The 61,084-nt window shown below is 33.2% G+C and overlaps 4 protein-coding genes and 1 non-coding gene across 6 annotated transcripts; 2 read left to right on the forward strand and 3 right to left on the reverse strand.

Annotated features, from left to right (window-relative positions):
• Positions 1 to 19,112: 19,112 nt before the first annotated feature.
• LOC107866884 (cytokinin riboside 5'-monophosphate phosphoribohydrolase LOG1) lies at positions 19,113 to 24,260 on the forward strand. Its single transcript, XM_047411360.1, has 7 exons — positions 19,113 to 19,808; positions 20,703 to 20,800; positions 20,899 to 20,929; positions 21,625 to 21,724; positions 22,206 to 22,276; positions 22,934 to 23,077; positions 23,760 to 24,260. The coding sequence occupies exons 1-7, from the start codon at positions 19,671 to 19,673 to the stop codon at positions 23,856 to 23,858; spliced, it is 681 nt and encodes a 226-aa protein (XP_047267316.1). The 5' UTR covers positions 19,113 to 19,670; the 3' UTR covers positions 23,859 to 24,260.
• Positions 24,261 to 28,938: 4,678 nt separating this feature from the next.
• LOC107866885 (endoglucanase 10) lies at positions 28,939 to 34,945 on the reverse strand. 2 transcript variants are annotated; one of them, XM_016712897.2, is made up of 7 exons: positions 34,653 to 34,945; positions 33,694 to 33,925; positions 31,473 to 31,756; positions 30,824 to 31,258; positions 30,399 to 30,534; positions 29,885 to 30,051; positions 28,939 to 29,575 (listed from the first exon to the last, which is right to left on the reverse strand). In XM_016712897.2, exons 2-7 carry the CDS (start codon positions 33,905 to 33,907, stop codon positions 29,237 to 29,239), a joined length of 1,575 nt encoding a protein of 524 aa, XP_016568383.1. In that variant the 5' UTR covers positions 33,908 to 33,925; positions 34,653 to 34,945; the 3' UTR covers positions 28,939 to 29,236. The 2 variants fall into 2 exon arrangements, with proteins under 2 accessions (XP_016568383.1, XP_047267317.1); XM_047411361.1 differs by having other exon boundaries at positions 34,529 to 34,658.
• Positions 34,946 to 46,239: 11,294 nt separating this feature from the next.
• On the reverse strand, positions 46,240 to 56,025 carry LOC107866886 (probable diphthine methyl ester synthase). Its single transcript, XM_016712898.2, has 6 exons — positions 55,699 to 56,025; positions 55,484 to 55,608; positions 48,315 to 48,544; positions 47,624 to 47,663; positions 47,455 to 47,546; positions 46,240 to 46,653 (listed from the first exon to the last, which is right to left on the reverse strand). Exons 1-6 carry the CDS (start codon positions 55,846 to 55,848, stop codon positions 46,472 to 46,474), a joined length of 819 nt encoding a protein of 272 aa, XP_016568384.1. The 5' UTR covers positions 55,849 to 56,025; the 3' UTR covers positions 46,240 to 46,471.
• On the forward strand, positions 56,025 to 56,106 carry TRNAS-UGA. Its single transcript has one exon. It is a non-coding gene; the product is annotated as a tRNA-Ser (tRNA).
• Positions 56,107 to 56,858: 752 nt separating this feature from the next.
• Positions 56,859 to 60,035, reverse strand: LOC107866888 (protein SPA, chloroplastic). The gene is made up of 5 exons (XM_016712899.2): positions 59,723 to 60,035; positions 59,542 to 59,625; positions 59,122 to 59,173; positions 57,421 to 57,577; positions 56,859 to 57,117 (listed from the first exon to the last, which is right to left on the reverse strand). The coding sequence occupies exons 1-5, from the start codon at positions 59,867 to 59,869 to the stop codon at positions 57,096 to 57,098; spliced, it is 462 nt and encodes a 153-aa protein (XP_016568385.1). The 5' UTR covers positions 59,870 to 60,035; the 3' UTR covers positions 56,859 to 57,095.
• Positions 60,036 to 61,084: the final 1,049 nt, after the last annotated feature.

Below are 61,084 nucleotides of genomic sequence, written 5' to 3' on the forward strand. Positions count from 1 at the left end.
ATGACAAACAGCGCGAGTCTGAATTAATCGGGTCACTAGGATTTAGATATCGAATGGTTAATTAGATGAAAAAAAAAAAAAGAAGAAGAAGAAGATGTCTGCTACGTATGATTTTGATCAAACTATATGTATAGTTATGATTCAAATTGTAACTCTTGGCAGCAATAGCACCACTTTGATCTAACTTGTATTTCAATTCGTTCAGTGCCAAAATTTTGGTTAAATCCCTCTATAATCTTCAAAAATCTATTTAATTTGTTTTTCATTTAAGAAAAATAGAAATGCCCATAATACTTCTAACATCCAAACATTGTTTTAAAGACCTTCATTGACAAACTTTTCTAGCTAGACAAGTACAACCTTATCCCATTTCTATTGGTCATCAAAGTTTGGAGATGAAAGCAAAGAGAGTAGTAAACAAACAAGAAGAAAAAGCCAACAAAGGATGATAGTCATGTGAAAGAGGCCTAGGTTCATTAAATAATTAAGGATAGTCAAAGGATATAGAAATAATGTACTATTTTTGAATATGTGTATGTATGTGTTTTATATACAATGTAGTATTATTGTTTGTTCGGAAGTGTTAGTGGACCAATGTACCCACGCGTGTGCATTGTAATCACAGCTTATATTGGTCGGATGGTTGGGATATTTGGAGGGTCCCCTTACTCTTTTATCCATTTATTATTTATAGAGTTTAAGTTTTGTGCACCGTTAATGCATAAAAAATTCTACACTATCAGCTAACTTGATCCGTTATTGCAGATTACCCAATTAGTTATATAAAAAATTAAAAAGAAAAAATTAAATAACTTGTAATAACAAATCAAATTCACCTGATAGTATAGAATATTTTCTACACTAACGATACACAAAACTTAAATTCTTATTTATAATCATTCATCCTTCAAGGCTTCAACAAACTTAACGTGTTGTAGGCCTAACTAGCTTTATGAGCTTTGAAGTTCAAACTTCAAACACAACAATTTGACTTATTTTTATTTAATTTCTCACAATATGGTATATTGTTGGGCTCAAAATAAGAAGGTGTCGTACGAAAGCTAATAAAGCACTTTAGACGCTACATATGAAGATATGCGAGAAATACATCAAAGGAGACATAATAATTTAACGTGGTTCGATCAATCGACCTACATCCACATAAGGAGTGAGCAATTTTCTATATAAAACAGAGTACAAAATATAGAGAGAGACAACCTCACACAATTCACTCGTAATAAAAAACGGTCTACATAACTGACACTCCCAACACTTGTATCTCACAAATTCTCCTCCCGAACAATACTCTCAAAGCCCTTATGACTAACTACATTATGGATTCTACCAAACTAGAAAAAAGAAGTCTCTGTTTATGGAATCTATAATTTTTTTTTTACAAGAACAAAGATTAGTCAAATACGAAGAATTCATTTTCCTTTTCCTAAGGAAAAATCGAATTATAGTAAGAAAGTCGGAACAAACACTTAATATATGTACTAGTACATAGTTTTTGCTTAAAAAAGAAGAGATATTTTTATTTCTTTGACTTATTGTTTTCCGTTTTTACGTCAGAATAAGAGAGCTGAATCATTAAAATTTCAATGTATAGTATGATCAATCATTAATATAAAACATATAGGATTATGTTCATGTTAAGATAATAAAGCTCAATTCATTATGTTTAAATTCGAAATCAGTTTCCAAAAACATGACACTCAACTTCAAAAATGGACTAATGTAGTTAATCATTTGTTTCGAGCTGTATTTCATTTCCCCCCTCATCTCTCATGATCATCAATTATACTATATTCCATATTTTTTTGGGAGAACGTAGTTAATAATTTACAAGTGCACTTAAATCATAATAGTTGTTGGCTCGGATTCTATGTATACTAAAACCCATAAAAAAGTAAGTAATAGATTTCAACAGCAACATACCCAGTATATTTTCAGCAAGTATGATTTGGAGAGGGTAAGTCTACGCAGTCCATATCACTACCTTAAATGTGAGATAGACAGGTTGTTTCCGGTAGACCCTCGGCTCAAAATAAAATAATTTAGATAAGGAATAGTAAAAGGACAAGATACGATAGAAATCAACACATCCAATAATACCATATACAAGATGCACCAAGTAATACAACAAATGATACAACATCCTAAAATCATACTAACATTCTATCCTAATCTGTCTCCTCCACAACTTTCTATCTAGGATCATGTCCTCGATAAGTTGAAGTTGCTTCATGTCATGTCTAATTACCTCCCTTCAATATTTTTTTGGTCTACCTTTACCTCGCTAGAAATCATTCCTAACCAACCTCCCGCACTTCCGCACTGAGACATTCATCCCCCTCTTTATCACATGACCGGAGCATCTCACTTCTTCTTGACTTTTACGAACCTATTAATTAATTTCTTCTTTAAAAATGGTTGAATTGGTTTCGAAATGTTGGTCTTTAATTTATTTGTCATAAATTATAATAAGTCATTTGGTCGAATGTCTACATTCCCACAGCTGTGGAGACACACACTTTTTGATTTGCAATTTCCTCACTTCCACTTTCTCATGGATGCTTAATATTCCTCCTGTTCTTAATACTATACTTTATGCAATAATAAAAAAAAAATAATATGCAGTACGTAGTACGTACTAGATTATTAAAAAGGGTTTTCAAGATCATATCCATCTCTCACATGAACCTTTTATTATCTAATAAAGATACAATCCATATACATATGGGTTAAAAAAGCACCATGGAAATAATAAACAAGATTTAGTATTCAGGCAAAATCTTAAAGTTTTGAACGTCAATATGTATGTATTCGAACCTCCTTGAGACATCCACGTTTCCTAAATTTTGAGTCCATAGTGAAACTAGTCATCTTGTAGTTAATATAAACCCTCTAATCTAGATTAAGTCAATTTTTGATGATGATATAACTTCCACAAACTATTCGCCTAAATTGCAATTCAAATTGTGATATATAGATCTATCATTGTAGTTAGCAAAATTCAATAGCTTCTGTTCATACTCTATTTTGTACTAAAAATTATTATAAATAATTTATCCAAAATCTAGTAAAAAAAATTGTATTCCAAAACTATAAGCAGAAATTCAAGTCCTGATTATGCCTATGCCCCTCTGTGTCCAAATTACACCAATTGTTTGCGAGTTTTTTTTTTTTTTTTGAAAAATTTATTGTATAAATAACATAAATAGCAACCCTTTTGGAAGTAATTATAGTCTCTCCCACTTTTTTAATTACTTTACTCTCTCTCCCTATTAATATACATAACATAGCCGGCATACACAACATTCTGTGTATATGTTGGGATTTTTGTAATATGTTTACGGAGTTGAGATCTTTTGTAATATTGGAAATATAAGTTATGTATTTGTATAATTTTTAGAAATTTTTTATCAACATAGACTATCATATATAGTACTCTCTAATATAATTAATCCTATCTGATTGTCGGCATAATAATTAAAAATTAATGAACATTAGTCAAAAGTCAGTTTAAAGGGAAGCACGACAGGCAAGGTTTCTAGATGTCACCCAGCATCAGGCAAATCATTAATTAATTAATTACTTTACTTAGAGATAAAAATGTAGTAGAACGTAGTATTTAAATACAATCTTCATTTTAAGTATATAATAATAATTTATTAATGAAACACTTTTATATACTATTCTATATATCCACCATGCAGTCATTGGTGACGCATTAGCAACTTTGACATTTTATACTAAGCAACAATTTTAATCTATTACGAATGAGGTTTTTTTTTTTTTTTTTGTGGTATTTTAAATAATATAACACAAACAGATTGTACATTGTCTTTCACACTAATCCTAATGTCGTGTTATTATTGGTAGATGCATTTTATTTTTGATAAAAGAAATATAGTTTCTAATAAAGAGTGAACCTCCATGTGGATCTTGGTTTACTAGTCATAAAATTCGGCCATCTTTGTATTTTATAATTTTGTTGTATACTTTGTCTATTTCCAATTGTTCTTTAATAAATGGCTAGGTCTGAATCTGACCAATTAAAATTAAATAATAGCAACTTATGTCATGCATCACCAGATTCGGACTCCATAAAACATCCATAAAAATTATTATAATATCTCAAATGGAGTTTGAAAAGAATATTTTGTATGTGGCATTACTTTTATACACTTTTATAATGGAATAGAGAAGTTATTTTTTACTTGACTCGAAGGAAGTGAAATTAAAATAGGATTGCAATTAGGAAAATAACAATAACAAAATAACAAGATGAACATAAATAAACGCAATAGCATATAATAGTAAAAGTCAAAAGAATCAGATACTAAGTGAATACTAACCAGAGGCCAAGCCAGCCTTTGGAATGAGGGTTCATCGAACATCCTTTGATGGAAAATTATTCTAGCTACTTATATATCATTAACATTATATTTTATGTATAATATACATCGAATCCTCTTCAATTAGTTTTTCTTCAAATTTTAAATCCCTTTATGAAAATGTTCACTCTACCTCTGATACTTACTAATACTTCTAAACACGAAGAGGACTCCGGAAGAAGGAAGAAAGAAAAAAATAGCCAACAAAATTCCAAAATGCCTAATTGTTGATCAATTATAGATATTTAATAAATCCAAATGTATGCTTCTCCATTTGTGGTTAGGTTCTTCCTTTTTCTACCTTCCAATCCATTAAAAGCTTCTTTTTTTAAAAAAAAAAAAAAAAAAAGAACTAATTCCACTTTTGTGTTTAAAGGGATGTGTAATGTGTTCTATTGCTAACCACATCATCAACATATAATAAAAGTAGTATTAATTAGTCAAATAACTTGAAGCAGAAGGGGGTGATATTTGATAAAAATATAAAACACGACATTAATAAAGAATGAAAAAAGAATCAATCATCAACCAGCTTTTAATTTCAGTCATATTGTTGGTCATTCGAAATATTGATTGATTGGTATATTTGTAAAAACTAATTAAATTCATCGTCCGTTTCGACAAACAAATCTCATAGATTTATTTCTTGAGCTACACTATTATCGAGCATGAATTCATTTTTCATTTCGCCAAACAAATCTCGTAGATTCATTCCTTGAGCTATGCTATTATTGAGCATAAATTCATTGTCCGTTTCGACACACAGATCCCATAAATTCATTTCTTGAGCTACACTATTATCGAGCATAATAGTGTGTGTACTTTATAAAGATATACTCTGCTTAATATCACATTTACGTCCACGTGTAACATATACTTTATTTCAAAAGTTTGACATCCTAAGAACTTGTCAGTCTAACGTTGATCCACCCTCCATCATGGGCGTCACAATGTTAATTAATTAAACTATACAAATATAAATTAGTAGAATAAAGTTACTGGATAAGATTATAACATTGCTGCGTGCCTCTTTCTTTCAACCAACAATCGTCATTCTTATGTATTATCAAACAACTTAGAGGACCATGAGAAGGTGAATTATTTATACTTATTATACTAATAATATAGGTTGAATTAATTAATTATTTTGCTGATTGATTGATTGATTGATTGTGTATTAATTAATTACTTTTGTGTTTTAGTGATGATGAATAATTTATGACAATATCTGTTTTATTTTTATAGGGAGGCAGCAATAATACAAATTGAATCTAAGTAAGAAATATTATACAACAAATATTCAAAGCATGCATATCGATAGAATCTCCCCCTAGAATATTTTACTTCACTATCAAATACAATATAGTACAGTAAATATTTTTAGATTGTTTAAATGAAGTTGAGGAAATGCTTAGACGGTTACATTTAATTATTTAAATTAACGACACGTATTGTTTATTTTGATCGCTACGCCATCATTAAGCCAAAAAACATGCATAACATGTGAATAGTGTTGTGTCTTACAAAGTTCTTCACTTTCCTCTAATATTTCGATGTATGATTCATCCAAAGTACCATATTGATCCCGTAATTTATTCAGAAGCTTACCAACTAGAAGCATGTCAATCCTTCTTCATGGTCCTTCACCCTCGTCGATCTGCCTTCTGTCAAGAGCATCATTTCAATGTATTAATTGAGATGCTTTTACTCGCTAAAAGAATCTCCTCACAAAATTTTAAGAGTTAATTAGTTTCAAGATTAGATATACGTTAGTGCAACTTTTCTCTTAATTGATGCATATTATGTTTTTGAGCTCGACTAATCTGAATTCGTATAAAAAATAAAATATATTGGGGAATAAAATTAACGCTCCTAGTCACCTACTAAATTTAACAACCTTTCTCTTCTCAGATGCATATTATATTACAATAAATTTAGTTTTTTCTTAATTATTAGTATGTTTTTGGTTCTCTCTTGAGTTCATTTATTCTGAATTCACTTTTTTTTTTTTAAAAGGTCCAATTTAAGAGATAAAACGCTTCTAACAAAGAGAATTAAAGAAAGTAAACTACACCAACATGGGTTGTGGTGCAGTGGATGAGACTATTTCACCCTTAATCAAAGGTTCAGGGTTTGACCCTGGGTATGGAGAAAACTCTGTTGGGAGCGCCGTCACTTTAATGAGCCCTGCAACGCGCGATCTGAATTAGTCGGGGCTTCAATAGTGACACCGAACACCGGACACCGGATGGAAAATTAAAAAAAAAAAATAAAGAAAGTAAACTACAATAATTTGAAGAGAGGAGCAAAAAGTAAAGAGTCATAATGAATGATGATTTTCAAAATGAATAATTGGTTGAAACATCACTATGGAGAAGGGGAAAAGGTACAAAGAGCAAAGAAGAAGCAAGCTAAGTGATTTGATTTAAGACAAAGATTGATCCACGTGCAACCCAAGTTCAACTCTACCCCACTTCTACTCCAATCATTCCCAATTTCATCACCCCACTTATCTTCTTTCTCATTACTCTATTTTGTCTACAAATTATATATTAATGTAGCTCAAATATGAAGGGTATTGGATTCGAAATAATCAGGTGTTATGTAGAAGTTAGCAAAGTAAATTTCAGAAGATGCCAGTAAAAAGACATGTGGGAAATATATCGAAAGAGACAGAATAATTTAATGTGATTCAATCAGTTGACTTACATACACAAAAGGAGATGAGTAATTCACTATATAAAAGAGAGTACAAAATGTCAATAGAGATAACCTCACGTAAAATCATTCAGAATAAAAAAAAGGTTCATACAAGTGATACCGCAACACTTGTGTCTCACAAATTCTCCACCCAAATGAAACTCTCAAACTCCAGAACGTCTCTATTTATAGAGTTTATAACATTTTCCTACAAGAAAAAAGATTAGTCAAATATGAAGAATACATTTTTTTTTTCCTAAAGGAAAATTCAATTATGGTATCTAAAAAGAAATTCAATTATAGTAAAAATGTCACGACAAACACCATTAAAAGCTACTCCCTCCGTCTCAAATTATGTGTCATCATTTTCTTTTTAGTCCGTCCCAAAATAAGTGTCGTCTTTCCTTATTAGGCAATTTTGTAAAGACACAATTACCCTTTTATCCTTATTGGTCCCACTTAATTAAAAAAAATATTGACACATTTTTTTATAAAGGATAATTTGGTAAACTTTACCAAGTCTTCCCTTTTTTCTTAAACTCCATATTCGGTCAAATGGGGACACATAAAATGAGACGGAGGGAGTATTATTCTTTATTTTCTCACATAAAAGTTAACAAAAACATTACCAATCCATGTTAAAGTCACTCCCATCAATAGAGAAACTTAGGTAAACGTTGTTTGCAAGAAAAGGCTTATCAAAATAATCCAAGATTAATGACTGTATGAAACCGTGAAATTCTCTTTGTCCTAATTATGCAATATACTTTTTTGAAAATATATGTCGATAATGACAGTGATAAGATGTCATTTGTCTTGGAAATTGATGTACAATTATAAAGCTTAATTGACTACTACTGGTAAACAAGAGTATCTTTCTTTTGCTTTCTAATTAAGTATTCAAATTATTATGATTACTTATTACATATTTTTGACGGACGTGTCGAAATTCAATGTTTCATACGACTTTAAAGTTTTGAAACTGTTATTTTTCCTTGAACGATAGAATGAGATTATGAAAATTAATAAACGAAGGACAGAGACACAAGAATGAATGAACAATATTGACCATAATTTAGATGAAAGAGACTTCAAGTGGCCCAGCAAATGAAACTTTTGACATTGGAAATTTCTGAGAAAAGAGGCAATTTTATGCAAGAAATTAATCTTAACTCATTTTCTATGACTTGATATTTTGATCTTTTATAGAGTAATGTAAAAATTGGAAAAATATTGATTGTATTGAATGAATTTCTATGTAATACAAGGACGTATATATACAAAAATTTCTAACCGACTGAATATATACCTACCATATTTACCCTATTGAAAAATATACACTTAATATATACCTACTATATTTATCCTATTCTTAATAATAAGTATGGAGAGAAATAAACTTGCTGACTTGTATACAAAGTAGGAGAATAAAATCGTAGCTTTCATAAATTACCCATGTAAGGATTTATTCTTCACTTCATTGCTTTTGTCGATAAAACACTTGGTCCAACCATCCCCCCCTCAAGTTGGAGGGGAGGAAGACACACCCAACTTGCCTAAAATACGATGGGGTTGTGGACCAGAGAGAGACTTAGTAAATATGTCCACAATTTGGCAAGTCGATGAAACAAATGAGAGAGAAATAAGACCGGCAAGGAATTATTGTCAGACGAAGTGACAATCCAAATCAACGTGTTTCGTCCGTTCATGAAAGACCGAATTTTTAGCTATGTGAATTGCAGCTTTGCTATCAGAATGAAGAGAAATGGGAAGAAAAGGGTTGACAGATAAATCAAAAAGAAGACGAACGAGCCAGGTAAGTTCTGCAACTACTCATCTCATTGATCTGTATTCAGCTTCGGCAGAAGAAAGGGAAATCGATGGCTGCTTTTTGGACTTCCAAGAGATGGGAGATCCCTCAAGGCTAATGTAAAAACCACTCACTGATCTGCGTGAATCGGGCATGCTCCCCAATCAGAGTCACAAAAAGCAAGCAATTGAAAGGAAGAATCTGAGGACATGAAAATTCCAAGCCCGGGGGTCGAAAGAAGATAGTTTAAACAATGTAAAACAACATCAAAATGGGGACAGCGGGGCTATAAAATAAATTGGCTTAGATATTGCACAACGAATGACAAATCAAGTCGGGTATGGGTCAAGTAATTAAGTTTGCCAACGAGTCTCCGATAAATGGTAGGGTCTGAAAGAAGATCACCTAAATCTGCACGAAGCTTGCAAATGGGATCCAACGGAGAGTTAACAGGTTGGAGATCAGCACAACTAAACTCAGAAATCAATTCTAATGTGAATTTTTGTTGACTCAGAATAAACCATGTTGTTCCCGAATGATTTTCATGCCAAGTAAATAACTTGCCAAGCCAAGATCTTTGATTTGAAATTCTGAATCAAGAAATGCTTTCAGACTTTGAATTTCAGCAGGGTCGTTGCCAGTGACCAAAATATCGCCAACATAAATAGCTAATATAGTGATCCCAGAGTCAGATTTCTTATAAAATAGGGAGTATTCATTTAAAGAGTGAGAATATCCTTTGAAATTAAGGTTGCAATGAGTCGAGCATTCCATTGCCGAGAAGCTTGCTTCAGCCCATACAAAGATTTACGCAACCTGCACACATGATTAGGACTAAGAGCACATAATCCTGGAGGAAACTTCATATAGACCTCTTCTTGTAGGTCTCCATGAAGAAATTCATTGTTCACGTCTAATTGATTCAAATCCCATCCCTTTTTAACAACAATAGCCAAAAGACATCGAACAATAGTCATCTTATTTACGAGGGAGAAAGTCTCGGTGAAATCTATGCCTTCTTGTTGAGTATCTCCCCTAACCACCAGTCGTGCTTTATATCTTTCAACATTTCCATTAGAGCGATATTTAACCTTATAAACCCACTTACAAGGTAATTTTTTGCGCCCTTTAGATAATTTAACAACATCCCATGTTCTATTAGATTCCAAAGCCTGAAACTCTCTAGCCATTGCTTCCTGCCAACATGGGTGTAAAACATCCTGGGAAAAATGATTAGGTTCAACAATGCTTGAAAGGGAATGAATGGGGGACTGATTAGAGGAGGTTAGAGTAGAAACAGGCAAAACCGAGGGGTTAAGGAAACCGTCAAAACAAGAAGATGTGAGATTAGTTAAGTATACATGATTGCACACATAATCCTCCAAATAAGAAGGTTTAGTGTGCGATCTGGTGGATTTCCTTGAAGTTGGTTGTGTAGAAGGCATAATAGGAGCAGTACTTGGTATAGAATTTATAGGAACTTGTTCAATCGGATTAACAGGAACATAAATAACTGGATTAATAGGAACGGGAGATGAAATAGAAGATTGTTCCCTGATATGAGTAGACTGGATAGTGTGCTCAGGAAATAAAAAATTACTAGGAGGTTCGATGAATGGAGTGGTAGAGTAGTTAGGGAAAATTGGAGTGGAAATAGACTGATCTTAAAAGGGAAAAATTGTTTCATAAAATATTACATCCTTAGAAATAATAATTTTCCTAGTAGTTAAATATAAAAGCTTATATCCTTTCTTCCCAAATGAATAGCCAAGAGATCACATTTCGTGGATCTAGGATCAAACTTTGACCTATACGGAAATGAAGTAAATGCATAACAAAGACAGTCAAAAGGCTTGAGTAGAGCATAAGAAGGTGGTTTCCCAAAAAGTATTTCATAGGGAGATTTAAGATTTAAAACCTTGGAAGAAAATCTGTTTATTAAGAAAGTTGCGGTTAATATACAGTCTCCCCAATATGCAATAGGAAGCTTGGATTGGAAAAGTAAAGCTCTAGATGTCTCAAGAAGGTGTTTGTGCTTTCTTTCCACAATACTATTTTGTTGTGGAGTGTGGACGCAAGTAGTTTGGTGTAGGATCCCCATAGAAGAAAGATATGCTGACGTAAGTGAACTTGTACCCAATTCTAGAGCATTATCAGATCTAATGATTTTAACTTTAGTTTGAAATTGTGTTTGTACCATGGCCAAGAAAGATTTTAAAATAGAGAAAGCAGTGCTCTTGATTTTAAGTACATAAGTCCAAGTAGCTCTACTAAATTCATCTACTATAGTGTGGAAGTATCTAAAACCGTCGTAAGTAGTAGATTTATAAGGCCCCCATGTGTCAATGTGAATGAGTTCAAAAATAGAAGTAGTAGAAAGATGACTTGATTGAAAAGGTAATTTGCATTGTCTAGCTTTAAAACAAATATCACAAGGAGTAGAAGAATTAGATGGAGACAAAAACTGCAAACTTAAAATATTCTTCATATTTGAGAGGAGCATATGCCCTAATCTCATGTGCCAAAGGCTTACATCTGAACTTAACTTAGAAACTGAATGAAAAGCTTGAGTATCACTTTGACTAATGCAACTAGAAGAAAGCTGAGAAACTTGCTGAATAATTGGCTTAGAAACTGGATGTTGCTTGATCGGGAATGACTTGAGCAAAGATAAACCATCTTGCACTCTACCAAGTGCAATGGGCCTCTTCATTGAAGGGGTCTGAAAGAGTGCAGTAAAAAAACAAAAGAGTAAGTGACAATCAAGAGTTTTGGTTAGCCGATAAACAGATAAAAGATTGAATCTAAAATCTGAAACAAACAAGATATTTGTTAGTGTTAAATTTGAAAGAATTCTGACCGTTCCTATTTGATTTACTCTGACTTTTTGAGAATTTGGCAAATTAACAAAGACAGGTTTAAGTAAAGGTCTAATATCAAAGAGAATAGAATTGACGTATGTCATATGTTTTGTAGATCCTGAATCCAGGATCCAGGAACTAGAATCAATACGTGAAAAGCATGAAAGAGGATTAAAGTGAGGCTGGATTATACCAGCACAATTGGCAGTAGTGTTAGCATCAGAGATATATTCTCCCTATTGACCAGACTTCACCTGTTGAAGCAGTTAAAAAAGTTGAGAAAACTGCTCTTGTGTGATATTTTTCCCTGAAGAATTTGTGTCATACATTTGTTCTTTTCTTGTTTCCTCTGAAGCCATTTCTTGGTTACTGGACGGCCCTCCTTGAAACCTCCTAGGCTTAGTGAACTTGAAATTAGGAGGGAATTCTTTTAACCTGTAGCAATGGTTGATTGTGTGACCAAGTTTCTTGCTGTAGTTGCAAAACATGTTGTTCTTCTTTTCCTCAGAATATCTTTTAAACTTGTTGTCTGGCCTATTATTTTTCTGATTTCCTCCTTGTTGATTTGTTGCCAAGAAAGCTGATTCAATGGGATATTTACTCACATATATCTCACATTATTTTTCATCTTGGATGAGAAGTGAGTAAGCCTGATTAACGCTAGAAAGTGGCAAGATCATTAGAATATTGCTTCGAACAGAGGAATAAATGTCATTGAGCCCCATCAAGAACTGGATTAAACGACCATCCAGAAGTGATTTAAGGATTTTGGATTTCCCCCCACAGGTGCAATCACAACTGCAGTGCACACAAGTATTGAGAGCATCAAGCTCATCCCAGATCTTTTTTACTTTAGTGTAGTATCCGGGAATGTCAGAATTTTCTTAAATCAGCCCGCTCAACTCCTTTTAAAGTTGATAGAGTTGAGAACCGTTTGATTGTCCAAATATGTCTTCTAACTCGTTTCAAATTTTATGTGTTGTTTTTGGAGTACAATACACTCTCTGCGATATCTTTTGACAAAGAGTTTGAGATCCACGAGACTACCATGTCGTTACAGCGGCTCCATGGTTGAAAAGAGGAGAAGAGGACTCTGGTTGAGCAAAACTCCCATCAATGAACCCTAGCTTATTTTAGCAGACAGTGCGATGCGTATAGCTCTTCGCCATCCTCCGTAACCCTTTTTATCAAAAACTGCATTCACCAGTATCATTCTCGGGGAGTCAGAAGGGTGAAGGTAGTACGAGTGGGTGGAATCAGTCAAAGTAGAGTTGGTTGCAGCCTTGGTGCTACCAGTAGCTACTGATGTTGTTTCATGGGCTGTTGGATTCACCATTGTCAAAAAGATGGGAGAAAAAGGGAGAAAAAAAATAACACGAATTGAAAACGATATGAAAGGAATAATCAACCCTAAGGCTTTGATACCATGTAAAAATTGAAAAAATATTGATTGTATCGAATGAATTTTTCTGTAATACAAGGACGTATATATAGAAAAACTTCTAACCGACTGAATATATACCTACTATATTTACCCTATAGAAAAATATACACTTAATATATACCTGCCATATTTATCCTATTCTTAATAATAAGTATGGAAAGAAATAAACTTGTTGACTTGTATACAAATTAGGAGAATAAAATTGTAGCTTCCATAAATTACCCATGTAAAAATTTATTCTTCACTTCATTGCTTTTATCGATAAAACTCTTGATTCCAACAAGTAAAACGCTCCCTATGAAATCAGAGTATCATATTATACTTTTTGATCTCGAACCTGACAATTCAATTATGAATTTGGAAAAAACTGATGGATATACATGTATCTCAAGAAAAACGTCCCTTATTGATAGAAACAACTTATTTTTCGACTCTACGAAGAACTGTCCTTATAAATTGACTAGTAAAGAGCCAGAAAAGGTATTAACTTCGATATATAAAGTGTGGCCTAATTCAAATCACTTTTTTGAAAATATTCAACTTTCAGTTTTTTCACAATAATACTTGAAGTTTGACCGGATTACCAGTTGAACATACTGAACTTTGCAGGGGTCCTATTACCCCCAGACCTTTTTTTTCGTATTTTAATGGCATATATCTGCCACTTGGCACACTGCGTGTGAGTCACGCGCAGTGCTAAAAACGTTTTAAACTTTTTTTTGCCAAACAACCCCTTAATTTTATAATTATTTAAAATTTTATAATTTTTATTTATTTAAAGTTTTTCATTCTTCTTTCTTTCTTTTTTTCAACAATGGTTGCTCCATTGTTAATTGAAATTGGTTTCTTGAAGATTCCATTTCAGTTTCCATTCTTGAAGATTACTGTAAAATTACATTCAATTGAAATTTGGGATAATTGAAACTTGGAACTTGAAATTGAAATTGAAATTGAAATTTCATTCCATTGAGTTGGCGGAATTGAAACTTGAAATTTGAAATTCAAGTATGAAGAAACTTTCTTCATAATTGAATTTGAAAACTTTTGGAATTTAAAATTGACTCAATGAAATTATTTGAAATTTGATTTGTAGGATGAATTTGAGTTGTGGAATCTTTAATATAATTGTAATGGTGAAAAAATGTTGAAAAATGATAGAATGGAGAAGACAAAGTGCATGTACCACACTTCCCACCAAAAAACTGGGTATACGTTTTTGGGGGAATTAATTCCACTTTAAAAAAGTCCAGGGAAAATTAATTCCGATTAAAAAAATATAGAGGGTAATAGAACTTTCGCAAAGTTCAATATACTTTACTGAAAATTTGGTTGAAATTCAAATATTTTCGTGAATATTTTTCCTTCTATTTTCTATATAATTATTCAACACTAATCACCCCATCGTAACCTTTGCTGCTCAATACATTATTTTTCAGAGTAGTTCAAACATTATTTCTTTGACTACTTTTCTGAATTGTCTTTTTTCTTTGAATAATAATACTACTATCGTATAAGTTAGAATCACTCATCATCAAACTATAACATGGAGACACATGTTCTGTTCTGGTGATTTTTTTTCCTTGTTTTAAATAATAGTATAAATGCAACTTGGATAAGATATACTCCCTTCATCCCATTTTATATGTCGTCATTTGATCGGGCATAAATTTTTTTTAAAAAAAAGAGAAAACTTGATAAAATTTACCAAATTATCCTTTATAAAAAAATATGTCAATATCTTTTTTCTAATAAGTGGGACCAATAAGGGTAAAAAAATAATTGTGTCTTTAAAAAGTTGTCTAATAAGGAAAGGCGACACTTATTTTGGGACGAACTAAAAAGGAAATGATGACACATAATGTGGGATGAAGGGAGTATTATATTATCTAAAAAAACAAAAAAATAAGAGAGATTAAAAATATTTAGATAATAAAAGTAAAAATAACATAAATTCCAACCTTATTAGAATTATTTATACTCTCTCCCACTTTCTTAATGATTTTACTTTATCTCCCGATTCATCTACATAACAAGACCGACATATATATAAAAACTTTTGTATATGATAAGGCCGACATACACATAACAAGTTCGATTCATATACATAACAAGTATATCAAGGCCGATATATGCATAATAAGGCCGACATAAACATAACAAAATCGATTCATATATATAATAGGGGCGACATATACATAGAAAGTTATGTATATGTATTTTTAGAGAAAAATGAGATTTCTGTAATATGTTTGAAAAGATAAAATTTTTTGTAATAAGTGAAACTTAAGTTGTGGATTTGTGTAATTTTTAGATTAAAAAAAAAAAAAAAAAATTGAATAGTATGTGGTTGAAAGGGCTTTTTGATGCATTGGTGGATAGTTACTATATGAAAGAAGTTGTGGCCCAATTAAAAAGGACCACACTGTCGACACGTGATTTTCGTACGGCACCGTCAAAGAATGTATTTTTTCAAACCCGGCCCACCTTTCTTGGCCCATTACATACTAATCGTCGTGTCATTGTCGCGGAGGAAGTCTTGACATAACTGATAAAGAAGTTGTTATATGATCAGGAGGTAATCGGTTCGAGTTGTTGAAACTTCTTTTTGTAGGATAAGACTATATCCAATAGATTATCCTACGCACAGCGGGAGCTTGATATATTAGGCGCCTAACATCAAAGAAGGCATTTCTTCCTTCTACCCAACGCACCTTTCTTGCCCCATTTCATACTAATACTCGTGTCATTAACGCGAAGGAAATCTTTAATTGCTATATGATCAGGAAGTAATCGGTTCGAGTTGTAGAAATTTCTTCTTGTAAAAATACAAGATTAGACTGCATCCAATAGATTATTCAATGCATAGCGAGAGCTTAATATATTAGGCGTCTGACATCAAAGAATGTATTTCTTCCTTCTACCCGACCCACCATTCTCGATCCATTTCATACTAATCTTCGCGTCGGTAAAGCGGAGGAAGTCCTCATGTAATTGATAAAGAGGTGGTTATATGATCAAGAGGTAATTAATTCGGGTTGTGAAAACTTTTTCTTATAAAAATACAGGGTTTGCAAGAGCTTAATATATTAGGTGTCTGACGTCATTTGCACTTTTGCCCCTATTTTATACTGAATCTTTAATTTATGTTCATTATTAACAAATAATTTTTTTTATGATACATCAAATATTGATCTTTAATTTATATTCCTTATTAAGAATTTTTTTCGTGAGACATAAATTTATATTTCATATCATAAATTCATAAATAATGCTTAGACATAACTTAAATTTCCTAAGAACGTATATCTTACTAGTTCAATTGGTGAAAGATAAATTAAAAATCAACCTAGTTGAAGTGCCAAAATTAAATATCAGTCCATTAGTGAAAAAGCATACAATTTTATGCTTATCCTCCAAAACCTTTTAGTCTTTTAGGTGCTATGACAATTGGCATTATTCCATTGATTCTTTTTGGAAGAAAAGAATTGGAAAAAAAAAGAGTATCAACTTTGCTATTTACCTTTTTATTTTCTCCATCCCTTTGTTGTTCCAAATTTGTGACATCAATTCACACTAATTAAAACGTGTTTACACATTCTTTTCAATTAACTCGATAAAATTCTTTGTACTATTTTATTCGAATTCATTTTCTTTCTAATACATGTATGTGATTCATCTTTTTGACATATTCTTGGTCTTCTAAAATATTTTTTTTAAAAAAATCTTACATTCTTTGCATAGACCCAATGTAAATTCACATGTATGTTGACTTCAAATTTATCCTGCTACTTTCTATTAGAAAATAAACTTTGGTGAAAAAAATTCTTTTACGATATGTATTGTGTAACTATAAGATTATTAAGAGATGCAATAAAATCGATAGAAAATACAAATAGTTTGAAATTTTTCTCATTCGTATGTGACTCTCTTTAAAGAGATTTGAACTTCACAAAATGAAAATATTATTGTAACACATATAATATGTTACTTTTTTTTAGATTTTATTATTAAGCAAATTAAACAGCTGATCTTGACTAACAGAAAGTCAATTTGAGATGTAAACGAGTTAATTTTCTTATATCTTTAATCTTATATTCTTGGACTAAATAACTTTTAAAAAGACAATGTCCTTTAGTGTTCAATTGATAAATATTGACTTATGTTTTCCAACACTTTGTTAAATGCCAAATATATGTAAAATGCCAAACATTGACTTATGTTTATCAAAAAATAAAAAATTTAAACGCCAAATGCATTCTGTTTTATAAAATGAAAAAAAAAAAAAAAATTGTACAAGTCGGTGCCCAAGTGAAAATAATGAATTTAAGGTTTTTTTTTTTTTTTTTCCAAAGTAGCCCCACAGCCGGCAGCCGTAAGACTAATCCTTCGTTCCACTGTCAGCGCACTAAGCGATAAAGAATTAGCCACAAAATTTTCTCCATTCACCAGAGATGGAGATTATTATCAATTGCTTTCAAAAATTAATGACGAATTGTACAAATCTTGATTGAGGGAAAAAAATATCGTACATAATTATATATGGATGAGAATAGACACGTAAAATACATAAACTACCTATATTTTATAAAATGACAAAATCACAAAAATAATAAAAGAGATGGTATTGTTCCCAATTTCACTAAAATTCATACTCTACGACTCTTCTTTTGTGTTGTATTTTTCTTTTTACTCTCGTTGGTCTCTTTCCGTATTTAACTTTTAAATTTTAACGTTTAGATACTAAATATTTGGAAATGTTTGATATATAGAATAAGATGGATTATTTTGAATTATAATAATAACAATAATAATGTATGCAATGAATTTTTACAAGTGAGATCTAGAGAGGTGGAGAGGTGATTTTCAAATGACTCTCGACTCAAAAGTGCGATATCTAAAGATCATTTAAAAATAGATAAATTTATACCATCAACTTTTATTCTAAACTAAATTCTAAATATCTCATCCTATTTCATCAAACATGCGATTATTTCATCTCACCACCTAAATAGAATAAAACAGTTTAAGAATTATAATTCAGGACTATAATCTTCAAATAAAATAATCTTGAATTATTATATTATGTATATCTTTTATTTAAGATAATGAATTCAAATATTGTTCGTATTCTCTTAAATTTTGTGACATAAAATGAAATAAAGTGAATAACAAATAAGAGGGGGGAAAAAGAAAAGGAAAGAGAAGAGGAAGGAGAAAGAAAAAGAAAAAAGAAAACATGAATAAAAGATTTTTATTTTTTATTTATTTTTTTGATTTTTTATTCGGTGTTCGGTATCCATATTAGAGCTCGATTAATTTAAATTCGTGTCAGGTAGGGCCCCCTTCGGGGGGTAACGCTTCCAACAGAGTTTTCTTCATACTCAGGATCGAACACTCGACCTTTGATTAAGGGTGGGAATAAAAGATGTTAATTGGGAGTTGCCACAGGTGGATCTTCGTCACCACACAACCTTTAATTTCCTAGCACCTTCTTTGCCTTTAGGTTGAAAGTGACAATTTTTTGCATTTTTTAAAATTCCATATATCTCTAGTAGTTTCAATTTATTTTAATCAAATTATTATCTCTTATTAAATTACTATTTATTTCTTCTCAAGCACTTTATTTTTTATTTTTTAAAAAAGTTATACAAATCATTTGTTAGAGAGTTAAGTTGTGATCTTTTGACCAAGAACTTTCCTCATGGTCAAGGGCGGAGCCACTATTTAAATCATGTATTCGGCAGAATTTAGTAACTTAAATTTTATTTAATATGTATAAATAAACTATTCAAAATTCAGCTAGTAAAAAGACTTATACATCAACTTGAAGAGATGGCTGAGATAGTGTAGCAGAGATATTCCATAAAGGAGATCAAAGATCGAATTTCACTTGGTCCTTTCAGTACATCAAGAGTGGGTGTCATGGGATATCCCTTGCTGGTCTCTTTCATATCAGACTTATCTTGTACAATTTACAAGTAACTTTGCATGAACAGATTTACCCAATGCACAACCGAAAATAAACTGTTGCAAATTTTTCTAATTTTTTAATCCAAAATTCGAAAATTAAAAATCTCAACTCCACCCGTCCAGCCGTTTTTTTCTAGACCAAGCAAATAACTAGCATCTTATTCTTTTTTGTAAATTCAAAAAGGATAAAATATACCCACCCAAATTCCAAAAACATGGGTAAAATGATGATGGAAAAGTATAGGCGGAAAGTGAATCAAGTTATGGATATAAAAAAGGACCAATAATACCCATTTTCTTCTCACTTCCAACATTCCCTCTTTGCTTACAACTCCTTATGCTTCTTCCATTCAAACAAAAACTTGCTGACTCAACCAAATTCACACACCATCTTTTTTCCCACACAAACTTAAATTCCCTTCTGTTCCCCTTTTTCATTTTAATTATAATCAAGAAGTTAATTAGGGAAAACTAATTATCTTCAAATGGAAAATAATGAGCAGCCACAAATTATTGAGCCTACTAAGCCATCAAGATTCAAACGTATATGTGTTTTTTGTGGAAGCAGTCCTGGAAAAAAGCCTAGTTATCAACTTGCTGCTATTCAACTTGGCAATCAACTGGTATTTATATATATATACATCTTCTTTTATCATTTACTATGTTACTCCTGTCGATTCTGCGAGTTTAACTGAATTATGTATACATGTAGTAAAAATTGAAACATACATATATTATAAGGGGATATGTTTTGAAATTTATTGACTCTAAATTTTGAATTCGGTTCGTTTATCCTCTTCTTGTTTCTTTTCATTTTCCTTACACTGCATGACAATAAATTTACTACCTTTGTCCTCAAATTACACAATTCTTTTTTAAGCAGTCGTGAAGTTTGAGCCAACTAGATACTTCTTATATCCCACCAACTAAAGTACCGATTAACTCTGTTCACCAACAAAATTTTACAAACTGAAATGAAATCGGTTAGTATTTTGTCCATTTTAAATAACACAATTCTTTTGTTCTTTTGGGGGGTTTAGGGTGTATTTTCCTTTCTTTAATTGTGTTTTGAAACAGAGTTTATCATAAATCTTCTTGAAATTCCTATGATGTTGCAATATATATGAAGAAACTAATCAAAATTCCATTTACTTATATTTTCAAATGTACTATTGAGCATGAAGAGATTTCATTAACACAGACAAAACACAATTTAGCTAAAAAAATTATGATTGTGTATTCTATAATTCCTTACTCTTGTTTCATTTTATTTTTTTTGCTTTGCATTAATAAATCACGTTAGACTAATTAATTTTGTATTAGTAAATTAAAGCAGTAGGTGATGAGTAAGATTAACGTGAGTAAAAATAAATAAATTAAATGGGATATCACGTTGAATTTAGTGGAGTGAGCAATTGAGACAAGCAATGTTTATCTTAATTAAAAATATAGTTAGAAAAACACTTGTCCTAATTAAAAATTTTATAAAATTAAAATATAATTTTTTTGTTTGGCAGGTTGAAAGGAACATCGACTTGGTTTATGGTGGTGGTAGTGTTGGCTTGATGGGTCTAGTTTCTCAATCAGTTTTTAATGGTGGCCGCCACGTGTTAGGGTATCAATTTTTATTTTTTAATTTTTTTTAAAAAAATTTATCCACTAATACAAATATTATTTGTTACAACTTTTTTTAATTTTTTTTTCACTTGACAGGGTGATTCCTAAAACTCTTATGCCAAGAGAGGTAATTACAATTACTACTTTGTCTTTGTACCTTTAATGATTTACTTTAATTTTTGATTCGATGTATAATATTTATAATATATAAAATATTTTTTATTAAAATTTTTTTCATATTCAAAACTCGAAACTAAAATCTCTGAATAGTCTCATTTACTGCCTGCACCACATGATGTACCTTTAATAACAACAACCGTAGGTCCATAACTGTAGGTAATTATATTCTCCATTTATTGTGACTAGTACCTTTTTTGGGGATATATTAATAATAATGCATCTGGTGCAAAAGACCTTGTACTTTCTTGTTTAATTTCTTCTCGACATATTTACTAGTCAAATAGTGATCATTCTTATTCACTGTTGTATACAGTTTTACCACTCTGGTTGGTCCAACTACAGTCTATAGTAATAAGTAGTAATAATTTATTAGAACATATTTTTATAATTATTTACAAGTTGAGACTAGTAGAGTCACGTTGATCCAACCCAATTTGGATGAGTTAGAGAATTGAACAACTCAGCCTAACTCAACCCTTTATTTGTTAGTCATGCTATTAAAATTGCGCATCCACAAAGCTATGTTGGGCCAACCTCGCAGGCCAAGCCACAAACCTAACTCTTTCACAATTCGACTCGAATTTTTCTTAACTATAATAATAACTTGCCCCCCTCCCCCCCCCCCCCCCCCCACACACACAGATTACTGGAGAAACTGTTGGAGAAGTGAGAGCAGTGTCTGGAATGCATCAAAGAAAGGCTGAAATGGCAAGGCAAGCTGATGCATTCATAGCTTTACCAGGTAAATTTAATTCATTTTTCTTAAATATTTGTTCAATTATGAATCTTTATTATTCAAAAAAATATATTACATCATAGTCTTTAGTTGCTGTCACATGTATCAATCAATAACGTAAGCTGACAACTCATGTGTCTCACTAGTATAGAAACCGTCAAAAACAGGCTTGTCAATTACAGTTCCAAATCAACTCCAAGCTGGGCGAGCTGAGTTGATTGAACAAGTGATCTCCGAGTTCAAAATTAAAATTAGTAATCCCCAGAATGCTTTCCCAGCTAAGTTCGTTGTATGGGGTTTAGCTAGCGTGTTTTATTTATTTCTCCGGTATGATTTGTAGTCTACTATACTAGATCGGGCCACCCTAAGGATAGCGACCGGGGGCTTCCTTGTCAACAACAATTACAGTGTCAAATTTTACGTATTATATTTCAAATCAGTCGCTAATTGGGAGACAACTAATCGTTTTATTATTAATGTTTGGAAGGTGGCTATGGGACATTGGAAGAACTCTTAGAAGTCATCACTTGGGCTCAACTAGGCATTCATGATAAACCAGTACCATCTCTTTTATTTTATTACTCTTTTTTTTTTTTTTTTTTAATTTAATGACAAAATTAGGTAAATCACTGATAATTATGCCACTATTTTAATTTGCCTTTTGGCCTAATAAACGCGTATTGGACTAGTAACTTACTATGTACATCTCACAAATATTAATTGATCATTTTAATAAGTTGAGTTTGTTTGAAAATATCTAATGTATTGCGATAATAGTTATGTTTCAATTTAAAATAAATTGAGATTAATTATATAAATCGTCGTTGATCATGATGTTCCATTTAAGAAACAAATTGGCTATTCCTTTTAAGAGTAAAGTTGAAAAACTAATTAATTTTATACAATAAAAGTATTTGGAAACTACTATTTTTAGGAAAAATAACAATAAAATGAACTATTAATGTTTTTGGTTTTTTACCCTTATTGATAATTTCCTACTTTTATGATTACGATTATTAATTGTTTCTATAAGAATATGCAAAATCTTAAAAGACAGATAACACAAACTGAAATTAGAGTAGTTTCTATAAGAATTGTTCTCTTGAATTCTCTAATGTCAACAATGCATTATTGTGGATTAATTAGTACTATAATTAATTACTAACGTCACATTTAATAGAACTAATTAACGTGTGTGTTATACGTAATATGCAGGTAGGTTTACTCAATGTAGATGGCTACTACAATTCATTATTGTCATTTATAGACAAAGCTGTTGATGAAGGCTTTGTCACACCTGCTGCCCGCCACATCATTATTTCTGCCCCAACTGCCCATGAACTCATGTCCAAGCTCGAGGTACAACTCATGATTCATGATGCCCATCTGGGCATATAAATCTTTAATTAGCCTCTGTTATTATCCCGAGTTCATTACTCATGATTCATCACTCCTGTATAGTGATATTACGCATTAACTGACTTAAAATCTTGAATTCACATCTATTAACATCTAGAGTAGTCTATTCATCATGTTCATGTCCATATGGTGGTACCAAGCGTCCACTTAAAATCTTGAATTAACCTCTATTAGTATCCCGAGTTCACTATTCATGATTCATCACCCTTGTATAGTGATATTGTGCATCTATTGACTTTAAAATCTTGAATTAATGTCTATTAACATTTAGAGTAGTCTATCACTCATACTAAGCATCCACTTACTTGAAATCTTGAATTAGCTAGCTTATTCCTGAGTACACTACTTCTGATTCATCATGTCCGTTTGATGATATTATACGTTCATTGACCTGAAATCTTGAAAGAGTCTCATGATTCATCATGCCCGAATGGAGATATTATGCATCCACCGACTTAAAATCTTAAATTTGTCTTAGTTAATATTTTGAGTTTATTATTCATAGCTTCATCACGCCTGTTTGGTGATATTATACATTTACTAACTTATAATCTTGAATTAGCATACGTTAATATTTCGAGTTTAACATGTAATTGAATGAATTTTATATTTATACTTGTAGGATTATGTCCCAAAGCATAACGGGGTGGCACCCAAATTAAGTTGGGAAATGGAGCAACAACTTGGCTACACGACAACAAAATTGGAAATTGCTCGTTGAATTTTCAAATGATGGCTAGAAGATTAATATTAATTAATAGAGAAGTGTAGTGTATAAGTTTCTTTGAGGACTTAAATTCATCAATTATGACTTAATTACCAAAAGGTAAGATATGCTGATGGGAAATTAAAGCTTCAGAGAATTTAATTAATTAGTAGCTCCACAGCACTTTTAACTTGCTGTTGATGATTAGTTCAAGGAAAATACTACTATTACGTAATTAATTTGCTTAGTGTTGATTCATTTTTGTCCATTAGGCTAATCAAATGCCTAATTAAACAAGAAAAGTTGATGTAGTCCAAGTAATTGCTTTTCTGTCTGTATATGATTGTTCGTTCATGATTGTTCATGTATATTAAGTCCTTTTGTCACTCTAAATATAGTTGATTGTGTTTCCTCTAATGTAAAATGTGCAAGCTTCTCTTATTAGCAGAAATGAATATTTATTTTGGGACAATTTTCTTTTACTTTAGTATTAAATTCTTTTCTCGTGCCAAATTTAACAAGGCAAAAAATATTTTTTGTGTACGTATATGTTAGAGTTTGTGACCCGAATTTTTTTGATTCGGTTCTGAAAAGTTCGCGGTGCGACCTAAGTTTGTGATTTTTTGTGGGGTTAGTAGTGGCAGCGTAGGGATCGGGCCGATCGGTATGAACCTATATGTTTTTGGGCTTAGGATCTATTTGTACGCACGTATGATAAAAGTGTTTTAGTGGGTTGTTTCGGATAGTTTTATACAGGCGAAATTGAGACTATTGTTTACACCTTGTATTCCTCTTCTTCATAGTGAATTTCCTCTGCCTCTGCCCGTGATTTTTTTCGCAAGATAAAATCTTTGTGTGTTCTTGTTGTTTTTCTTTTATTTGTGGTTTGCCTATACTGTCCGATCATAGCAGTATATATAGATCGTTGAAGCGGAAAGCTCTGATATAATGTCAACGATATTGGATAAAAAAATTGGTTTAGGTCGAAAATTTGAATCCCAAATGTGATATTTTTATATCGTTTTCAATTTTTTTTTTATTATACTTTTTTATTCCACTACTTATACTTCGACATGACTATATTTTCTTTTTAATTAAAGTAGATGATAATTGATATGCGATTTTGAGAGAGACAGGCACCTCATGATTTATGAGGGAAGTATAGTAGATAGTATTAATAATTAGTTAGGTTGTAAACATGAAGATCCAAAAACTTAGGCAAGGACCATGAATGATGTAGGTAAGAATATTACGTACATAATATAAAAGTAACTACTTAATTTAGCACTTTCTTTAGAAGAAAAAGGAAAAAAAAAACACTACTAGAAGAGGAAGGTTCAAAGACCACTATAATAAGTAGAAATCAAAGTGTCAATATATGGTTGGAGGTTGAAGAATGTGGGGCTAAGCTATAATTAGTTTCTCCCAAAGTTTGTTCTCTTGCATATGTCAAACATGTATACTAGTACAAATTTAGGTAGAAGGATGTAGATTTGATGTATATCAATTTGTGAATTTTTTTTCAAAAGTTTTTTCATATAGTACCCTCATAACTCTCTGGTCCTTGTGTTCTCTCCCACTTGCTATTTCACTGTATCTTCAATTTCCATATTTTATTTTTAATTGGCATATATATAAATGTATCTTTTAATTTGATTTTAACTTTTATCTCTATCCTTCAACTTCGAGTGTACATAAGTAGAAACTTGAACTTGTATATAGTTGAACAAGTAGATACATACGCCCTATGTGGCATCCTACATGATCAATTCATCTCCTACGTGTATTATTTCACATATAGGATGTGTGTGTCTACTTATTCAACTTTATACAAGTTTAAATGTCTACTTGTACACTTCTAAAGTTGGAGGTTATAAATGCGAAATTATGCCTTTTTAATACTTTATGTAACTTTGGCGGCTATGTGGACTTCACAAAGTATACTCGAGATCAAGATAGGACTTTTGTTTGTATGAAGCAATTTTTATCGTTGATCTACTCTATTGTTCTTTGGTTAATGAGATAAGCATTCAGTACTCCTCAAACTATGGTCAAAGTTGCTACGGCACACTCCAAATTTTACAGGGTTCTCCTTGAACTTAATTTTAGCGTATTTTTGTCACTCTTTTGTGCTGATGTGATATCATTATTACATAGAGCCCACGTCAAAGGTGTCACGCCACCTTACAAGATTGATAAAAAAATTGTCACGTCAGATGAAAAGGTTGACAAAAATATGCTAAAATTTAGTTCAGGAATAATAAAACACCTATGAAGTTGGAGTGTGTTATAGCTGTGAACTACTAGATATTTAACTCTTGGTTAATTGATAGTGGTGTAAACGATAGATTAATTTGGAACTGAGGCATAATTAATGGATTTAATTACTTTGCAGAAAAAGTATTGCACATGTGAATTGGTTAACTAACTTACATTATTGAACAGTTGGAACCAGAACCGAACAAAGAAGATGAGTTATCCATTTGACTAGACCACGAAAGAAACTTGGGTTCCAACAACAAAAGCAAAAGCAATAGGAAAAAAACAAGATAAAATGGATAGTATCAAATGCGAATTCAAAATTTAAATTTAATAACTTTAACTTTAAAATTTCTAGCTTTAGGTTATTATTCTATTGTTATTGCTACTCTTTTTTTATATATTTTCTTTTTCAAACTGCTTGAATATACTTTATTTAAAGTCGAGAGTCTATCAAAAATAACTTCTTTTATCTCTATGAAGTATGAGGTTGGGGTAAAATCTATATATGCTCTATCCCTGAGTTGCTTGGACTCTTTAAAAATGTCTACGGGTGTGTATTATATCCTCCAAAAATAATATGTTTTTGAAGGATCCGACACGAGTGCAACAATATTTTTGAAAAGTTGGAGCAACTTAGCTCTATCCTATTCAGAACCCACTCGTGGAATTAGACCAGATATGTTATAAGTGAATAGCACTTGCGGAGAACACAACATAACATAGTGTCCCTTCTTTTAACTTTTTGACACATGCATAGTTAGTATATCAAAGTCAGCATCAAGATAAGGTACAACATAACAGTGGACATCATGGATAGGACAGACCAATCCAATTTGCTTACTTAATTGGTATACTGATAGCAATCCAACATAAAAGGAATTTCATCTTTGTGAATTGTGCTGATATCTTTAAAAGTATTCTTTTTGTTGAATCATGTAAACACTTTCATAGTTTTGGGATTAACTTTAGCTTTCATAGTGGAGTGACACCTATGTACTATGATGTTTGCCATTGGTCTGTTTCACATCAACTTGAATTGGACAACTAACATCTTGATAACATTCACATGAAAACTCAATTCATGTTTTCATATGATAGTTTTGAATGGAGAATGTGTTTTGCATTAGACAACAAGACAAGATTTAACAGATTAAATGGCAAAAAGCAAAGTGGTGTCCGAGACTTGTTCTTGTTCTTTCAAATCAAAATAATGCTTGGTGACTAATTAGTTTAGGTGTTCATAAACATCACGATGAAGAAAAAAAAAAAAAGAATTTGATGGCTAAAACAATAACAATTTGCTCAGTATAATCTCACAAATGAAGTATAGGATACCTAAACCATACCATTAAAAGTACAATACTTGACTACCTAATGTTGATATATTTTAATATTAATTTAATGTTAAAATGTATATTCTACCATTTCTTAGTTGTGCTACTTTTTTATGTTCCTTGGTGGCTGATGTTGCATTCTAATGTGCAACAACTTAAATGACACTTTATGCCCATTACTTAATTGTTTGGTGTAATGTATCATAATAATTACATTACAGTTCAAAAGATAAATGTATAAAAATGAAGAAAATAAAATATTTTTTTTCTTGGAGATGCGAATATCTCGCTCTCAGTCAAGAAGAAGATTATTTTATTTTCTTCATTTTTGTACATTTATCTTTTCAATTCTAATGTAATTATTGTGGTATATTACACCAATCATTTTAAGGAGATTTAAGTTCTCTGCAGCATAATCTATATACCGATCCAGCAATATCACTCTTGACTTGTCCCCTCTATAATACAACAATCCATCAGTACAACTCAAGCAACTTCGGAATAGTTGAAGAGTCCAAAGCTCAACCATAAAAACACCTTCCTTCAACATATTTAAAACTTTCTTTTGTATAGTGAATATAGTTTAAAACTTAGAATATTCTATTTGTCTTAACTCTCTCTTTCACTAATATAATATTTCCACACTTATCATAGTTCTTCTTATTGTTTCACTTAATATCCACTATTCCCTCATTTACTAGATGAAAGAATACTACACTTATATAAATAATATTTCCTTTCTTGTGTTGAAAAATATAAAAAGAGATGAGTTGTAGTATCTTGTAAGGGTTAAATAAGAATCGAAAAGTTGTTTAAACTTTTGCACCTTCTTATCTAAGACCATCTCATAGTTCAGCTGAAATTGTATCATGTCATGTCATGTCTAATGAACCTTCTTATCTAAGACCATTTCATAGTTCAGTTGAAATTTTGTCATGTATAATGAACTCTCCTAGATCTTCTTCGCTCTACCTCTACCTCTCTTACTCTTGCTACAATCAACCTCTTAAACCTTTTCACTAACACATCCTTACACCTCCTCTTCATATGTCTGAACCATCTCAGTGTCAATCGCCTCATCTTGTTTGTCACGAAAGCCACTCTCACCTCATCTCGTATAACTTCATTATTAATCATATCTCTCCTAATAGTCCTATACATTCATCTAAGCATCTTCATCTCCGTTACCTCCATCTTTAGAACGTCGACATTATTTACTAGCCTAACACTCTTATCTCATATAAAAATAACTAAAAATTACACAAATACACAATTTATGTTTTCAATATTGCAAAAAATTCCAACTCCCTAAACATATTACAAAAATCCCACATATTAACAGAATGCTATGTATATGTGTAAAGTAATTAAAAAAATGGGAGAGAGTGTAATTAGTTTTAAAAGGTTGGTATTTATGTTATTTATACTAAAAATAACAGTGCTTGCTGGTCCTAAAAAATCAAAATATCTTCTCACATCTGGCAAATTTAACATAGTAATAAAAATAAACAGCACATCATTTTTGACCAAATTAATACTACAAAAACTCTTTGCCTGTTGAGCACATATATTGGATATTAGTACACTAAGTTGATATTGTACACACTAGCATACAGGGATACATAATGCACCTTCGTGTGTTCAAGTAGATACAAGAAAAGTAAAAAAATATGTATGTAACTAAGTACAATAAGAGCAGTACAACATGAGGTGGTTACAAGAAATGAAAAAATATGTATGCAGCTACATAAGATGAGAGACGTAGATCATGAGGTGACGCGCAAATGAAAGGCGGTATCAAGCTCCGGTGAAAGACTGAACCACTGAAGAAGTGGTAACCAAACCAGAAAGAAGGCCAACAATGACAGCACTATTGTATGTGGTTGGCTCTCCTTGCATTGAGTTGTTCCTAGAATCGATATATGTTTCATTAAGAAATGGACCGCCAACAAGAGCTCCGGTTGCTACATTGGGATTGGGCTTAGTCGAGTCCAGATACTTCCAACCATCTTTGCATCCAGTCTTGGCATCTTTAGGAATGGAAGCCCCTCTGTGGTGAACATATTGCGGATACTTGTCCCCATAGCCTACGAGAAAACTCATCTTGGATGGATTGTCCCCCAAAACATAATCAGCCTAGAAAAGGTCGAGTACATTTGCAAAATTGTTAGCTACTAAATTCTAAAACTGACCTACCAAAAAATAAGGCAAAGTGGAAAAAAAATCTATATGTCCTTTCAGAAACTTACATAACAATAGTAAATATAGAGAACTAGTACTTATGTTTTTATTTTACGTAATATTAGACTTACATGAGCTTAACTGAAGCGACATGAGTGAGGATTCATATAGCTGTCGTTGTAAGTTTATTTATTAATATACATAAGGTCAAATTTCCAAAATTGATGTTATCGGTAACTGTAAGTAGAAAGAAAAGAAGTGCACCTGGGAGGTGGCAAACTTCCGGAGATCAGATGGTGTATATGCATTTCCATTACAAGTTATTTTTGCAGTCCGGGAAGTGAGCATGTAATCACTGTACACCACAGCTAAGAAGGCAGAGGCTACAGGATGCTGTAGCGCGTTCCATTCACTTACCCATATTAAGCCGCCTGCATTACCATTTGCTTGAAATGAGTAACATGTTATCATATTTTAGCTTCGGTTATGAAGAATAAACATGAGTTAAAAGAGAAGAAAAAAAGGAAAATTGAAAGACACAAACAAAATAAGTTGTAAGATTAAAAAAGAGGAGAGCGGAACTAAATGAAATAACTAACCATACAGTACAATTACCCTTTTAAGCTCGTAATTTTTTCTTATTAGACGGATGTTTTAAAGGGTGCCAATTAGGAAAGAAATTAGGGATGAGAGAATATGAAAGTCTGTAGCTTTTTTCATTTCGGTTACACAAAGGAACAGCACAAATAGAGCTTAATAAAAGAAGATTAGTTATTACTGTCAGTTCTGCTGGATGTTGCTGTCGGAGACTTTGGTAAGAGACCACACATTACGGCTTCTGCAGTTTTCCTATATTCTTGAAGTGTATCCGAGTTTGCTTTCGAATTAAAAAAGCTGACCCGGGATAGTAGAACCTGCAATAAAAGCAGTAACTGACTTATTCAAGTTGTTTATTTTGAATAGTTCCATTGTAAAAAATCAAAAACAAAGTGAGTAATTCACATCCAAAAGACACACACTGCTTAAATACACCAACATAAAAGTGGTCCATTAAAATTTTTTATGGTTCCTCTTGGACTTTCAAACAGCTGGATTTGCAGATCTAGTAGCACTTAAATCAATAATTGGGAAGACTTCAGACATGAGCAAGCTAATAACATAATACCAGTAGCACTCAAGCATCTCATAAGCAAAATAAAATACCTGAGTACCAGCTAGTTTGTTATCCCAGCTAAACCAAGTTGGATTTCCAAAATTACCAAAAGAATCTGCATTTTTCCCCGTCGCATAATCATAATATGTTTGATCCCCAGTTGCATGATATAGCCAACCTGCTGCCCACAAAAGCTCATCTCCGTATCCGGTTGAGTTGTAATATGTTGCTACTTCAGGAATATTTTGGCTGTAGGAACCTCTAAATTTGTCGGCAAAAGTAAACAACTGTTTAGCATGCTTAAGAAGGTCACTTGAGTATGTTGAGTCACTCTTGAACACCAGGGATGCTGCTGCCATAGCTGCTGCAGTTTCAGCCGCAACTTCTGTCCCAGGGACAGTAGCATTTATCTGAATTAGAGGCCTCGACTCAGTCATATCCTCGGGCCTGTCCCAACATTTATGATCGGCATCAGGATCACCCACCTGCCAAACAGTCGAGCTTGTGAAACAAACACTAAGGCACATTTGATCAAATGAAGCTCATCACCATGATTGACATTTCATCAATAAGCTATTCACGCATTGCATCAAACAAATTCGGAGTGTAAAGAGGGCAGGAGGGGTAAGTGAAGCTTATAAGTCTTGAATGTGGTAGCAGCAAGAAAAATGTACGAGAATTAGAAAATTGAGACCAAACCTGAATATAAAGAACATTATCTTTTGGATGACAATTGATAAGGTAGTCCGTAATCCACTTGAGTGAGTCTTGAGCAGGTTCCAGTTGGTTCACAACCTTCATCTGATCACCGTACTCAAGGATGGCCCATGACAACACAGTGGCAGTGTAAGCCATTGGGAAATTAAATTTCATGTGGTCACCGGCATCATACATTCCTTTACTGAGGTCTAACTTTGCCGGACTTCCATCTTTGACAGCTGAATCGCCTCTCCATGATATCTTGTTATTTGCCAATTTCCCGGCTGAAACATTAAGAGATCTACCTTTAAGAAGATGAGACCAACAGACAATTTCAAGAGAACAAAAACTAGAAAAGTTTCCAAGAAAACAAGGTACAACAAGCAACAATGTATTCACTTTCTACGGTGAACTACTTCTAGCACTTTCCATTTATCTGATGAAGACATGAAGTCAAGTTTTTGCTTTTAAGTAACTCAAAATGCATGATTTAGTCATTCAACGGTCTTTTTTTTTTGTCTGGAAAAAGATTTGCCAAGTTTGGTAACAATACAGCGAATCCATGACTCTACCAGCAGAGCAATCACCAATGACACTTTGGTATGTTTTTAGATCAATCTTCAACAATATCTGGGACAATACCAGAAGTCATGGTTTAGACATAACTATGACAACAATTTAAGGCAGGAACCTTAAAACATCAATCTGTCAGCAAACGTGATTGTTGACACCATTACTATAGGACGTTGCCGCACTTCTGCGCTCATGGACTGCAAAGGCATATTTTCTCGTAGAACTCCGAATCCACATGCATGCAAAATAATACAACTGGGCCTGTTGTTGTTGTTGTTGTTGTGAAGAGACTCGCTGATGGATCCATTTGTCATTAGATGACGTTCTCTGGGAACGTAAAAGGTGATCTTCTAGCCAAATTCCTCATAGCAGTGATTCTCTTGATATCATCTCCTTGGGACCTAGTCTCACATCAGAAGGATACCAGAATTATGTACTTCTTCCTGAACCCCTTGTTGGAGGCTCAATTGATACCACCACCTAAATCGGTTGATATCATGACCTTGGGACCTCATCCAACATTTGAAGCAGACAAGGCAATGTGCCTCTTCCAAACCCCTTATCTAGGAACTCTGTCGATACCAGCAAATTTGGACCTTGTTCCACATTATAAGGAACAGAGAGTTTAGACAGCTAATAAGTTCCCTAATCTCACTCATACTATAGGGTAAATCATTTCAGGAGACAGAGAGTTTAGAAAGCTAGTAAGTTCCTTAACCTCACTCACGCCGTAGGTACACTTTCACCAAAAATCCTTCTACACCAGCATGCAGGCAAGACAATACCTCACAGAGCATCAGTGATGATCCATTCATCATACCAACTTTAATAGTAGAAAAACTGGAATGCCACTTAAATAAACAATATAGCCCACCACCAACACGGATATAAAATCTTTATCAGATCAGAAATGAACATTCAAGACATTAGGAAGTGCAACATCCATTTGAAATGTCTAAGTCATTATGGCACAACACAAATCTTGGAGACAGGAGTATAAGAGACAAAATGTACAGCAACAACATATCAAGTGTAATCCTACAAATAGATCTGGGAAGGGTAGAGTGTACACAGACTTTACCCTACCTCGAGAGATAGAGAGGTTATTTCTGATAGGCCTTCGACTCAAGGAAAAGCATATCAAAGCAGATCGAAGAAGAAATAACGGAAGTGAATGAAATCATGAAAAAATACTGTAGAAAACATTAATAACTATAACAAAATAGTGCAATAATCAAAGTTTTAGAGACAAAATGATTAAAAAAGAAGTAACATTTACTCCTTTTAAGTACTACATCAAACAAGTAAGCAGCATTTATGAAATTGAACTCTTTCATCAGGGATCTAAATAACAAGCACAAAACATCACAAACACAATAGCTCAACAACAACATACCCGATGTAGTCCCACAAAGTGAGGTCTGGGGAGAGTAGAGTTTAAGCAGATATCGTCTCAAGAAGAACAATCCAAAGCAGTCCCGAACAAGAAGTAATGGAAGTACAAGAAACAACAAACAATAATCGAGATACAACAAACAACAAATAGTAACAAAGCAATAAGATAATCGAGATACAATAAACAGCAAATAGTAACAGAAATCAAAAGACACGAAACAGAAAAACTACAAAATAGCAAAAAGAACTTTACATTTCTGAATGTCAAAGAACTGCATTGCAGTTTTTAAAGCATCTTCATATTTCTTTACAGGAGAACCAGGTGGTCCTGGAACAGGAGCAGCACCTGGGCTAGAACCATTATGCTTCTTCATAACAAGCACCACAATGGCTGCTGCAGCAGCACCAGCCACTATCAAAACTAAAATCCATCCACAACAACCCCCCTTTTTTGATTTCTCTCCCATCCTTAATCACAAATTTACCTGCATTATTATCAAAACAAAATAAAAATCCAAACTTCATTATTCACTCAACAGATTTCCCTGCATACTTTAATCAAGAAAACACACACACACACAAAAAAATCTTTATTATTCACTACATAAAAATGCAAAGTTTATTATTCACTCAACAAATTTACCTGCATTTTTTAATCAAGAAAATATAAAAACGCAAACTTTACTATTCACTAAATAAATTTACCTGCAATTTTTAATCAAGAAAACATAATAATGCAAACTTTACTATTCACTCAACAAATTTACCTGCATTTTTTTATCAATCAAGAAAACATAAAAATGCACACTTCACTATTTACTCAACAAGTCAACAATCTTACCTGCATTATTATCAAGTAAACATAAAAATCCAAACTTCATTATTCACTCAACAAATTTACCTGCATTCTTTAATCAAGAAAACATAAAAATGCAAACATTTACTATTCACTCAACAAATCTACCTGCATTCTTTAATCAAGAAAACATAAAAATGCAAACTTTTACCATTCACTCAACAAATCTTCCTGCATTTTTAATCAAGAAAACATAAAATTGCAAACTTTACTATTCACTCAACATATTTACCTCCATTTTCTCATCAAGAAAACACAAAAAAAACAAACTTTATTATTCAGATCTCATAAAAAATTGATCTTTACGAATAAATATAAATTAAAGATGAAAATAAATAAAGGGTAAGTTTCAAAACCTGAATTGAATGATCCCGCACACAGCAATGCGGGACTATATGTAGGAAAAAAATTGTTCTTTTTGCAGAGGGGAAAAAAACTGTAGGCAATGTAGGTGAAATGGATAAAAAAGAAACAGAAAATTAGAGAAATTGATGAAGAAAATGATGGAGAAAATTTAGGAAGGAAAATGAAAAATAGTTATTAAGGTAGATGGAATATAACAGGACAAAGCACCGACAAAATTCTTACGAAGATGATGATTTTATTGGCTTCAAACTCAAGATGGTTTGCCTATATTTTCTCTTTTTATTTTTAGTTGTCCAATATATTAAAAATAAATATTTATTCAATTTCGAAAACCAAATAATGTTACTATTTTGTGTTATCCTATCGTCGCTATTAAATATTAGTATAAAATTATACATGTTAGTTGTTATTTTGTATCAAATCAAGTGTGAACAAATAAAGATAAACGGAGGTAGTAAGTTAAAAGAATGACTAAAATGCCATCGAGTTTTTTTTTTTTTTTTTCTGTTTTGGAATATCTTAAACGAGATCTATGGAGGAAAAAATAATTGACTTTGGTTTTTAAGAAAATCACAACCACCTTTGAAAATGTGATGAGATGCTTCGACCAAGTTTGGATAGTAGAAATTATAAAGAGTGTATATCTATTTCTATTTGATGGACTCATTGAAGTTAATTTTTGACAAGTGCTTTGGTTTTTTAATTGTAAATATAATTTATGAGTTATTTTTTGAATTGCATAATAGAAAATTTGTAACGACGGATGGTTGACTCAATTATTCTCAATTTCCTATTAAAGAATGCTTGTATTTGAAAAATGAAAGACTGGTGTGATGTAATTAGGTCAAATTTTTGCTCAAAATAAACAGAATACGTGGCATTCTAAATTATTGAGATAATTTATTTATAAGATTTATGAAAAAAAGTAAATTATTGGGTTATTTAGAATTAATAAATCAATTATTTTGAATATACAACTGAATGAATAATGATCAACTAATAAATTATCTCAATAAGAATGAATTTATGTTTTATTAAAAGTTCTTTTATCTTTATACGAGATGTTCTCGACATGAATTTAAATTAGTAAGATCAAGAAAGAGCAACAAAAACATGAAAGTGGAAAACCAAAAAGGAAAATTACAATAGAATAGTAAGTTATCCTTTTTGAAATAAATAAAACTAAAAATTACACAAATATACAACTTATATTTTCAATATTATAAAAAATCCCAACTCCCTAAACATATTACGAAAATCCCAACATATACACAAAATGTGTTATGTATATTAATAGGGAGAGAAAGTATAATTATTTTTAAAAAGATTGGTATTTATATTATTTATACTTAAAATATTGTTGCCTTGTTGGGGGTGTTTTGGGGCAAATGGTAATTTTATTGGGTTGGTACTTTATGTGAATCGAAAGCTACTTACCATTACTAGTGTACTAAGGACTAAGTTAAAAAAAGGCAAAATTAAAAATTAATGATTCACGATTTTCATGAGTTTCATCCAAACGTAAACGGGCCCGTTTGACCATGAATATTTTTTTCATTTTTTCGAAAAAAAAAATTTTGGAGTTGAAAATTATGATTTAGCCATGAAAATTTGGAAAATAATTTCAGAATTAAATTCCGAAAAGGGAAAACAACATTTTGTTATTTTTCTTTTTTTCCACTTCCAAAATCCAACTTCCATTATTATTACATATAACCCCAATCTTTAAAGTTTTACACAAATTCCTCTTATTAACTAAATTCCATAATTTTTTTAAAAAGACCAAATTCAATAAAATAATGAATTTAAGTAAAAATAATTAAGAATTCTCATCAACAAATTTAAGAATATATAAAAATATATTTATATCTATCAATCATATTTATCAAAATATATTTTTTCTCTGTTCAGTTGATTATAATTAGATAAACTTATTTAGTTCGTACTTGTGATATTTTTATTCAAATTTTAGAAGAATAACAATCATAATAATTAGTTTGTTGTTAATTATTTTATCAATTAAAGACATATAAATTATTTTCTCAACATTTGGTTATATGTTAGTAGGTAAATTAGTAGTTGGATGATTTTGATAATTTTTAAAAGTTGAGGGCATAAAATCATATTTAAAAAAAAATTTCAAAAGTCTAAAAAAAAATTTCAAAAAGACATGATCAACTCCAACTCCGAAAAAAAAGTAATTTTCACGTTCAAACGGCTACTAAACCTACTCAAAAAAGGAGGAAAAAAAAAGTAATTTAATATGCTAAAGTTTTCCTTGTATGTAGGATTAGGGAAAAAATCGCTCATAACCGTGTATTGTATATATGTAGTTTTATATTTTACTTCTGCTAGAGTCTGTTTTCAAAGCTAAACCCTATAATTTGTGACCTCTTGATCACATAATAGCAATTTTACGGATTACTTGCAAGGCTGTCGTTCAACCTAGCTACTCAAAATAGGAGGAAACAAAATGATTGTGTGGTATATTTATTTGACGTGGAGCTTGATAAGGAGTTTCACGCAAAGTTAGAGATGTTTAAAATATTAGTACTAGTATTTGTTTTGAACAGGTTTAGTGGTACCGGTGAAATAAATCTTATGAGGTATAGAAAAAATCTCTCGGGGAAATTTTGCTTTTTAGTATTGTAAGATTTTTGTTATTTAACAATACCTAATTAATAAATATTTGTTTTCACTTCATTTTTTATTTAGTGCATTTTTATAAAATATATAGGTGAGTGAGTTTTTGAGTTCTTTCCAATAAGATCTAACAAGGGCAAGTGTTGTATTTCAAAGATTCAGAACATTTCAAGATTAAACTTGCCAATAAAGTTTGCTAAATTGACAAAGTTGATATAGCACATCTCTTCTCATAAGGATTTTAGGAGAAATAATTCTCAAGAAAATAATCCATGTTGAATAAATAAGGTTTCTAGGAGAAATACTTTGTGATTCGGGTAACTTACGACAAATGAATTTTTCGGCCAACTAGTTTATCAATATGATTGAATTGTATTGTACATGTTGTGCTAGGTAGGTATGTATATTATAGAGTAAACCATATAGTACCCTGAACTATGACTAAATTGGTTATGACACACTCCAACTTCACGGAGGTACTTACCACCCCGAACTAACTTTTAGCGTAATTTTGTCAACCTTTTTAGCTGATGTGGCACCTTTGATGTTGACCCCATTTTATGTAATAAAGGTATCACATCAGCATAAAAGAGTGAGAAAGTACGTCAAAATTGAGTTCAGGGAGATAATAGGACCCTTGTGAACAGTAGCGGACCCAGGATTTTAGGATCGTGGATGCTTAAAAAGTTAAAAAGCTGAAAAATAAAAATAAAAGATCACCTTAACAAGGTTTGAACCCGAGACATCCCTTCAGTGGAAAAGCTTAATATCAACTTAAATGCAAGTGCACCCAACCAACTTTTGTTTTAGTTGGTGTTTTTATATGTTTTGTACCTATTTTCGTATATTTTTTTATGTAATTATACCTATTCTACGTCAAACTTACTGGGTGCCGGAGCACCCTGAAAATATATGTAGGTTCACCCTGCCTGTGAAGTTGAGTGTGTCTGTAATTATACAAGATAGCAGTAAGCTTCTTGTTAATTCATCAATGAAGGAAGTACAGAGTTTGATAGTGTTTGTAGAAGAAAGGAAGGAAGAGAACTGAGAGAGGAAGAAAATGAGCGAGAAGAGTAACTGTCTGTATTCATTGTACTTCAATGTGTATAGTCATATACATTTATAGGCTAGAGATTAGGCTAACTAACTAACTAACTAACTAGTCGTTAGCACTAGTGTAACTAACTGAAAACAGTTATAACAGAAAAATAACTAGTCTATTATTGCTTCTTCTAGAATCTTCCACACTTGAGACCTCTTTCTTTGTATTCAACACTGAAAAAATGTCACACATTCCTAGCTTGTGATTTAGATGCACTTGTTGAGCCTTGGTGAGGCCTTTGGTCAGCTTATCTGCAGGTTGATCTTGTGTAGAAATATAGTTTGTAGTGATCATCCCTTGGCTTATCTTTTCTCTTATGAAGAAGCAATCAATGTCAATGTGTTTAGTTCTCTCATGGTAAACTGGATTGGCAGCTATTTGAATAGCTGATTTGCGGTCACTAAACACCTTTACTGGCAGCTTTACTTTCATTCCAATTTCCTTTAGCAAGCCTAGTAACCAAACCAGCTCAACTGTTACAGCTGCTAAGCTTCTGAATTCAGCCTCAGCTGAACTTCTGCAAACAGTAGCTTGTTTCTTTGACTTCCAGCATATAACTGATTTCCCAATTTTTACAAAGTAACCAGTCACTGATCTCCGGGTTTGAGGACATGATGCCCAATCTGCATCACAGTAGACACTCACCTGATCACTTGGTTCACTAGATAGTAACACACCCTGACCAGGTTGATTTTTAATATATTTCACAACTCTGAGTGCAGCATCCATGTGAGATTTCTTTGGCTCTTGTAGAAACTGACTTAGTGTCTGTACACTAAATGGAATATCAGGTCTAGTTATGGTTAAGTATAGTAACTTGCCAATCAATCTTTGATATACACCTTGATCTGCGGGAGGATCATCAGTAGGTTGTAGCTGTTTGACATGATTATCAAATTGTTTTAAGGTCAGTTTGGCATTGTAGTCCGTAGGAGTAACCACTGATTTAGCTGTTGTCAATCCCAACTCTGATAGTAACTCTAGAGTGTACTTCCTCTGGTGCATTAGTATCCATTTGCTTGACCTTGCAAATTCTATACCAAGGAATAACCTTAACTTACTTAGATCCTTCATTTTGAAGATTTGTTATAGCATAACTTTTGCATCTTCTATCAGTTTCAAGCTATCACCAGTGATTAGCATATCATCAACATACACAAGTACCAAAGTAATTCTTTCTTGTGTCCTTCTTATATACAGATATGGATCATATTGACTTTGAACAAACTGAGACCTTAGTAAGACTTCTGATAGCTTCGTGTTCCATTGTCTAGGTGCTTATTTTAAGCCATATAGGGATTTGGTCAGTCTGCATACTAAATTCCCCCCTGACTGGCAAATCCCTGAGGCAACTCCATGTATACTTCATCAGTGAGGTCACCATTTAGAAATGCATTGTAGACATCCATATGATGAACAAACCAATTCTTCTTTGCAGCAGTAGCAAGAATAGTTCTTACTGTTTTCATCTTCACAACTGGTGAGAAGGTTTCTTTATAGTCAATACCTTCTCTTTGTTCATAACCCTTTGCTACAAGTCTGGCTTTAAATCTTTCCACTTCACCTGAAGCCTTATACTTCGCCTTATATATCCACCTGCAACCAATGGCTTTTTTTACCTTTAGGCAAAGGAACAACCTCCCAAGTATGGTTGGAATTTAAGGCCTCTATTTCAGTCATCATTGTATCTATCCATCTAGGATCTTTGCAGGCCTCAGAGTAGCTTGTAGGCTCAGTAACAGATGAGATTTTCACCATAAAACTCTTATAGGACTGAGATAGTTTATCATATGATACATGATTAGAAAGAGCATGGCGTACTTTCTTTGTACTCTTAGAGACAAAATCATTCATCCATGCTGGTGACTTCCTTTCTCTAGTTGATTTCCTTTGATCTTGAGCTGCAGATGGTTGAGTTGCAGGCTGTGTAGTATTAGGAACCCTTTGTAGTTGATGTTCTTGCTGAGTAACCTCTTGATATTTGCTTGATCTTCTTTGATATACCTTGGTTAAGGTCTGTCTAGTAATAGGTACATGAGGCTATAGGTGTTCATGCTGGTTCACAATGTTCGAAACCTCTTGAGATGAGACATTTATAGGAGCCTGCAAGGGTGTCATAACATCACTTGTTGCTGAATATTGATCTTCTAATGGAAACACATGATAGGGAATCTGATCATCAGCTGCTTCAATCTTGAAAGGAAACATATCTTCCCTGAAAGACACATCCCTGCTAATAAAGAAAACATTAGTAGATATGTCATATAAGACATATCCCTTCTTAGTACTAGAATATCCCATCAACACAACTGCTCTTGATTTTGGCATGAGCTTGTCAGACTCATTTTAGCACCTTAGCATAACAGAGACGACCTATTACTCTTAGGTGCTCACAAGATGGTTTAGTACCATATAATTTCTCATATGGAGTATAATAATTAATACTTGAACTAGGTAAACTGTTTATGAGATACACAACAGCTAAACACAATATCCCCAAAACTTAACAGGTATTGTTGCTTGAAACCTCACTGCTCTTGTGATTTCTAGGATGTGTCTGTGCTTTCTTTCATCCATACCACTCTGTTGAGGTGAATAAAAACATGAGGTGTGATGTACATTACCTTTGGTTGCAAATAAACTACTGCATAATGAGTTCACAAACTCAGTTCCATTGTCAGTTCTAATTACTTTTACAGTTTTGCCAAACTGTGTCTTAACATACTCAAGAAATTATTGTATCTGCACATACACATTTGACTTGAGTTTTAATAAGAACAATCAAGTAAACCTTGAACAATCGTCAACCACTGTTAAGAAGAATTTATTACCATTCATAGTAGGAATTCTATAAGGTCCCCATAGATCCATATGTATTAGATCAAAACAATATGCAGATGAGTATTACTTGTAGGAAAAGGAAGTCTGGTTTGCTTGGCATAAAGACAGATAGTACATTTCTTTTCTTTATCTTCTACTACATGAAATTTAATAGGTAGCAACTTTAGAAGTATATAGAGGAGGCATGTCCTAATCTTCTATGCCACAGATCAACCTCAACTTGGGCTTTACTTTCATCAGCTTTAGTAGAGACTTTTGTTGCTGCTGCAACCTTCATTTCTTGAGTATTCACTAAGAGATACAGACCTCCATCAAGCTTACCAATCCCCCTCACCTTTCCAGTACAAAGATCATGGAAAACACAAAAATCAGGAAAGAAGTTCACTGAACATTTCCATTCCTTAGTCAGTTGTGATACTGAAAGCAAGCTGCATGTAAACTGAGGAATATGATACACATTTTTTATACTATTTTCAGCAGACACATAACTAGATCCCACATGTGTAACTTCAGTCAGATCACCATTAGGTAAATGCACCCTTCTTGGCTTATCTAGTTTTGTTATAGACTCATTCACTAGTAGGTCTAACTTTCCAACCATGTGATTTGTAGCACCAGTGTCAATTATCCAATTTATTGACTCATATGAAGCTAGAAATACACTAATACGTGCATTTGCAGCATTTGTTATCTCAGTAGAAGTGCTAGCACCACTATTTTTGTTGATCATCTTCGGGATTTGATCATATTATTCCTTAGTAAAGGTTGTTGTTCCCATCTGACCTAGTTGATCCAACTGCATTTCAGACTCTTCTTGATGGCATCCATCATTGAACCAGTTACTTTGGACAGACCTTGAATGTGAACCTTTCCTTGTAGTTATTTTTGTAGTATCTTGAGAATCACTAGTCACCTTGTATGCTGCATTAGCTCCTTCGGACCTGAACCTTCTTTTGAACTTGTGATCTTAAGAATATCCAACTAACTTCCAACAATTTTCCATAGTATGACCTTTTAGCTTACAGAAGTTACATTGCAAATTGTAGTTCTTCTTGAATTTCTGTGTCCCATTTCTTGTAAACATGGCTAAGTCAAGACTTCTACCAATGCCTGCAGGACCAGATCCTACATACCTGCATTAGTAGCTATAGATTTTTGGCTTTCATCACTCATTATCATGGCATATGCCTGATTGACAGTAGGCAGAGGAGCCATAAATAGTATCTGACTTCTAGCCGGTGTATGTGTTTCATTTAGTCCCATGAGGAACTGAAACAACTTCAGTTTTTATAGATGTAGAACAAACTCCTTGGACTTTTCACAATCACAACCAGGAGCAGGTACAAGTGCCTCAAATTCTTCCTATAGATCCTTCAGTTTTGAGAAATAGTAGGACACAGAAGCTGTTTCTTGAGATAGTGTTGCAATTTTCTTGTGCAGATTGAAAGTTCTAGAACCATCGACTTTGTTGAATCTTTCAAGCAACTCATTCCACACAACATTTCTAACTGATGCATACATGATTCCACCTAATAACTCTTTAGACACAAGAGTTCATAATCCATAATAATACAATAGCATTTACTCTTTCCCAGTGGTTTCCCATATCAGAAGAAAACTTTTCTTTTGTGCAAGAACCACCACCAAGTCCTAATTTATTCCTTCCTAACAGAGCTACACGCATAGACCAAAACCAGATAGAGAAACTTTCCACACCTGTCAATTGGAAGGAGATGATTTGTGTTCCACTAACATCTGAGGGACTGAGAAAGAAAGGATAATTGTAATCCATTGCAGTAAATGCTCTTGCACTGTTGGTTGATCCACCACCCATTTCGACACCATTTTTCATTACTAGAACCTTCAAATCTTGACTCAAGAAATCCTTCAAGAACTTGAAAAAAATCTAAATCTGTGATTGAGCACTTTCTTTAATCTTTAGAATCGACTAAGGTAGCTAGTTTTGATCTAGCCAACCTGGCTCTGATACCATATAATTATACAAGATAGCAGTAAGCTTCTTGTTAATTCATCAATGAAGGAAGTACAGAGTTTGATAGTGTTTGTAGAAGAAAAGAAGGAAGAGAAGTGAGAGAGGAAGAAGATGAGCGAGAAGAGTAACTGCTTGTATTCATTGTACTTCAATGTGTATAGTCATATAAATTTATAGGCTAGAGATTAGGCTAACTAACTAACTAGCCATTAGCACTAGTGTAACTAACTGAAAGCAGTTATAACAGAAAAATAACTAGTCTATTATTGCTTCTTCTAGAATCTTCCACACTTGAGACCTCTTTCTTTTGTATTCAACAGTGTCATAACAACTTTGACCATAATTTGGGAGTACTGGATGCTTATCTCTATATTATATATAGTGTATATATATTTTACATAGGGAAAAGACTTAAATATGCCACTAAACTATCAGAAATGACTCATTTATGCCATCCGTTAACAGTTGGGCTCATTTATGCCATCGCCGTTACAAAACTGGCTCATCCATGCCATTACTTTTTAACAGCCGGTTTTTAAAAATAGTCTTGCCACATGGCAGCTTATTAGAGGGCCACGTCATTTTTATTTTTTATTTTTAAATTAATTTTCTTTTTAAATTTTTTTTTTTGATCCATTAAAAAGAATCCATCTAATTTTTTGATCCATTAAAAATTAATTTGATCTATGTTTTTAAAATTTGATTAATTTTTCATGATCAAACAAATATTTAGAGAAATTCTTTTTAAAAAATCTACTACTAAAATTTATAACCAAACGCTATTCTAATTAAGCATATAGTATGTCTTAGCATACATGAAATATTTTTTCAGCCGAATGTAAGTAACTTTTAGTTTTTTATTTTTTTATTAAGCATAAAATGACATCATCAGCATCTGGGGCGGCTCAAGCAAATTTATGGTCTAAGGCAAAAATCAAACGGAGGCCTTGCGTTTTATTTTTTTATATAAATTTTTTATTTTTTCTATAAATAGTATTTAATATATTTCTTAAAATTTGTAATTTATTATTACTAAACAAAAATAGGCCCCTCAAATTTTGGGGTCTTAGGAGGCTGCCTTTTCTCCTAAAGGGTTGAGCCGTCCCTAATCAACATTCAACATTTGTACGTAACACTTTATGCATCATCATTTATCATTGCAAAAATAGGAAGGCGACAACATGCTGACATATATAGTATACGTAGAGTTGGCAAAATGAGAAACTAACTATTAATAATATAATAATAATATTTGATGTTTATCTATCCCTTTAGTTTCAACTGAAAAATGACAAAAGCTTTAATTAACGTGAATCTTTTAAAAAAAAAAGTGATAAAAAGCGTGGAGTGTATACTCTCTTCTTTCCCTTTTAGTTACTCGCCCGTCAATTAAAATAGCTATTTTATTATAATATATTTATTAAATGATGTTTACTATTGTATTTGAAATTAATTTGAAGAAAAAAATAATTAATATTAAAGGTAAAATATGAAAAGAATCTTAATATGTCAAAAATGACAAAAAAACGAATCGAACGAGAATGTTTTAAGAATATATTCATGAAAAATTAATCAAATTTTAAGAGCATAGATCAAACTAATTTTCAATGGATCAAAAAGTTGTGTGGATTCTTTTTAATGGATCAAAAAAAAAATTAATTTTTTTTTAATTTTTTTTTTAAAAAAATTATTTTTTTTTTAATTTTTTTTTTTAAAAAATTAAAAATTAAATAAAAAATGACGTGACCCTCTAATAAGCTGCCATGTGGCAAGACTGTTTTTAAAAATCATCTGTTAAAAAGTAATGGCATAGATGGGCCGATTTTGTAACGGCGATGGCATGAATGAGCCCAACTTTTAACGGATGGCATAAATGAGTCATTTCGAATAGTTCAGTGACATATTTTAGCCTTTTCCCTTTTACATAAAGTATACACTGTGTACATAGTTTATAAAGTAAATGGTGATATTTATATCAGTTGTTACTTAACAATCTACCAGTAAACTGTCATTGTCTTACTTGTTTCACTATTGGTATACATACATCCAACCACAACAATAAATAGAGTTGTTTGCATGATGCAATCAATTAATGCACTAGATTTTATGTTACACCTAACATAAGTGCTAGTTGTACTGATGGGAATATACTTGAAAGAAGTGAATTATGATACTCCCTCCGTCACATTTTATCCGTCTCAAATTTAGATGACATAACTATTAAAAGAACAATGATTGGTAATGTAACTTTACCATTTTACCCCTTTTAATTGTGTCTTGTTGTTAGTTTCAATATTGATGGATGACTAATACCAAAGCACCATTTATATTTTTAATGGTGTACTCTTAATGGCACTCCTCTTTGCAACATTTTTCAAGAATACTAATAACAAAGAGTAATCAACTACACTAAGGGTATTATAATGGGAAAAAAAATTGTCTTGTCTTTATAAGTAAAAAAGAATAAGTAAAATAGGACATCAAATTAGGAAATTTGGGACGAGCAAAATGAAACGGAGGAAGTACATTAGCAACTCACATAATTTTTATAAAAAAAATGACATAATATGAATAAAATATTTAACCATTATATGGTTAATGAACTCTACAATTTGTCATATCAGATCTCTCCATTTAATTTTACTGTTGGTTGGAAGAAAAGACATTTTACCTAGATGTTCCCAACTTACTAGCATTAACCAACCGTGAATCATGGTGTGAACAAACAAATGTTACTCCTAATAAGAAATATAATTAATAACATAATTATTTTATCATAATATCCCTATTAAATAATATTTACATTGTGTCTTAAAATTATTTTGAAGAAAAGACAATTAATACGAAAGTAAAATGAGAAAAAAGAAATTATCTTTTCTTGATATGTCCGGAATGACAAGTAAAAGTAGAAATACAATTAGAGAATTAGTGACAAGTAAAATTTGCATACATTCTATCCTCTCCCGACTTAACTGAGTGAGAAGCCACACTAGATATGTTGTTGTCATACAAATACTAGTGAAAAATAACCAACAATTTTAAATACAAGAATTCTAAAAATATATGTTAAAAGTCACTTGAAAATGGAAAGAGTTGAAGCAAAATATATATTATCATACTCATCTAGTGCCTAAATAAATAGTCACCAAAAAGAATGGAATGGTACAAAAGGCAACACACGAATACAACATTTGCTAACTTTTGCTATTGCAATCCCTGTGATATGTTTTCTAAAGCCCATAAAATTCCAGCATTTCTTCTTCAACAGGATGTGTTTTGCCAACAATGACTAGGCAATGCAATGGAGGACCAAAGTCAATTGTTAGAAGTTGCTTCATTGAACCAGCAACCACCTTCTGGTCTTCACTCCCCAGCCGCGCAAAACCAACGCAAATTGTATTTTCACCGTATACTGCAATTTTGAAAAACATGAAGTGAAGTGTTAAGTCACTATAAATGTCAAACAACATGCTTCATAATTATAAATGCCGTAAAGCCGGGGCTAAAACAAAACCAGATGTCAATTATACTCAAGAAGTATGCCATGTTTGTACATAAGGTGTAGGTTAGAGGCGTATCTAAACCATGTCCATTACTAGTTCGCTTCAGATTGAGTTCTTGATTGAACTCATAGAAGCAGGAAAAATACTTGCAAGCTCTCATAGTCATGTTAAAAAATTTATCATATGGATGATGTACAGGCATGTTTGGCAAAATTTAAACAAGCAGTTCGGATTCAGCTTTTCGGTAAAGAGGAGAATGCTTGAACTGTAAATGAGATTATGTACAAATTAAGCACAAAGTGAGGGTCTCACAAGGAAACATCGAGATAACTTAAGGGACGTGTATTCAAGATTCTACAACAACATACCCAGTGTAGTTCACAAAGTGGGGTTTGGCGAGGGTAGAGTGTACACATGCCTTACCTCTACCTCAGAGGTGAGGGAGAGAGGCTGTTTCCGATATACCCTCGGCTCAAGACCGGTCTTCAAGATTCTATATTAAGTAATCACATCTTGTTCACATAGAGTGAAGTACTACAAACTTATACCAACTAAAGGAAATAGGCTAATAATAGTCACCACCCCAAAAAACCCCTGAAGAAAAAATAAATTTAGGATAAAGCCTACTACTAGTTGATTGCCAGAGAGCCAAGATAGCTTTTGCCGAAGGATTACCACTTTAAGCAAAAGCATAAAACTCATAAACCTACCAGATTCTCCACGGGCTTCTTCAACCTCTAAGAGCTGCTCGATTGCAGTGTTGACTGTCATAAACCTTGGTGGTTCATACTGCTTCTTCCCTCTGAGAATAACATAAGGGTCACATACCACTTCAAGTGATTCGTCTAAGAATAAATGGAACCAATATCGAAGTCTAACCTGCAAAGAGACTCAATGGTGGGTTCTTTCACTCGTATGTCTGCAAATCAGAAGATGAAGATGCAATTAAATGGAGAAGGCTGCACGAAAAATAGGAAAGATTGATCGAGCACTTTTGTAACCCCACAAGTCACCAGCGAAGTAATAAAAAAACTTAACTAGAAACATCTAGCTTCATGTTGACCATCCATTTTTAGCACAGCAACAGTGTTCAAATGGTCGAGAACCGAACCCTCTGAAAACTAACCCAAAGGTATGCTGGGCGAAAAGATTCCACTTAGAAACAATTGACGATAGACCGTCAACTGAAAATTTATTGTCATATATATGGAATACATTCGGTAACACATTACTTATGATGCAGCCAAATAAAAATCCCTAAGATGATCTATTGGTTGACAAAGTAACAAGAATGAGAGTCAAGCTTTTTATCATGCTTGCGTCAAGGTATTTCCATGGGACCACCCCTACAGTATTGTCACTAGAATAGAATGGGAGTAACAAATCCCAGGCGGTATGCCAACAGCACATTTTCTGTGAGCCCATATACTAAACTTGGTAGGCAAGATTACCATGATAACATGTGCTAGTGAACTGAATAGGCTGCTGGCCGTTTAGTCAAAGGAGCTACAAGTTGACCCGGACACGACCAATTATAAAAACAAAAAAAAAGTAGTTAATAACTACTTACCTAACAAGCAGAGTGTGTGTAGTCCAAGCTTTCGGTTTTCTCTGATCTTCTCATAGAAACTATCAGGCCTCCAGGTCTCAGTGAAGAATGGTATGGAAACCGTCTCTCCATAATGGTAGAGCTGTAGGCCACACACTCCAACAGCATTCATCACAGACGCATTGTGTATCACCTTAACATCCACATCCAGTTTCTTAGCTCGGACAACAAGATCAGTGTGGGTTGTGGCACTGCATTGAATATTGACATATGACAGGGAGCAAAGGAAGTTGATACGTGAAGGAAAATATACGGGAGCAACATGAAAAGAATTATCTTTGTATTTTTACCTTTTTATTAAAACCATAAGCAAAAGAAAACATTTGAAAATATTCTCCCCGTAAGGAAGATTACCTAATTAAGCCTTTGCTAACATAAATCAACAAAGTTAATCATTTTGGAAAATTTCTGCAAGTCATCCCATACTTCCACATATCCTGGAATGAGAGTCTCGACATAACATTTACATGATTTCTCTTATAAGCGATTTCAACTGTCAATTTTAGTTTCAACATAGAAGGCATAACTAATATTGAAAAAGAAATGCATTAACATTGTTTTTAAAACAATACAAAGGTCCTGATTCCAAACACTCCTCCTAACATTGAAGGTTAAGTTACTGATAATTCACTTGATGTTCTGCAACAACGTTCAATATTTGATAGCACATAATCGAAACTTTTAGAAGCAACCTATTATTGTTCTCGATATTTTAGAGAATCCAGGGGAACGTTCAGTTCAAAATAGGTACAATCATGCATAGCCTGTCTCCTTCTTTTAAAAAAAAAACCTAAGCACTACAAAGTGACAAAAAGTTTGAACAAAGCAGCAAGAACTAACCAACAACAATAACAACAATATACCTAGTGTAATTCCACGAGGTGGGGCTTGGGGAGGGTAGGGTTTATGCAGACCTTATGCCCCTACCTTAAAGAAGACGAGAGGCTATTCCAAAAGACCCTCGACTCAAATATCATAAATCAGAGAACATACAGCAGGAAAGAAATAAAACATATACGGGAGGAAACATCAGATCACATATAGGAAAGAAAACAGTAACAGCTGCAAAGTCATATAATAACCAAAACACAAGACACAAAGGGTAACAAGATAAATCACAAGAAAGGAAACTCTGCAAAAACTGTTGGTACCAGAAGAGAAACAGGTACAGGTGCCATACTACCCCAAGCCTAACCTGTAGGAAAGCGAAACAATTCTCCTAACTACTAACCTTCTACCCTAACCAAGATCAAAAAATGATACCAACTAAAATACCCTAACCAAGATAAAAAAATGATAACAGCTAAAAGGGAAGTTCGGTGCACTAAAGCTCCCACTACGCTGGGGATCCAAGAATGGTCTGAACTACAAGGGTCTACTAACTTTCTATCCTAATCAAGATCAAAAAATGATAGCGACTAAAAGGGAAGCCTGACTATGCGAGGGGTTTGTGGAAGGATCGAACCACATGGATCTACTAACCTTCTACCCTAACCAAGATCAAAAAATGATACCAACTTAAAGCTCATGCTATGCACGGGGTTCGAGAAAGAGCCGATGATACACTCAAAAGGAATTATTCAATTTCAGGAAGAAACCTCGAGAAAAAGGGAGGGATTTTATCCGAGATGACAGTTAATGGATGAGAATTTTAGAGAATGAGAATGAGAATGAGAATTGTATTGATATTGAGAATTGTATTGATATGATCAGTAATAGTTGTGTGTATTTTACATTGCAGCTTATATACTGAAATTGGAATGGAATTACTACTAACTACCTTAACCGAAAAATAGAAATAACTGTCATTTGCTACAGTGTTAGCAGTTACACTAATACCAAAATTTCAACTGTAACTGCCTAGCTATTTACTGCTTGTCTCGTTGCTTCCTCGATTGCCAGCTCAGCTCATCAGCTTCATACACGAATTGAACACCATGAACTTGATCAATACCCCCCTCTAAAGAACATTCTTGACCTCAAGAATGGAAGAATGGAAATTTGGTTTGAACCTCAGACAAGAATTCCCATGTGGCCTGTGCAACATCTATATTAGTCCACTTGATGAGAACTTGAGTGGTGGCCTTGTTACCCTTCTTAACCATCCTTCTATCCAGAATAGCCTCAGGTAAAGGACAGTGAGGACTTGAGAGGTGGAGAACAGGAGGATGAGAAATGCTACTAGGCACAGCATGACACCTTTTCAATTGTGAAACATGGAATATGGGATGGATAAGTACATCAGAAGGAAGCAGAAGTCTATAAGTCTATAAGTAACAGCTCCAATCTTAGCCTCAACTACATAGGGTCCATAATACTTGGCTGCTAGCTTGTTAAAAGGCCTAGAGGCAACTGAAACCTGCCTATTAGGCTGCAATTTCAAATAGACCCAGTCACCAACTTCAAAGGACCTATCAGATCTATGTTTGCCAGCCACGTCTTTCATCCTTTGTTGAGCTCTAGCAATGTGAAACTTGATTAACTGAATGATAGCCTCTCTAGCTGCAAGATCTCTGTCCACCATCTCAACTGCACTTTCTCCAACCAGGTAGGGCAGATGCACAGGAGGTTTCTGACCATAAAGCACCTCATAAGGAGTGCATTTGATAGTGGAATGGTAGGTAGTATTATACCACCATTCAGGTAGTGGTAAATAAGTAACCCAATCATTGGGACAATCTGAACAAAAACACCTCAAGTAAGTTTCCAAGGTTCTGGTCACCACTTCAGTTTGGCCATCTGTTTGAGGATGATAAGTCGTTGACCTTTGGAGTTGCACACCTTGAAGTGTGAATAACTCTTGCCAAAACGAACTTAAAAATACAGGATCTCTATCACTAGTCATAGTAATAGGCATTCCATGTAGTTTAAAGACTCCATCTAAGAAAATTTTAGCTACTGACTGAGTTGTATATGGATGCTACAAACTCAAGAAATGAGCATACTTACTCAATCTATCCACCACTACTAATATAACATCTTTTCCTTGGGACTTTGGAAGGCCATCTATAAAGTCAAGACAGATATCAGTCCACACACCTTCAGGTATAGGAAAGGGCTGAAGATAACCTGGAGAAACTGCAACATCATACTTGTGTCTTTGGCAAATGTCACTGGTTAATAAAACTTCTAACATCTGAGATAAGTGATTTCCAATGAAACAACGATTGTTAATCTCCAAATGGTAGCATCCATACCCGAGTGTCCCCCTTGAGGACTGCTATGCCAAAGTTCTATAATAGTCCTTCTGAGTTGTGGATCATCTCCCACCACTAGTCTGCCTTTCCACCTTAATTGATCATTGCACCAAGTGTATGATTTGAAGGGTTGAGTCTGCAATTTCTCAATCACCAACTGTAATGCTGAATCAGTACTCCATGAATCTTTAATCTTGTTATACAATTCATCATGTGGTGTGAGTAGAGATATGGCTAAAACTTCTGCATCAGGCATTCTAGAAAGAGCATCTGCTGCCTTATTGTCTGAACCCCTCTTATATTCAATTGAGAAGTCAAAAGCCATTAATTTTGAGATACATGCCACTTGGAAGTCCGTATGAATCTGTTGCTCTAGGAGGTGTTTCAAGGCCCTTTGGTCAGTTCTCACAATGAAGTAAGTATTCAGTAAGTAATATGACCATCTTGTAACAACAAAGAGAAGTGCTAAAAGCTCTCTATCATAAACAGATAAGATCTGATATCTAGGAGCCAATGATTTTCTATATAAGCAATAGGATGTCCCAACTGCATTAGAACAACACCAATTCCTTTTCCACTAGCATCAGTTTCAACAAAGAAGATCTGAGAGAAATTAGGCAATGCTAAGACAGGTGCAGAAATCAAGGCTTATTTCAAGGTTTTGAAAGCTTGTGTAGCTTGATCTGACCAATAGAACCCTTCCTTCTTTAGTAGGTCATGAAGTGGTCTGCAAATTGTCCTAAATCCTTTTATGAACCTCCTATAATACCCTGCCAGCCCCAGAAATCCTCTCAATTGTTTGAGATTGACAGGAATAGGCCAATTTTGCACAACTAAGATTTTTTTCGGGTCAGTTGAAACACCAGCAGCACTAATATAATGTCCTAGATATTCAACCTTTTCCACTCGAAAAGCATACTTAGACATTTTAGCATACAGTTGATATTGCTTCATTAGAACAAATACAATTTCAACATGCGGCACATGATCAGACAAACTCTTGCTACAGATCAATATATCATAAAAAAAGACCAAGACTGATTTCTTTAGTAGTGGTTTAAACACAACATTCATGAGGCCTTGAAATGATGAAGGAGCATTGGTTAAGCCAAATGGCATTACCAAAAACTCATAGTGCCCTTCATGAGTCTTAAAGATTGTTTTGTATGAATCTTCTTTAGACATTCTCAGTTGGTGATACCCTACCCTTAAGTCTATTTTTGAAAAAATCACTACTCCTCCTAACTAATCAAGTCCTTTATTATGGGAATAGGGAACTTATCTTTTATAGTCATCTGATTCAAGCTTCTATAGTCCACACACAACTTCCAACTACCATCTTTCTTCCGTACTAAAACTACAGGAGAGGCGTTAGGGCTAGTACTGTTCTGAATCACACCTTGGTCCAGCATTTCCAACACCAATTTTTCTATAATATCCTTCTTGAATGTAGGATATCTATAGGGTCTTTGACTAACAGGGTTAGATGCCTCAATTAGTGGAATTTTGTGGTCAAAAACACTTCTGTGAGGTGGCAATGTTGTGGGCACTTCAAATAGGCAGGAATAGTAATCCAACAAGGACTTCAATACTAATGGTGGATCATTACCTTGACTGGTTTGAATGTTGAAACACTGAATAGTCTCTGTAACATCTGGTGCTAAAGTCATCATGAAAAACTGAGATTCACTCCCTTCTAACTTCTCCCATGCCTTGGATTTAGAAGTTTTGATCAAGCTAGTTGCTCCTCTTAACACATGTTTCTTTCCTTTGTACAAAAATTCGATAGTTCTATGCTTGAAATCAAACAATATTCTGCCCAGGGTATTTAACAATTGCACCCCCAAAACTATATCCACATTACCCAAAGGTAGTAACAAAAAATCAAAAGCAAAAGTTGTTCCTTGTAATAACCACTGCAGGTTTTTGCACACATAAGTTGTCTGCACTTTTCTTCCATCAGCAACACACACAGACTGCTCAGTTATAAGCTCAGCCTTACAACCTAATTTCTTGGCCACTTCTTGGTTTATGAAATTATGTGTACTACCAGTATCAATCAGGATTTGCAAAGGTCTTTTTTCATGGTAACCAGTCACCCTCAGCGTCTGATAACCCGTAACACCAGTATAAGCTTGAACTGAAATTGTCATGAATTCATGAGTGTCATCCTGATATCCTTGCTCTTGGATCAATTCCACCTCTTCTACTCTTTCTTCCTCCTCGACTACATCTATCAAATATAACTGTTTCTTAGCCTTGCAGACATGCCCCATAGTATATTTTTCATCACAGAAGAAACATAATCCTTTAGCCCTTTTCTCATTCATTTCAGCGGAAGTTAATCTTCTTCCTCCGGTAACTATATTGTGATGGTTATTCTTATTCTCACCTACATTAATAGGCTTCTTGAATATTGGATTTGGTGTGAACTTTTTCTGAAAATTGGGAATCTTTTTGTTAACTGGAGTAGGAAGCAAAGCAGCTTGTGGCCTATTAGCTCTCAGACCCCAGGTTTTAGCTTGTGCCTCAAAAACTTCCTCCTATAACCTAGAAATTTTGTAAGCCTGCATCAATGTTTTGGGGTTCTGAATTCTGACTGCCTTATTCAGTTCTAACTTCAATCCACCCAAGTAACAACTGATCTCATTCTCACTAGACATGTTTACACCGGTTAAAAGCCTATCAAACTCTGCTTGATACTCTCTTACTCCACCCGTTTGCTTCAAATTCTTTAAGGCTTCCATGGGATCTTCAAAATTATCCCCAAATCTTTCATTAAGGGAAAGAATGTAGTTAGTAGCATCACCCTCCAAATGCACAGATGCAACCTTTACTCTTTGATTGAATGGAATTTCATCCATTGAAAAGAGTTGATCAACCTTGTACAACCATGTACGCAAATCTAACCCAGAAAATTTTGGAAATTCTAATCTAGAATATTGAGAGAAGAAATTACCTCCACGCCCATTTCCTTCTCTCATTCTTACTTCCTGCAGATCATCATTGTCCCTTCTTCCTTCTTGAATTCCGGCATTGGAACCTTCTCCACCATGGAATACTCAACCCTCTCCTTTTCTTTGGAATTCATAGGTCCAACCACTCCTCTCAGTTCCAGTAACTCCTTTTCATTTTGAAGACTACGATTATTAATATTGGCCATTCCATCCATTATTTTCTGCAATTGTTCTTGGATTTGTTGGAATCTGTCATCCGTTTCTTCCATAGGTCGATCTTGTCTATCTTGAGTCTTGCTTCTCGCCATTGACACACCAAGGAACGATGGCTCTGATACCACTTGATACACTCAAAAGGAATTGTTCAATTTCAGGAGGAAACCTCGAGAAAAAGGGGAACTGACTCAGGGATTTTATCTGAGATGACAGTTAATGGATGAGAATTTTAGAGAATAAGAATGAGAATTGTATTGATATGATCAGTAATAGTTGTGTGTATTTTACATTGTAGCGTTGTGTGTATTTTACATTGTAGCTTATATACTGAAATTGGAATGGAATTACTACTAACTACCTTAACCGAAAAATGGAAATAACTGTCATTTGCAACAGTGTTAGCAGTTACACTAATAATAGAATTTCAACTGTAACTGCCTAGCTATTTACTGCTTGTCTCGTTGCTTCCTCGATTGCCAGCTCAGCTCATCAGCTTCATACACGAATTGAACACCATGAACTTGCATCAGTCGAACCACAAAGGTCTATTGTTCACAACCTTACCCTGCAATTCTGCAAGAGGCTATTCTGCAAGAGGCTGTTTTCACAGCTTGAACCCTCCACCTCCTAGTCACATGACAACAACTTTACCAATCACACCAATGATCTAATACCAACTAAAAGTTGACTATTCAAAAGGGTCTTCAATATTCAAATAAATGAGCATATGAAAGAATTAAAAGGAAAAAGTAAAGAATACCCAAAAGGGTCACCAACAACAAGAAAAGCCACATCAGAAGATTTAGCTTCATTAAGAATCTCATCAGCTTTTTCCTCTACCATTTCCCTATCTGCAAGTGTAATTGATCTTCCATACAGATTTTCCTGCACAAAGATCAAAACTTTATAATCAAAATCACTTCTTTTTAACTAAAAATAAAATTAGAAGAAAAGACAGTAGCTTTTTTAACAAACCAAATTGGAAAGGCCATTGGATGAAAGACCAAAAGAGAGAAGTGAAGTGTAAGCTTCCATATACACTTTGCTGCATTTTTTAACTGCTTCAAGTCCTTTCAAAGTTATATCTTTATCATCTCCAAGTCCCAGTCCTATTATATACAGCATGATTCTCCTTTCCTTTTACTTCTGTTGCAATATACTTTGAATTACTGACTGATGCTGCTTTACAAGTTACTTGTTTTCCAGTTGGACGAGGGAGATGATGAATTTAAACCCTAGGAAAACTTAAAAACATTTTATTTACTTATTATAATAAGTAATTTATGAAGCCGAGAAGAAAAGTCGATATGTCCGAGTGGTTAAGGAGACAGACTTGAAATCTGTTGGGCTTCGCCCGCGCAGGTTCGAACCCTGCTGTCGACGTTTATTTTATTTTTTTTGGTCTCCATATTTCTTTCTTATTTCTTGTTTCACATTTTCTTATTTATTCAAAGTCAATATGGTTGCTTAACTAGTTGTTGTTATCTCAAAATTATTAATGGGAAATCAATTCTATTTATTTATTTATATGTGGAGAAAATAAAGGAGAATTTTGTCTCAAATCAACCAAAATTGTCTTAATTGTGTGATATTTTAAGAGTTTATGTAATATCCATCAAGTCTTTTTTACACCAGACAATCTATCTTATTTTCAAGATTTTAAATCTCATTTATCATGAAATCTTAGATGTATAAATCATTTGAATGACTTGATCACTGATAGTGTAAAAATAGTTATTTATACTGCCGGTTTACATAATTCAAGACTAAATTTGAACCTTTGTTAATCCTTATTTACTATGTTTGATCGGTTATGGCTATTGCTCTTATTTTGAATGCTATGCTATATTTTCCTTATTATTTTCTTAGTCCTCTTTACATCTTCACTTCACTACTTGTGCCCATGATCTGCCCGGAACAACCTCTCTACCTCCTCGAAATAGAATGAGATACTTTTTGTTGTTGAAAAAAAAAAAAATCCAAGGCTAACTTTATTGGTAATCGGTCGTGTATTGCTTGCTCCATTTTTAATCTTGAAAAATATTTACTAGATGTAATACATAAAAATGAAAATGCAATACAAGCAACCTCAATTGTACTCCAAATGCACCATCTTTGGCTCTTTTACAACAACATCTAGCAATTGGACAAAGCTGGTATTGAAATCATGTATTGCTCCATTTGTTAACGATTACATGTAAGAACAAAAGGCAAAAGGAATATGTAAAAAAAAACTGAGAAAGTAGAGACAGAGGATAAACATAAATGAATTTTACAGAATTTTTTTGTCAATTATATCCCAGGTGACAATGACAGGCCTTCTAGACGATGATAAACAAGCTGTGGCATCCATGGTGAATATTCTTCCATATCTAATCGTCATCCTTAAATTCCCTGCACAAGAGAAAATGACGCTCCGAGTATTAGTTTCTCCAATGGAAGTAAACGGCCATATACTACCAGCGTAAGAAAATGACTGACTACACGACCAGGCAAAGGTAAACCAACTAGGAGAAAACATGCTAGGCTTTGGTTTAGTTAAGGCGGAACTGAGTCTTAAGTTCTTCTCTTTACCATATAAAATTCCAACAGAAGTCACATTCTGCCAATAATATATTTCCAAACAAGTAGTTGCGCGTATTTATATTTTTTTGCGTGTGTGTGTGTGGTAAAGAGGTGTAAAGAACAATCACTTACCTACGATCAAGGTACCGAGGCTGAATGCCACTCCCTTGACATGTTGTGCAAGTCAAACCACCAGCACCATCACAGTTGATGCACCGAGAGACTTCTTTCTCGCCCCCTCCAAGCTCCACTGTCACGTTGCCAGTACCCAAGCAAAATCTGCATTTCTCTGCAATATAAACCCTTTCCCCATAAGTATTAGCTCTAAGTCGGTCCTCAAAATGATGTTAAACTTTAACAAGTTCTACAATCTTTTCTCAGACAATCTACTGACGACTTTTGAATAATCAACGCTCAGTAAACTTATGGTTCGATTACTCACTTCTCCTCTCTCATTTGTGATGCTATGTCTATTACATGCATCTTAATTGATGGAGCATGACAACCAAGATTTGCTTTGATGTTTATGGCGGCAATTATCAAAGATTAGTCGCCGAGCAAATCTTAGAAAAACGAAAAACCTCAAATCATAAATCACCCTTCACTTTGATGGACAAGAACTCCGGAGCATATAGAACCACCTTAGGGTCAGCACTAGAACACTTCCTAGTTACAATGACGTTATTTAAGAGAAGGAATGATGACGAAGTGGCAAGTTGAACAAATTGCCGGATCAGAGCCACATTGGTAATTGGCCATTCATGTAAGTAGCTGCAATTCAGAAACTCCTTAAAGACACTGGAAGCGTGCTAAGGGATAGGTGTCAACCTCCAATGAGATCTTTGAATTACGTGATTAAAAAAATAAATCCTAGATCCATACTATGAGCATTTCGGAAAGCTTTCTAAGAAATGCACAATTTGTTCGACCCATCATGTCAGAGATTTTAAACGACAAGTCACATATGTCAATGTGAAGATATACAAAACTAGATAGATTCAATTAACCAGCTTAAGATCCATGGAAGCAATTGAAATGCGGGTTTAGCGTCCTTGATCGGACTTCCGGAAGTTCTGATCATTGATATATACAAGCAAAAATGTCACAAAAGCAAGAGAAGGGGATAGCTCAAACCAAAGTCTAGTTTCTCTAGGCTGGCAAATAAATGTCTAGATCAGTTGCAAATGAGCACCGTGACTAAGCAAAGAAAACAAGTAGTGCAAGTTATATCTTAAAATAGAACATAGAAAGGAACTATAAGAGCTAATTTTCCTAAGACCTATAAGAAAGAACCAAGTGGTAACAAGGATGGGTGAATATGTTATTCATGAGCCAAAAACCATACTACAGTATCTAAAACTGAAGCTATGCGTGAATCGGAGCATGTCCTTCTTAGTTTTATCTTGAGGATCTTGAAAATTTTGTCCTTTATGTACAGTCTACGTTTTTCCATATCTCATCGCAAATGGAGAAAGAAATTTGGAAAGCTACCATATCTACTTTGGTTGTTGTTGAACCAATGTATGCACTCCTTCAACAACAAGAATGACTACCTTCCGGTATTTATTTTCAAAGAACTTGTGCGGGTTCGAGGCAGACAGAAAATTTTCTCGTAATGCCGTTGTCTCAAAATTGTTTTATTAAGCTGAAACATAATTCTGCTGCTCTCTGGGCAGTCATTCAGCTCAAACTTCAACCCATCAATTATGTAGTAATAACATTTTAGGTACACTTGTGGACATAAAAATATACTTCTCTAGGATCATTTGTACTTATCTGATCGAACATTTCAAGAAACAACAGACAGGAAAGCCTAGTTCAAGAAGTACTTACGAGCACCGGTGCCATTGCAGGGGAAGCAGGGCTGAGTGTTTTCTCTTTTTGCCTGTAAAATGTACATTCTTTAACTATGAAAAATATATATCAAATTCCAACAGGATGTGTCAAGAAATAAAGGAAACATAAATACTCCCTCCGTTTAATTCGTTTGTCTTCTTTCCTTTTTATTCCGTTTTTAAAAAAAAAAAAAAAAAAAAAAACTCTCTTTCCCTTTTTGGAGAACTCTCTGGTTCCAACTTTATACATGGCGGCATGCTTGAAACCACAAATTTAAAAGACATTTGGTACATTTTACTATCATTAGTTTAAGACAACAACATTCAAAAATATTTTTACTTTCCTCAAACTTCGTGTCAACTAGACAAACAAATTGAACAAAATTTTATTCAAAGAGCATATTTCATAAAAACTTACAGCATTATCAATTTGGGTCTCATAAAAAACAGGAATTCCAACTCCAATAGCAACACTGAGCACCCCAACTGAAATAGCTATGACCTGCCAAGTACATTATAAACCCCAAAATAAAATAAAATAAAACAAAACAAGAAACACCCATGTAATCATCGAAACAAAATTAAGAAAAGAAAAGAACCGTGTTTTGATCAAGATCCACAGCTCTAATACAGGGATAAGAATTAGGCTTTCGATGAGTGAAAAAAGAATTAGAAAGAGGATGGAGCTTAAGAGGGGAGCTAATAAATGGAGACCTAAAGCCGGAAAGTGAAGGTGCTGTTAACATTTCCTCTTTTCACTCTATGGCTCTATGGGTTTTCCTATCATCAGTATGAGAAAATCCAAGAAATGCTGAAACTGACGCCATGTCTGTTTTAGTTTAGCTCTTTGGATTGTGTGGGGTCATATTTCATATGTACCAGTCAGTTTCATTCTTGTTTTTCTTTTATGTTTATTTAAGGGCTAAGGTTTTTGACAGTTGTTTAGTAAATAAACTACTCTCTAACAAGAATTAAAGTAGTATGTTTCAAGAAAATAATTTTTTTTTAATATTTTAATTTTAACTTTTCACGTGAAATATTTAAAATCACATAATTAAATAAATATTTTAGTACATTTGACATAACTTTATTTAAGACTACAAACATCAAAGAGATAATACAGCGAAACACCCCTAAATTTGTAGCCAAAACTTATTTTAAACACTAAACTAATCGGGTAATTATTTACCCCCTTAACAACTTTCAAGTGAATTTTTTTCCACCCTAATTGCTGACGTGATAATTTTTTAAAAAATCAACTCGTTAATTGCTTAAAAAACATGAAAAATGGTGGGTCCCACCTTTTAATTTTACAAATTTTCTTTATATATATATAGTAAATTAAAAAGAAAAAAGTCAAAAATCCACTTCCATCTTCATCTTCTTCATAACCACCCCCTTCCCCCACCCCCGCGCCTACCCCCAACACCCCTATTTCTTCATCTTCTTCGTACCCCCCACCCCATTTCTTCATCTTCTTCATATCCTCCACCTCCATCCCACCCTGTTTCATATCCTTCATTTAGGCTAAATTAATTTTTTTTTCAAGAACATCATTACTAAGCTCCATTAACCCCTCCCTTCATCATTATTTTTGCCTTTTATTTAATTTTTTTAAATGACTACATCCAATTTGCGATGATAAATAACTTATGATAATTTATCACTTCCTCGTCTTGTGCTTATTGGAGCATTTGAGAAGGTTTGAAATAATGGTGTTAATGGTGAAAAAAATTAAAGGAGGAATCATTTTCATGGCAGATCAGAACAAAGAAACGAATATTAGTATTATTACTACTAAATCGTTTGGTAGATCTGGAATTATTGTGGATGAGTTTAGGTTTTGTTCTACTTGCAATTGTTGATTTCTAAATGTTGATGGAGGAGTCATGGCTTAATCTACATGAAGAAATTATTTATCAATTTTTTGTTAAATTCGAATCATATATATATATATATAT

Source organism: Capsicum annuum, chromosome 4, assembly GCF_002878395.1.
Source record: "Capsicum annuum cultivar UCD-10X-F1 chromosome 4, UCD10Xv1.1, whole genome shotgun sequence".
Lineage (NCBI taxonomy): Eukaryota > Viridiplantae > Streptophyta > Magnoliopsida > Solanales > Solanaceae > Capsicum > Capsicum annuum.

What these genes read in the sequence shown, in the direction of transcription:
- LOC107866884 (XM_047411360.1), top strand. Translation starts at nt 19,671, where the DNA reads ATGGAAAATAATGAGCAGCCACAAATTATTGAGCCTACTAAGCCATCA. An exon ending in TTCAACTTGGCAATCAACTG is followed by an intron (nt 19,809 to 20,702) that starts GTATTTATATAT and finishes TTTGTTTGGCAG; the next exon opens with GTTGAAAGGAACATCGACTT. An exon ending in AACTCATGTCCAAGCTCGAG is followed by an intron (nt 23,078 to 23,759) that starts GTACAACTCATG and finishes TTATACTTGTAG; the next exon opens with GATTATGTCCCAAAGCATAA.
- LOC107866885 (XM_016712897.2), bottom strand. Translation starts at nt 33,907, where the DNA reads ATGGGAGAGAAATCAAAAAAGGGGGGTTGTTGTGGATGGATTTTAGTT. An exon ending in GTTCTTTGACATTCAGAAAT is followed by an intron (nt 31,757 to 33,693) that starts GTAAAGTTCTTT and finishes TTAATGTTTCAG; the next exon opens with CCGGGAAATTGGCAAATAAC. An exon ending in ATAATGTTCTTTATATTCAG is followed by an intron (nt 31,259 to 31,472) that starts GTTTGGTCTCAA and finishes ACTGTTTGGCAG; the next exon opens with GTGGGTGATCCTGATGCCGA.
- LOC107866886 (XM_016712898.2), bottom strand. Translation starts at nt 55,848, where the DNA reads ATGCTGTATATAATAGGACTGGGACTTGGAGATGATAAAGATATAACT. An exon ending in ACACACACTCTGCTTGTTAG is followed by an intron (nt 47,664 to 48,314) that starts GTAAGTAGTTAT and finishes TCTGATTTGCAG; the next exon opens with ACATACGAGTGAAAGAACCC. An exon ending in ACCATTGAGTCTCTTTGCAG is followed by an intron (nt 47,547 to 47,623) that starts GTTAGACTTCGA and finishes TGTTATTCTCAG; the next exon opens with AGGGAAGAAGCAGTATGAAC.
- LOC107866888 (XM_016712899.2), bottom strand. Translation starts at nt 59,869, where the DNA reads ATGTTAACAGCACCTTCACTTTCCGGCTTTAGGTCTCCATTTATTAGC. An exon ending in CTGCAATGGCACCGGTGCTC is followed by an intron (nt 57,578 to 59,121) that starts GTAAGTACTTCT and finishes TTTATATTGCAG; the next exon opens with AGAAATGCAGATTTTGCTTG. An exon ending in CCTCGGTACCTTGATCGTAG is followed by an intron (nt 57,118 to 57,420) that starts GTAAGTGATTGT and finishes TCTCTTGTGCAG; the next exon opens with GGAATTTAAGGATGACGATT.